The following is a 72089-nucleotide window of genomic DNA, read 5'->3' as shown; positions in this document are numbered from 1 at the left end:
CCACCCACTGGTTACTTTCCAAATGTCTGCAACATCTTGGATTGGACCAGGACAACTAGAAGCCTGGAATTCAATTTGGGTCTCCTATAAGGGTGGTAGAGATACAAGTACTTGAGCCATAACCTGCTGTCTCCCAGGGTGCACATTAACAGGAAATTGGAATTGGAAATAGAGCCAGGGCTCACATCTATTCACTATCTGTGGGATGCAGATGTCTCAGATAGCATATTTACTCCTGCCTCAAATGTTTGGCCCTAAATCATTTTGTTTTAAAGCATTCTTAGTTTCATTTATATACAATATTCAGATACAATGAATTATAATGTGATTAAATATTCTAATCTAACTTTATAAGAATGAGAAAAACAAAAACATATTTAACAATAGTAAGAAAATAAGCAAAGAATAAAAATATCTTGGATTTTCTTACCTGTAATATATTAACTTGCTTTCTTGAACTTAACATTCATATAAAGTATTTATAGTTGTCCATACCTACATTCGTGTGAGAAAAAAATACCCATCTGAATATGGAGTGTGTATACAGTTTTTTTAAATTTTATTTATTTATTTATTTTTTGACAGGCAGAGTTAGTGAGAGAGAGAAACAGAGAGAAAGGTCTTCCTTTTTCCGTTGTTTCACCTCCCAAGTGGTCACTACGGCCGCGCATTGTGCCGATCTGAGGCCAGGAGCCAGGTGCTTCCTCCTGGTCTTCCATGCAGGTGCAGGGCCCAAGGACCTGGGCCATCCTCCACTCTGTAGAGTGGACTAGAAGAGGAGCAACCGGGACAAAATCTGGCTCCCCAACCGGGACTAGAACCCATGGTGCTGGTACCGCAGGTGGAGGATTAGCCTAGTGAGCCGCGGTGCCGGCCATGTATACAGTTTTTTTGTTTGTTTGTTTGTTTGTTTCCAGTATTACAGTGTCTACGAAAGTACTCCTGTCCAAAGACAGTTAGTTACTTTTTTGCCTTGTACCTTTCTGTTGGTTAGATTCATAATCCAGGACTACATTCCTACTTCTTTAATACATATTTTAAAATTAGTATGTGGCAATATTAACTTCTGTGGTCTATGGTTTTATGGATCTTAACATATCTCCTGTCCACTGCCACAGTTTGACACAGAGTGGTTCTGGCAACCACATGTTCCACTTAATAGAAAATACTCTTTTGCTGTAATCCCTGTGTGGCATGTAAATCAAACAAATCAAATGATACTTTACACAGTGTTTGTATTTGCTATTTTTTTTAGCAAAATGCACTTAAGTTACATGCACATGGTTGTATAAATCAGAGGTTCATTCTTCTGTATTATTGAGTAGAATCTCATTGGATGGATATACCACAGTTTCTTTATCCATTTACCAGTTAAAAGATTTTTTATTGTAGGCAATTATAAATAAAACCACTGTTGCATGCAAGTTTTGTGAGAACATAAATTTTCATTTCCCTTTGGTAGGAATGAGATTCTGCTCCTAAAAATCTGTATAAAGGGGCTGGCGCTATGGCATAGAGGGTAAAGCTGCCGCCTGCAGTGCCAGCATCCCATATGAGCACCGGTTCAAGTCCTGGCTGTTGCACTTTCGATCCAGCTCTCTGCTGTGGCCTGGGAAAGCCGTAGAAGATGGCCCAAGTCCTTGGGCCCCTGCACCTGCTTGGGAGACCTGGAAGAATCTCCTAGCTCCTCCTGGCGTCGGACCAGCTCAGCTCTTGCCATTGTTGTCATTTGGGGAGTGAACCAATGGACTTCTCTCTCTTGGCTTCTTCTCTCTGTGTAACTCTGACTTTCAAATAAATAATCTTTTAAAAAATCTATGTAAAATGGTTTAAAACATTACCAAGGAAATCCCAAAGTGGCTATCCTTTTATATTCCTGTCACTAACCTATGAGTTTTCCAACTGCATTTGCATCAATATTTACTGTAGTTTTATATTGTAGCATAGTTGAAGTAATATTTCACTGTTTTAACTTTGTATTTCCTAAATGACTAAAGATACTAAACATCTTTTCAAGTGTTTTCTTTCAACCCATATATCTTACCTTCTTTGGTGAAGGTGTCTGTTGAGACCTTTTGCCTGTTTTTTTTTTTTTTTTTTTTTTTTTTTTTTTTTTTTTTTTGTCAAATTGGGTTCTTTATGTTCTAACTGATGAAGTTTGTGGGTTCTGTAAAAGTTCTGTGTAAAGTTCCTTTATCAGATATGTGATATGCAAGTGTGTAATTCTGGTTTACATTTTTTCCATTTTCTGATCAAATATTTTTCACATAGCACAAATATTTAATTTTAGTTTAACTTACAAACTTTGTAAAAAATTTAGTGTGCTGAAAGTGTTGTGTTAAAACATATTTTGTCTAAGCTGTTTTCATGCAGCTTTTCCTCTTTATTTTGGTAGCATAAAATTTTATTTTTTAACAAATTTTATTTAAGGTATACAAACTTCATGCATTTCATAAATACACATTGAGGAACAAACCCATCCTACCCTCCTTACCACCCACACTCCCATCCTTCTTATTCCTCCCTCTCCTATTCCCATTCTTATTTTTTACCAAGACCTATTTTCAATTAATTTTATACACACAAGGTTAGCCTTATACTAAGTAAAGTGTTCAACAAATAGTATGAAAAAACATGTTATGTAAATTTTCATGCATTTAGGTCTATAATCTATTTTGATTTAATTATTTTTATTATTTTTCTTTATTTTTTTATTTTTTTGCCAGGCAGAGTTAGACAGTGAGAAAGAGACAGAGAAAGAGAGTTATAGACAGTGAGAGAGAGAGAAAGGTCTTCCTTCTGTTGGTTCATTCCCCTAATGGCCGCCACTGCCGGCGCCGCTCAGATCCGAAGCCAGGAGCCGGGTACTTCCTCCCGGTCTCCTATGCAGGTGCAGGGACCCAAACAATTGGACCATCCTCCACTGCCCTCCTGGGCCACAGCAGAGAACTGGACTGGAAGAGGAGCAACTGGGACTAGTACCCAGCACCCCAACCAGGACTAGAACCCAGGGTGCTGGCACCGCAGGTGGAGGATTAGCCAAGTGAGCCACGGTGCTGGCCTTGATTTAATTTTTGTTTAATGTGCAAAATGTTCAGATTCATTTTTGTGCATATAGATAGTCAAATGTTCCAGAAGCATTTGTTGAAAAATTATCCTTCCTTTCCTTCAATCGTCTTTGCATGTTTGCTAAAAATTAATTTAATATTGTGTGTGATTCTGGACTCTCTATGTCTTTCCACTGATCTGTATATAAATCATGATGTCAGTTAGTGGAGTCCTCCAACTTTCTCCTTGTTAAAAAAAATTGGACCAGCTATTTTAGTTGTTTTTCCTTTCCAATAGAATTTTAGAGTTTTGTTGACATTACAGAAGATTGCTGCAATTTTAATAGGGTTGTGTAGAATTCATAGGTTGAGTAGAATGTATTCCTTGATAATACCTTCCAGTCCATGGGCACAGTATATTTCGCCACTAATTTAGCTGTTGTTTCATTAATTCATTCATGTTTTGTCTTTATTAGCATTAAGATTCTGTAAATAATTTGTGGGATATATACCTAGGCATTTCATTCTTTGCTTTTTAAAAAGATTAATTTTTTTTTTTTAATTTGAAAGGAAGAGTTATACAGAAAGAGGGAGAGAAGACACAGATAGAGTGATCTTCATTCACAGGTTCATTCTCTAAATGACAGCAACGACCAGCCTGGGCCAGGATGAAGCCATGAGCCTGGGCCTCCATCTGAGTCTCCCACATGGGTAGCAGGGGTGCCAATACTTGGGCACTGCTGCCTTCCTAGGGAAATCAGTGGGACACTGGATTGGAAGTGGTGCAGCTGGGATTCAAATTGGCACTCATACAAGATGCTGGGGTAAGAGGCAGCAGCTTCATCTGCTGTGCCACAGCGCTGGCCCCTTTTCTTTGTCCTTTATCTCTTTTTACATGATCTCTTCTACAGTTGCTTGCTAGAGCCACTATAACAAAATACCACAGATTAGGTGACTCAAACACACAAATCATTTTCTCATAGCTACAGAAGCTAGAAGTTCAAGACCCAAGTGCCAGCAGGGTTGTTATTTATTTATTTTTTATTCCAAAGTCTCTCTATGGCTTGTAGATGGTTGCCTTCTTATTGTGTTTGCATGTGGCCTTTCCTGCCTACATACCACCCTGATGTTCCTCTGTGTGTCCATATTTCTTCTTCCAGTCAGACGACTCAGGTTGCATTAGCGCTCACTTTATTGGCCACACTTCAACTTAATCACCTCTTTAAAGGTTCTCTCTCCAATGGGAGTGCATTGTACCGTACTGCAGGTCAGGGCTTCAACGTATGAATTTCGGGAGACACGACTGGGCCACTCCTTCCTCCTTCCCTTCTTGCCTTCTTTCTTTTTATACATTGGTGCTAAATGCCACTGCTGCTTTAAAAATTAAATTCCATTTCTAATACTCATATATAGAATTTTCATTGAACTTTTATAGCATTTTTGAATAGTAAAATATATTACTTATTGTTACCATTTTTCTATTAGAGCCTTAAACTTACTAACCACAGTTGAAGCTTCCTGCCACATTTTTCTGAGATCTGTGTCATATGTAAGTCTCATTCTCTTGATCATTTTGTCCCTTCAGACTCTCTTCTTGCCTTTTTAAATGCCTGATGAGGCTGGATGAAAGACATACATTGTTATGTGGAGAAGCAGAGAATGGGATAGGTTTCATGTCTGAATACATTTAGGCTTTTCCTTCTACTAAATTTTTAGAGAGGGATTTTATTTAATATATTTGGGAATTAGGCTAGGTTTGATATTTGTTGTTGCTATGGTTACACTCATTGCACATCAGTTTTCAAATTTCTGTCTCAATGCCTCCTGTAAGCATGGGGGATGGTTTGCTGGAGCAATGTCTCTTTGATTTTAAGACTTACAGTTTCTGTTTGTGCTGTGTCTCAGGGAGAGTGTTTAGATATTTTCGTTCTTCTCTTGCTTCTCTTTCAGCAGAACTCTGCTCTTTCTTGTTATTTATATCCTATTAGCTTATTTTGCAGTGTATTTATTACTTTTCTGATTAAGCCTCAGTTGTAGACATGCACTGGTCTAGAAGCTGTGGTCTTCTCTGTTCTTTTGTCCCTCTCTCAACTATACATCTAGGTCACCACATTCTGTTGCCCATCCCTTAGCAGTAGGTTTATTTTTTCTTATCATTCCCTTTCCCAACATAATAAATTTTTAACTATACCCTAAGTAAAGCAATTCTTTTTTATATTTTCAAAAATAAAGGTGTGTATTCTGTAGGATAGAGTATCCTACAGATGGAATTGTATCCCCTAAAAAAAATGTTGGATTCTAGCTTCCAGGACCTCAAACTGTGAGCTTATTTGGACATCAGATATTTACAGTGGTGAAAACATTAAAATGGGATCATTCTAGTAGGCCCTAGTTCAATATACCTGGTGTCTTTTAAAAAAGGAAATTACTTAGACACATAGACAGATGCACACAAAAAGCACATGATGAAAACATGAAGGTGGAATTTAGGGTGATGGGTGTACAGGTCAGGGAATGACAAAGATTAGCAGTAACCATCAGAAGGTGAGAGAAAGGGGCAAATAAGAGATGCTTCCTCATGCTCAACACAAGGAATCAACCTGCTGACACTTTGATCTTAGATATTTAGTCTCAAAATCTGTGAAACAATGAAAATTTTGTTGTTTAACCCATCCAAATTGTAGTACTTTACTCTGGCAACCCTAACAACCTGCTATAGTGGAGAAGGATCTTGGGAAAATTTCTTGCACTCTTGCATTGCTTTTTTTCACTTCCCATTGTACTGGCTCCCTTTCTGGGTCTGTTCACAATCTTCTGTAAGCACCTGATGTAGTTTGTGGAGCAAGAGCCTGAAAAAGCATGCTGACCACTCAATTTCTTGACTTTCTAAGAGTTCTACAGCGTTTCAGTCAGTACTAGGTCTTTATCAATTTGTCAGTTACTCTGGCTGAACTCTTTCTAGTGTCCAGTTCCACCAACCAATAGTAAATGTGTTATCCTTGTGTGCCCTGGTTTCCCAAATCTCCTATCAGATGCCTGGTGCTGGCTCTGTGACATTAGTTCTTTGAGGCATTCATAAAAAGTCATTCGTTTGAAGTTTTTTCAGCTTATTCATTGTCAGGTGGGGGGCAGTATTGCTTCTGTGTCTACAATATCTCAGAGAAGAGTCTGTGTTTTGTGGCTGTATAAGAAATTTAATAGATCTGACAGGGATTTTTGGTTATATTTTTGTTGCTTTTTAAATTCTTCTTCTTGTATCATGCTGTAATACAATATTTATTTATTTTTTAAGGATTTTTATTTCTTTATTTAACAGTACAGTTACAGAGAGAGAGAGAGAGATGGAAAGGTCTTCCTTCCGCTAGTTCACTCCCCAAGTGGCCGCAATGGCTGGAGCTGTGTCGATGTGAAGCCAGGAGCCAAGTACTTCCTCCTGGTCTCCCATGCGGGTGCAGGGGCCCAAGCGCTTGGGCCATCCTCCACTGCTATCCCAGACCACAGCAGAGAGCTGGACTGGAAGAGTAGCAGCCTGAACCGGAACCGGCACCCACATGGGATGCCAGCGCCACAGGCGGAGGACCAACCTAGAGCGCCAAGGCGCCGGCATACAATATTTATTGTGTGCTGGGTGAAATCATTGTTAATCCTCAAGTAAGTTTACAATATTCAAATAAGTATTTGTTTTCTTTTTAATATCCATTTTTTTCTCCAACCTTATTTTTAATATTCATTTGCTTTTATTTTGTTTGCTTTACACTAATATACTCTTTAATATTTTCATTTCATGTGAAAGTATGGCTGGGTGTTGAATTTGTGCATTTTTGTCCTTTTAAGCCTTCATTTTTTTTGCTTTAATTTAGTCATTCTTTGCCTATACAAATAATTTCACAAATACTTGTGAAACAATATCTCGGGACCTCAGAAGTTCTATTGTTAATCAGTAATACTGATACATGAAGATAACAATGCTTGATATTTTTCTGATCCTTCATTACTTTTAAAATCTCCTGGCTTCATTCATTTGAAATTTTTCAGTTTGTAATCCCCAAATTCTCATAAAATTTAACCCAAACAATTTCAGGCTGTCTATGAATGCTAGTTTTCAGAAAAGTAATTCATATTCTGCACTGGGTCTCATTTATAAGGAGTAAAGTTTAAAATTTATGGAATAATAGCTACTCAGAGGCTGGCACCGTGGCTCAATAGGCTAATCCTCTGCCTTGTGGCACCGGCACACCGGGTTCTAGTATTGGTCGGGGCGCCAGATTCTGTCCCAGTTGCCCCTCTTCCAGGCCAGCTCTCTGCTATGGCCCGGGAGTGCAGTAAAACTTTTGGATTATAGCAGCTTTTTCCCCCATAACCTCCCTCCCACTCACAACCACACCATCTCCTACTCCCTCTCCCATCCCATTCACATCAAGATTCATTTTCAATTATCTTTATATACAGAAGATCAATTTAGTATATACTAAGTAAAGATTTCAACAGTTTGCACCCACATAGAAACACAAAGTATAAAGTCTTGTCTGAGTACTAGTTATACCATTAATTCACATTGAACAACACATTTAGGACAGAGATCCTACATGGGGAGTAAGTGCACAGTGACTCCTGTTGTTGATTTAATAATTGACACTCTTATTTATGGCATCAGTAATCGAGGTAGACTTTTAATACAAAATAATATATCTGTTATTGAACATATAATACAATATATTTATAAACAAATTTAATGGTAATATAGAATTTTGACTAGTATTTGATTTCTGAAATAGCAGTTGTCTATGTTTTCTATTTATTAGTGATAAAGAGTCATTGAGAATTTACTGTTATGTACTTGGAGCTCCCAATTCCATTGAATATATATGACTTGTTTACTGTGGGAATGATTTAAACTTTGAAGATGTCAAATACTTCATAGATTTCAATGATCACATTAGATCATGTATCTTTACCTGTTAATCTTCATATTAGAATAGTGGAGGGACTGGGAGTCAAAGGGAGCACATAGACAAATCTAGTACCTGCTAACGCTAACTGATGGAGTAAATAAAGGGGAGAGTGATCCAACATGGGAAGTGAGATACTCAGCAGACTCATAGAATGGCAGATGTCCTAAATAGCACTCTGGCCTCAGAATCAGCCCTAAAGGCATTCGGATCTGGCTGAAAAGCCCATGAGAGTATTTCAGGCATGGAAAGCCAAGACACTCTGGCAAAAGATCTCTGTGAGTGAGATCCCAGTGGAAAGAACAGGTCATCAAAGAAGGAGGTACCTTTCTCTGAAGGGAGGAGAGAACCTCCACTTTGACTATGACCTTGTCTAAACAAGATAAGAGTCGGAGAACTCAGAGGGCTTCCATAGCCTTGGAAACTCATGACTGGAGCATAGGGAGATTACTGATGCCATAGACAGGAGTGTCAATTGGTAAAGTGAACAACAGGAGTCACTGTGCACTTACTCCTCATGTAGGATCTCTATCCTTAATGTGCTGTACATTGAGATTTATTTTTTTATTTTTTTTTATTTTTTTTATCTTTTATTTAATGAATATAAATTTCCAAAGTACGACTCATGGGTTACCATGGCTTCCCCCCCCCCATACTGTCCCTCCCACCCACAACCCTCCCCTTTCCCACTCTCTCTCCCCTTCCATTCACATCAAGATTCATTTTCGATTATCTTAATATACAGAAGATCAGCTTAGTATACCTTAAGTAAGGATTTCAACAGCTTGTTCCCACACAGAAACATAAAGTGAAAAATAATAGATGATTTTTTTTTAAATGATGATGAAATCAGATCAGACCTATTGTCATGTTTAATCCCAGTGAGAGTCAAGTTGGGAATTGATAATTTTTTTTTTTTTTTTTACAGAAGATCAGTTTAGTGTACATTAAGTAAAGATTTCAATCGTTTGCACCCCCATAGAAACACAAAGTGAAATATACTGTTTGAGTACAAGATTTAATGCTATAACGAGTACTCAAACAATATATTTCGCTTTGTGTTTCTATGGGGGTGCAAACTGTTGAAATCCTTACTTAATGCATACTAAACTGATCCTCTGTAAAAAAGAAAAAAAGAAATTATCAATTCCCAACTTGACTCTCACTGGGATTAAACATGAAAATAGATCTGATCTGATTTCATCATCATTTAAAAAATCATCTATTATTTTTCACTTTATGTTTCTGTGTGGGAGCAAACTGTTGAAATCCATACTTAATGTATGCTAAACTGATCTTCTGTATATAAAGAGAATCGAAAATGAATCTTGATGTGAATGGAAGGGGAGAGGGAGTGGATAAGGGGAGGGTTGTGGGTGGGAGGGACGGTATGGGGGGGAAGCCATGGTAATCCATAAGTCGTACTTTGGAAATTTATATTCATTAAATAAAAGTTTAAAAAAAATTATGAAATAAAACAAAAAAACAAAACAAAACAAAACAAAGAATAGTATAAAAATAGATTAATAATTTAACAAAATATTTGAAGAAGAAAATACGGGCTTTTTTATGATCAGTCATTGTTTAGCAGATTTTTTTTAATTTTCTTTACTATATATGGCTAATGTTCTGCATTGAACATAGTAATGGAAAATCAGAATGAAGAAGTAATTCATACTAAAGTTTTTACATGCCATTCATCTTAAAAATTTTGAAGAATTGATTGTGAGTAGTAAAAATAGCTATAGAAGAATGTCACCAGTGTTAGGTGATTGACAATGAGGTATTCAAAGTGATTTGCAATATTGTTGCAAAATGCGTAAACATATTGCTTCTGAGGTTCGAGTGCAAACTTCCACACTGAATAAATTCATTCTAGTTTATGGTCTATTCTCAACCTTATGTCTATATAATCAAAGCCATTATTCTTTGAGCATCTATCTTGTTTGATACATTCTGTTAAGAAATTTTCTATGTGATTTCTTTTAACATTTGTAGCCTTGAAGCATGCAGTGCTATCTGTAACTCTTTTTTTTTTTTTTTTTTTTTTAAGAAGAAAACACTGAAGCTCAAAGATACTAACTTGCCTACTTTCCCTGTAGATTTTATTTTTTGGAGTCAGTTATACAAATCTACCTCTCCTAGTCAAAACAATCCGTTTTTTGCTACTGTATACTGCATGTCTACCATTCTTATATTCTCCCATCTTATTTTTTAAATAAAAGATTTACTTACTTATTTGAATGTGTGACAGGGAGTAATACACACACACACACACACACACAATCTTCCTTTCACTAGACTAGTAACCAGGAACTTCATGCATGTCTTCCATGTGGATGACAATGCACTTGGATTGTCATTCAGTTCTCTCCAGGCTCACCAACAGAAAGAAGATTGGAAATGTAAAGCTGCCAGTTCTTGAACTAGGCCCTTAGGTAAGGGCCACCAGCATCTCAAGCAGTGAGTTAACCCACTGTGCCACAATACCCATTGCTCTTGTCTTAAAATTTGTAAGATAACTTTTTTTTTTATTTCTACACTCATTTAAAATCTTTTATGAAACACGAGGGACCATTCTTATACACAGGCCAAGATTTCTCAATCTTAGCTCTATTGATATTTTCAAGCTGAGTAGTCACTTTCCTGTGGAGGGCTTTCCTGAGTATTTTGCATATTTTAGAATAATCAGCAGTATTGCTCTCTTTTACTCATGATTACTACACAAAATGATAACTAAAAGTATCTCCAGTAGCTTTTTCATTCTCCTGGGAGGAACCTTTGACAAATGGAAGGCTGGCATGCCCAAGATTTATTTGCCAAGGTTGAGTTAATTTTTGCTTCATTTAACACATGTTAAAAATATTTAAGCACATATTCAGAATATGCGGGCTTCTAAGGAGCAATAAATGTGAGGAAATTAAAGAAAAGAAAAGAAAATTATTGAGTACTTTGTGTAAAATTCAACTTTTTTTACTTACATAAATGATGCCTTTTTATAACCATATAATCCACTAAATATGAGTTAAATCACCAACACTTTATAGATAATATAGTCAATAAGTGGCCCAATCAGGTATTAGTAAGTTATAGATTTGTAATTCAAGTTAAAAACCAAACGTGCACTCAACAATGACGTATTCGTGGTGCTTTTAATATTTTTATAAATTAACATAAAAAACATTTGATTACACACATCTCATTTATGTTGAACACTCTTCTTTCAAGAACTAGCTAATTCCACCTGATGGGTGACATTCTCTCACATTGTTCCCCTCAATCTATATTTATATTCTAGACATTAAAATACTGCCTTAGTGGCTCTCAGTGTTTTATTTACTTAGCACATCAAATTTGTTTCAATGTATTAAAACATTTCTATAATACAGCAAGGGTTGTTTCGAGTATCTTATTTCTATATTTCTTATTTCTTAGATATCTCAGAAGATAAAATTTATTTCTATAGTCTCTTTCAAGATGAGATTTATAACTTGGAAGTACATTTAGATGTTGTGTAACAATGAAGAGAAACAGTTTTCCTCAAAATCTGATATTCTTTCAAAGATATATCACTATAAAGGTTATTAAAACATATATTAATGTTTGTGAGATGGAGTATTTGATAAATTCAAAGTATGATTGGCCGATTATTTACTTTAAATAGTTAAGGCAGGTTTTCTCTCTGATTTGAGTATAATAGAGAGCAGTTTGTTAACGAAATAATGAAAATCTGTCCTCTACTAGACACATTTTAAAATAGCTCCATTTAAGATGCTACTGCATAGAAAAAAATGCATGTTTGTTGGAGTATCCTCATTGGGAGAAAAACAAACTGCGCTTCCTTATATTTAAAACAGTTGCAGTTTTTGATTTAGCTATGATTCACCATCTGTTTCATGGAAAGCGATATCAGCCCTGCAGCTGAGATAAGCAGTTTATGATATCAAATAGATAAATGGAGAGGAACCATCACTCTCTGTCAGAAAGTAGGGTTATGCAAACCAATTTCCATATATTACATTTCCCAGTAGCATTTTTATGCTTCTAGCTTCTAACTTACATTGGAATGCTGACACTGAATGCATTTTTCCTGCTTATCTCTTGCTTGCATTGAGGAAGTCCAAAGCCCACAACTGTATATCTATCTGACACTTGCTGAACACTGACGTATGATTCCCATATAGAGTGACAATGAGGCACAAAGGAAACATCAATTTGCTGAGGGAAATCTTCAGATTTTCCGTCTTTCCTATGATTTGACATTAATGTACTTGATTTTTCATTTTTTTAAAAAAGCAATTATCCAAGATAACTGCATTTGTTATTCAGTCATTCTCACATGCAGGTTATTCTCATGTTGTTCAGTTCATAATCTCATATATGGGTCTTTCTTTGCTAAATGTATTAAAACTGATCAATTTAATCATTGGCATCAATTTTGATATAATTGGAACAGAGAACTTTAACACCATTATTTCTAGTGGTGACTTTTGATGAATTATAATTAATTCTATGCAATGAGCATAGTGACTTCACTGATGTATTTATTTGACTCTTTCTAACAATTATTGAGGATAACAAACAATACCTCTCTCAGTCAGGATTCTCCAGAAAAGCAGAGTCAATAGGAAATACACAGAAATGTCTGAGGAGATTTCTAATGGGAATTATCTTAGGCACTCGTCAAGGCTGAAATGTCTCAGGGGTGTGTCATTTCCAAGCTGGGGAGCCAGGGGAGCCAGGGCAGAGGCTACAACAGCAGAGATGAAGCTGCCGTGGCAGGGTAGAAAAATGTCAACCATGTGATGAGCTAGAACAGAAACTGCCTGAAGTAAACGTAAAGTTAAAAAATAAAAACACTCTAATGTCCAGGCACAATGTTTAAAATGTCTGCGAGATTATTTCAGCTCTGTGTCATAAGGAATAGGAAGAAAGAGAAGAGTGAAAGAAAAAAATAATTTAATTTATATGTAGACTTTAGAGAGACTAGAGAGGGACCAAAAGTTGCTGTGTTAGAAAATAAAACTGTTTTCCAATTCTGAAATGTCAAACCTGAAAACATTCTTAAAATAAAAAATGGCCTCAGGTAAAGATTAACTAAATTCAACTGTGAGTTGAGTTAGATATAAGAAATTGCTAAATATGGGAAGGCCCTTTTGTTAAAATTTCTATAAATGTTAGGACAATGCCAGGTATACCTTCTCAGCTAGAAAAAGAATTTTATGAATCTGAAGTTCATTATCCTTCAGAGTCTAAACATGCCTAAAATACAGAGAAGACTAAAGCAAAGTCACAGAATACAAATTTAACATACAAAGAAACAGTAGTATTGGAGCCAGCATTGTGACACAGCAGGTGAATCCACCACCTGCAACTCTGGCAACCCATATGGGTGCCAGTGGGAGTCCTGGCTGCTTCATTTCCAGTCCAGCTCTCTGCTAATGTGCCTGGGAAAGCAGCAGAAGATGGCTCAAGTATTTTGACCCCTGTACCCACATGGGAGACCTGGAAGAAGCTCCTGACTCCTGGCTTTGGTTTGGCCTAGCCCTGGCCATTTCAGCCATTTGTGGAGTGAACCACAAAGTGGAAGAGTCTCTCTTTCTCTCTCTCCTTCTCTTTATGTAACTATTTCAAGTAGCTAATAATTTTTTTACAAAAGTAGCATATTTATACATCAATCATAATTCACTGACTGAGGAAGAAAGAACTGTCATTTGCAATACCTAAAATATTTAAAAACTGAAGATTAAATTTAACCAAAGAGGTGAAAGATGTAAAATGAAAATTATAAAACAGTGATTAAAGATATCATTAAGGACACAAAAAATTGGAAAGATATTCTTTTTCAAGGATTGGAAGAATTAATATTATTAAAATGTCCATACTGGGCGTAGTGTTGCGGCAAGAGTGCATAAAGCTGTCATCTGCAATGCTAGCATCCCATTTGTGCTCCAGTTAGTATCTAGGTGCTATGCTTTTGACCCAGTTCCCTGCTAATGTCCTGGGAAAAAGCAGAGAAAGATGGCCCAAGTACTTGGGCCCCTGTCACCCACATGGGATACTTGGGAGAAGCTCCTGGTTTCAGCCTGATCCAGCCCTACCAAATGAAGCCATCTAGGGTGTGAACCAGTGTATGAAGATTCTCTCTCTCTCTTTCTCACTCTGACTTTCAAATAAATAAATAAATAAATAAATACATTTTTCTTAAAAAGTCCATACTACTAAAGCAATCTACAGATTCAATGTAGCTCCTAAAATAATGACAACCACATTATTTACTGTATTAGAAAAAACAATCTTAAAATCCATAAAGGACCAAAAAAGACAAAGAGTCAAAGCAGTCCTTAGTGGTAAGAATAAATAATTAAGGCTTGGCACCATGGACTCAGAGAACTCTAGACTCCTGAGAATGCTGGCTAGATTCCTGAGAATCTGATTGCAGAGGAAACTCTTCTGGATCGAGTGGCTGTGAATCAGAGGACCTACTGGGAGAACAAGGTCGCCCACCACGCGGAAGCCGAGCCGCAGGACCGAGCCTCGGAAGCCGCAGGGTCTACGCGCCAGTGCTCAAAAGGGAGTGCATGCCACACAGACAACAGCGGGGAGACTTGGGACGTCCAGGGCTCCAAGTCCACACATCGGTGCTGGAAGGGGAGGTGAGCTCAATAACCCGAGACATTGGTGGGGAAACGGGGGTCAGAATCTAGAGGGGGGCCGGAAAGTGCAGCAAACTCACTACCGGAAAGAAGGAAAAAAAAAGCTTAGGGGTTTCTCTTCCCCCTAACCTTGCAAAGGTTGCAAGGCTGCAAAGCTTGAAGAATTCACAAGAGACAAAGAGCAGGCCCCCTCTCTGGATTTACATATCAACAGCGGAGAGCTAAGGAACTGAGTCACTACAATTCAGTAGTCTAGGCAACCCAGTGGGAGTCCAGAGGAGCCTACACAGACTCTTTGGGTAGAAGCCAGAGACTGGAAGCTAAATACCATCAATTCTGCACAGCCGTGCATGCGGTATTACTTACCCCCTGAATAAATAAAATAAATAAATAAATAAAAAGAGAGAGATTTACCACGCATAACCTGAGGGTGTCACCTTTGCACACCCTTAACCAGGAAGAACCAAGCAGAGCTCTCAGGCCGCACCCATCTCAAGCCTCCAAGGCTCCTCCAACAGCAGGCAGTCCACTTAACACGGACATAGTATAAAATAAAATAAAATAAAAAAAAGCACAGTGATGCAAGAAGAATTAACTATGCCAAGTAACAAACACAGAAATCGAGGGAACAAGATCAACGATGACACTATAATGCCTCCAAATAAACAAAACACCCCAAACCAAGATTATGAAGATGATGAGATAGAAGAAATGCAAGATACGGATTTCAAAAAATTTATGATAAGAACATTTAGAAGTTTTCAAAAGCAAATCCTTGAACTACAGAAATCCTTATTGGACAAGATTGAAAAATGAAATTTTAAGGAAGAATCAAAATGAAACTCAGAAACTAGTAGAACAGGAAAGTGTGATAGTGAAGATAAATCAAAATGAAATGAAGAGCTCAATAGATCAAATGACAAACACATTAGAAAGCCTTAAAAACAGAATGGGTGAAGCAGAAGAGAGAATATCGGACTTAGAAGATAGAGCACAGGAAAACATACAGTCAAACCAAAGAAAAGAAGAGGAAATTAGAAATCTAAAAAACATTGCTGGGAATCTACAGGATACTATTAAAAAAAACAACATTCGAGTTCTAGGAGTTCCTGAAGGCATGGAGAGAGAGAAAGGATTAGAAGGCCTTTTTTTGTGAGATACTAGCAGAGAACTTTCCAGGTTTGGAGAAGGACAGAGACATCCTAGTATAGGAAGCTTATAGAACCCCCAATAAACATGACCAAAAGAGATCCTCACCACGACACGTGGTAATTAAACTTACCACAATGAAACATAAAGAAAAGATCCTAAAATGTGCAAGAGAGAAACGTCAGATTACTCTCAGAGGATCTCCAATCAGACTCACAGCAGACTTCTCATCAGAAACACTACAGGCTAGGAGGGAATGGCGAGACATAGCACAGGTGCTAAGAGAGAAAAATTGCCAGCCCAGAATATTATATCCTGCCAAGCTCTCATTTGTGAATGAAGGTGAAATAAAGACCTTTCATAGCAAACAGAAACTGAAAGACTTTGTGGCCACTCGTCTGGCCCTGCAAAAGATACTTAAAGATGTGCTACACTCAGAAACACAGAAACACGGCCATCAGTATGAAAGAAGGGAAATGAAGAACACCTACCAGTAAAAGAGCATGGGAAGCTCAAAGCATATACTAGAAAATATTTCCGGGAAAATGGCAGGGCAAAGTCACTACGTATCAATAGTCACATTGAACATTAATGGTCTGAATTCTTCAGTTAAAAGACACCGTTTGGCTGACTGGCTCACAGAACACAACCCAACTATTTGTTGCCTACAAGAAACACATCTCTCTAACAAAGAGGCATGCAGACTGAAAGTGAAAGGTTGGAAAAAGATATTCCATGCCAACAGAAACCAAAAAAAAGCAGGTGTAGCCATATTAATATCAGACAAAATAAACTTTAATACAAAAACTGTTAAGAGAGACAAAGAGGGACACTATATAATGATTAAGGGTTCAATTCAACAGCAAGATGTAACTATTATAAATGTATATGCACCTAATTACAGGGCACCGGTCTATTTAAAAGATATGTTAAGGGACTTAAAGGGAGATTTAGATTCCAATACAATAGTACTGGGGGACTTCAATACTCCACTCTCAGAAATAGACAGATCATCCGGACAGAAGATCAACAAGGAAACAGCAGATTTAATTGACACTATTGCCCAAATGGATCTAACAGATATCTACAGAACTTTCAACCCTACATCTACAGACTTCACATTCTTCTCAGTAGTGCATGGAACCTTCTCTAGGATTGATCACATACTAGGCCATAAAGCAAGTCTCACAAATTTAAAAGAATTAGAATCATACCATGCAGCTTCTCAGACCACAGTGGGATGAAGATGGAAATTAGCAACTCAGGAAACCCCAGAAAGTATGCAAACACATGGAAACTGAACAACATGCTCCTGAATGAACACTGGGTCATTCAAGAAATCAAAAGAGAAATCAAAAACTTTCTGGAAGTAAATGAAGACAACAACACAACATATCAAAACTTATGGGATACAGCAAAAGCAGTATTGAGAGGCAAATTTATAGCAATAGGTGCCTATATCAAGAAATTGGAAAGGTACCAAATAAATGAGCTTTCAGCGCACCTCAAGGACCTAGAAAAACTGCAGCAAACCAAACCCAAATCTAGTAGGAGAAGAGAAATAATTAAAACCAGAGAAGAAATTAACAGGATTGAATCCAAAAAAACATTACAAAAAATCAGCCAAGCGAGAAGCTGGTTTTTTGAAAAAGTGAATAAAATTGACACCCCATTGGCCCAACTAACTAAAAAAAGAAGAGAAAAGACCCAAATCAATAAAATCAGAGATGAAAAAGGAAACGTAACAACAGACATCACAGAAATAAAAAGAATCATCAGAAATTACTACAAGGACCTGTATGCCAGCAAACAGGGAAACCTATCAGAAATGGATAGATTCCTGGACACATGCAATCTACCAAAATTGAACCATGAAGACATCGAAAACCTAAATAGACCCATAACTGAAACAGAAATTTAAACAGTAATAAAGGCCCTCCCAACAAAGAAAAGCCCAGGACCAGATGGATTCACTGCTGAATTCTACCAGACATTTAAAGAAGAACTAATCCCATTACTTCTCAAACTATTCAGAACAATCGAAGAAGAGGGAATCCTCCCAAATTCTTTCTATGAAGCCAGCATCACCTTAATCCTAAACCAGAGAAAGGTGCAGCACTGAAAGAAAATTATAGACCAATATCCCTGATGAACATAGATGCAAAAATCCTCAATAAAATTCTGGCCAATAGAATACAACAACACATCAGGAAAATCATCCACCCAGACTAAGTGGGATTCATCCCTGGTATGCAGGGATGGTTCAACATTCGCAAATCAATCAATGTGATACACCACATTAACAGACTGCAAAAGAAACACCATATGATTATCTCAATTGATGCAGAGAAAGCATTCGATAGAATTCAACACCCTTTCATGATGAAAACTCTAAGCAAATTGGGTATAGAAGGAACATTCCTCAATATAATCAAAGCAATTTATAAAAAACCCACAGCCAGCATCCTATTGAATGGGGAAAAGTTGGAAGCATTTCCACTAAAATCTGGCACCAGGCAGGGATGCCCACTCTCACCACTGCTATTTAACATAGTTCTGGAAGTTTTAGCCAGAGCCATCAGACAAGAAAAAGAAATCAAGGGAATACAAATTGAGAAGGAAGAAGTCAAACTATCCCTCTTTGCAGATGATATGATTCTATACTTAGAGGATCCAAAGAACTCTACTGAGAGACTATTGGAACTCATAGAGGAGTTTGGCAAAGTGGCAGGATATAAAATCAATGCACAAAAATCAACAGCCTTTGTATACACAAGCAATGCCATGACTGAGAAAGAAGTGCTAAGTGTCGCTCCCCCTCTTCGTGGAGGAACGACACAGGACCCTGCGCTGTTCTCTCGTCTGCTCGGCCCTCCCCGGGTTTGCTGCTGGTTCTTCCCGGGTTGGCTACTATCCCTTCCACCTCCGTGGAAGGGCAGTTCCCCCTGGCCACATTCCCCACTTCCGCAGGGGAGCAGCACACCGCCGGCCGGCTTTCTCGGGGGCTGCACAGGTGTTCCTTCAGCTAGATGTTCCCCTTAGATGTTCCTGGTGCATGCCGTCTCTCTCCTCCTTTATAGTCCTCCTCCGCCAATCCCAACTCGGCTGCCCACACGCCGAGTACACTGCTCTCCTCCAATCAGGAGCAAGTCCTACAGTTTATTGGTTGAACTGGAGGCAGCTGTGCAGAAGCTGTTTACTTCTCTCCCAGCGCCATATTGTGGGAGAGCAGATGCATAGAATAAGTCTTAATTCCAGTAACTCAGTCTAGTCCGGATTGCTCCCCACAGATCCCCCTTTCTTTTTATTTTTGGCGTTGATACGCGCCTGTCTTCGGTGCCCCGTGGCACACACTCTGCTCTGCTTGCTAGAGTTGCCACAGGTTCTTACAAGTCCTATCAATCAAACCGAATCCGGGTCCTCTCTTCGCCATGTTGTGAGGAGGTTTTTAGGCGCTGATGCGTGCCTGTGTTCGGTGCCCTGCAGCGCATGCTCTGCTCTGCCTGCAGGGGCTTACAAGCCCTATCAGGCAAACCGAATCCAAGCCTTCTCATTGCCATATTGTGGGGAGGTTTATTGGTGTTGATTCGTGCCTATCTTCGGTGACCTGCAGCTCATACTCTGGTCGAGCTGCCTGCTGGTGCTTATCGCCCTAATCAGGCAGACCGAATCCAAGCTCTCTCATTGCCATGTTGTGGGGTGACTTATTGGTGTTGATAACATGCCTGTCTTCGGTGACCTGCGGCGCATAAGCTGCTAGCCGCCCGCAGGTGCTCACCAGTTCCCTAATCAGGCAGACCGAATCCAAGCTCTCACATTGCAGTGTTGTAGGAAGGCCTCTCTATTTCTTTATTTCTCTATCTCCGGGCATTCCTATTTCTCCCATTTTACTCCTCATCTTCCAGCATTCCTATTTCTCTCCTTTTACTTCTAAACTTCTGTTTCTCTTATCCCTGCGGCTTCCCGGCGGCGCTCGCCCCGAGGCTGCTTCTTGGCACCTCGCCCCGCGGCAGCTTCTGGGCTCTGCGCGGCTTCCCGGCGCCTCGCCCCGCCGGCGGGTTCCCGGCTCTGCGCGCACGCTCCGCGGTCTCCACGTACTTCGCGCCCGCACCACGGCCTCGCGCCAGCCCCGCGTTCCCCATCTATTCACGCCCCGTGCTCTCTCTGCACGCAGCGGCTTCCGCGAATGTTTCCGCCACCACCGGCATTCAGTCCAAGTTCCCCGGACTAACCTGGCGAATTCCAACCTGGCGGCCCACGTCTCTGCTCTGGTTCCAGATCTTCGCCTCTTGCTCCCCGGGGTGACTTGAAGAATTCCAAGGTGGCTTATATCTCCGCCTCGGCCTGCACTCGCGGCTTCATCCTCCCTAACATTTTTCTCTACCCGGTATGTTTCCTTAAGTTTTCTTCCAACAATATTCCTCTCATTTCTCCTGGCTTCTCCCCACAGTCCGTATCCGAGTCCAAGCCTCCTCCAGGTTTCACTTTCTTTTTTTTTTTTTTTTTTGTGTGTGTGTGTGTGTATTTTTTTTTTATATTTTATTTAATGAATATAAATTTCCAAGTACGTCTCATGGGTTACAATGGCTTTCCCCCCCATACCGTCCCTCCCACCCACCACCCTCCCCTTTCCCACTCCCTCTCCCCTTCCATTCACATCAAGATTCATTTTCGATTATCTTAGTATACAGAAGATCAGCTTAGTATACCTTAAGTAAGGATTTCAACAGTTTGTTCCCACACAGAAACATAAAGTGAAAAATAATAGATGATTTTTTTTTAAATGATGATGAAATCAGATCAGACCTATTGTCATGTTTAATCCCAGTGAGAGTCAAGTTGGGAATTGATAGTTTCTTTTTCTTTTTTTTTTTTTTTTTTTAACAGAAGATCAGTTTAGTGTACATTAAGTAAAGATTTCAATCGTTTGCACCCCCATAGAAACACAAAGTGAAATATACTGTTTGACTACTCGTTATAGCATTAAGCCTCAGTGTACAGCACATTAAGGACAGAGATCCTACATGAGGAGTAAGTGCACAGTGACTCCTGTTGTTGACTTTACAAATTGACACTCCTGTTTATGGCATCAGTAATCTCCCTATGCACCAGTCATGAGTTTCCAAGGCTATGGAAGCCCCTTGAGTTCTCCGACTCTTATCTTGTTTAGACAAGGTCATAGTCAAAGTGGAGTTTCTCTCCTCCCTTCAGAGAAAGACACCTCCCTCTTTGAAGACCTGTTCTTTCCACTGGGATCTCACTCACAGAGATCTTTTTGCCAGAGTGTCTGGGCTTTCCATGCCTGAAATACTCTCATGGGCTTTTCAGCCACATCCGAGTGCCTTTAGGGCTGATTCTGAGGCCAGAGTGCTATTTAGGACATCTGCCATTCTATGAGTCTGCTGAGTATCTCACTTCCCATGTTGGATCACTCTCCCCTTTATTTATTCTATCGGTTAGTGTTAGCAGATACTAGACTTGTTTATGTGCTCCCCTTGACTCTTAGTCCTTTCATTATGATCAATTGTGAACTGAAATTGATCACTTGGAATAGTGAGATGGCATTGGCACATGCCACCTTGATGGGATTGAATTGGAATCCCCTAGTATGTTTCCAACTCTACCAATTGGGGCAAGTCAGCCCGAGCATGCCCCAAATTATACATCTCTTCCCTCTCTTATTCCCACTTTTATGTTTAACAGGGATCACATTTCAGTTAATTTTCAACACTTAAGAATAACTGTGTGATAATTACAGAATTAAACCAGTCATATTAAGTAGAACAGACAAAAAAAAATACTATGAGGGATAATGTATTGAGTTGTCCATTAGCAGTCAGGGCTATGCTGATCAAGTCACCATTTCTCATAGTGTCCATTTCACTTCAACAGGTTTCCTTTTTGGTGTTCAGTCAGTTGTCACCGATCAGGGAGAACATATGGTATTTGTCCCTTTGGGACTGGCTTACTTCACTCAGCATGATGTGTTCCAGATTCCTCCATTTTGTTGCAAATGACTGGATTTCGTTGTTTCTTACTGCGGTATAGTATTCTAAAGAATACATATCCCATAATTTCTTTATCCAGTCTACCATTGATGGGCATTTAGGTTGGTTCCAGGTCTTGGCTATTGTGAATTGTGCTGCAATAAACATTAGGGTGCAGACCGCTTTTTTCTTTATCAATTTAAACTCCTTTGGGTAAATTCCAAGGAGTGGGATGGCTGGGTCGAACGGTAGGGTTATCTTCAGGTTTCTGAGGAATCTCCAGACTGATTTCCATAGTGGCTTGACCAGTTTGCATTCCCACCAACAGTGGGTTAGTGTCCCTTTTTCCCCACATCCTCGCCAGCATCTGTTGTTGGTAGATTTCTGTATGTGAGCCATTCTAACCGGGGTGAGGTGAAACCTCATTGTGCTTTTGATTTGCATTTCCCTGATTGCTAGCAACCTTGAACATTTTTTCATGTGCCTGTTGGCCATTTGGATTTCCTCTTTTGAAAAATGTCTATTGAGGTCCTTGGCCCATCTTTTAAGTGGGTTGTTGGTTTTGTTTTTGTGGAGTTTCTTGATCTCTTTGTAGATTCTGGTTATTAACCCTTTATCTGTTGCATAGTTTGCAAATATTTTTTCCCATTCTGTTGGTTGTCTCTTCACTCTCCTGACTGTTTCTTTTGCAGTACAGAAACTTCTCAATTTGATGCAATCCCAATAGTTGATTTTGGCTTTGACTGTCTGTGCCTCCCAGGTCTTTTCCAGAAATTCTTTGCCTGTGCCAATATCTTGAAGGGTTTCTCCAATGTCCTCTAATAACTTAATGGTGTCAGGACGTAGATTTAGGTCTTTAATCCACGTTGAGTGGATTTTTGTGTAAGGTGTAAGGTAGGGGTCTTGCTTCATGCTTCTGCACGTGGAAATCCAATTTTCCCAGCACCATTTATTGAATAGACTGTCCTTGCTCCAGGAATTAGTTTTAGATCCTTGATCAAATATAAGTTGGCTGTAGATGTTTGGATTGATTTCTGGTATTTCAATTCTGTTCCATTGGTCTATCCATCTGTTTCTGTACCAGTACCATGCTGTTTTGATTTCAAGTGCCCTGTAGTGTGTCCTGAAATCTGGTATTGTGATGCCTCCGGCTTTGTTTTTGTTGTACAAGATGGCTTTAGCTATTCGAGGTCTCTTGTGCCTCCATATGAATTTCAGCATCATTTTTTCTAGATCTGAGAAGAATGTCTTGGGTATATTGATTGGTATCGCATTGAATCTATAAATTGCTTTTGGGAGAATGGACATTTTGATGATGTTGATTCTTCCAATCCATGAGCATGGAAGATTTTTCCATTTTTTGGTATCCTCTTCTATTTCTTTCTTTAAGGTTTTGTAATTTTCATCGTAGAGATCTTTAACGTCCTTGGTTAAGTTTATTCCAAGGTATTTGATTGTTTTTGTAGCTATTGTGAATGGGATTGATCTTAGCAGTTCTTTCTCAGTCATGGCATTACTTGTGTATACAAAGGCTGTTGATTTTTGTGCATTGATTTTATATCCTGCCACTTTGCCAAACTCCTCTATGAGTTCCAATAGTCTCTTAGTAGAGTTCTTTGGATCCTCTAAGTACAGAATCATATCGTCTGCAAAGAGGGATAGTTTGACTTCTTCCTTCTTGATTTGTATTCCTTTGATTTCTTTTTCTTGTCTGATGGCTCTGGCTAAAACTTCCAGAACTATGTTAAATAGCAGTGGTGAGAGTGGGCATCCCTGCCTGGTGCCAGATTTCAGTGGAAATGCTTCCAACTTTTCCCCATTCAATAGGATGCTGGCTGTGGGTTTTTTATAAATTGCTTTGATTATATTGAGGAATGTTCCTTCTATACCCAATTTGCTTAGAGTTTTCATCATGAAAGGGTGTTGAATTTTATCAAATGCTTTCTCTGCATCAATTGAGATAATCATATGGTTTTTCTTCTGCAGTCTGTTAATGTGGTGTATCACATTGATTGATTTGCGAATGTTGAACCATCCCTGCATACCAGGGATGAATCCCACTTGGTCTGGGTGGATGATTTTCCTGATGTGTTGTTGTATTCTATTGGCCAGAATTTTATTGAGGATTTTTGCATCTATGTTCATCAGGGATATTGGTCTATAATTTTCTTTCAGTGCTGCACCTTTCTTGGCTTAGGATTAAGGTGATGCTGGCTTCATAGAAAGAATTTGGGAGGATTCCCTCTTCTTCGATTGTTCTGAATAGTTTGAGAAGTAATGGGATTAGTTCTTCTTTAAATGTCTGGTAGAATTCAGCAGTGAATCCATCTGGTCCTGGGCTTTTCTTTGTTGGGAGGGCCTTTATTACTGTTTAAATTTCTGTTTCAGTTATGGGTCTATTTAGGTTTTCGATGTCTTCATGGTTCAATTTTGGTAGATTGCATGTGTCCAGGAATCTATCCATTTCTGATAGGTTTCCCTGTTTGCTGGCATACAGGTCCTTGTAGTAATTTCTGATGATTCTTTTTATTTCTGTGGTGTCTGTTGTTACGTTTCCTTTTTCATCTCTGATTTTATTGATTTGGGTCTTTTCTCTTCTTTTTTTAGTTAGTTGGGCCAATGGGGTGTCAATTTTGTTTATTTTTTCAAAAAACCAGCTTCTCGCTTGGCTGATTTTTTGTAATGTTTTTTTGGATTCAATCCTGTTAATTTCTTCTCTGGTTTTAATTATTTCTCTTCTCCTACTAGATTTGGGTTTGGTTTGCTGCAGTTTTTCTAGGTCCTTGAGGTGCGCTGAAAGCTCATTTATTTGGTACCTTTCCAATTTCTTGATATAGGCACCTATTGCTATAAATTTGCCTCTCAATACTGCTTTTGCTGTATCCCATAAGTTTTGATATGTTGTGTTGTTGTCTTCATTTACTTCCAGAAAGTTTTTGATTTCTCTTTTGATTTCTTGAATGACCCAGTGTTCATTCAGGAGCATGTTGTTCAGTCTCCATGTGTTTGCATACTTTCTGGGGTTTCCTGAGTTGCTAATTTCCAGCTTCATCCCACTGTGGTCTGAGAAGCTGCATGGTATGATTCTAATTCTTTTAAATTTGCTGAGACTTGCTTTATGGCCTAGTATGTGATCCATCCTAGAGAAGGTTCCATGCACTGCTGAGAAGAATGTGAAGTCTGTAGATGTAGGGTTGAAAGTTCTGTAGATATCTGTTAGATCCATTTGGGCAATAGTGTCAATTAAATCTGCTGTTTCCTTGTTGATCTTCTGTCCGGATGATCTGTCTATTTCTGAGAGTGGAGTATTGAAGTCCCCCAGTACTATTGTATTGGAATCTAAATCTCCCTTTAAGTCCCTTAACATATCTTTTAAATAGACCGGTGCCCTGTAATTAGGTGCATATACATTTATAATAGTTACATCTTGCTGTTGAATTGAACCCTTAATCATTATATAGTGTCCCTCTTTGTCTCTCTTAACAGTTTTTGTATTAAAGTTTATTTTGTCTGATATTAATATGGCTACACCTGCTTTTTTTTGGTTTCTGTTGGCATGGAATATCTTTTTCCAACCTTTCACTTTCAGTCTGCATGCCTCTTTGTTAGAGAGATGTGTTTCTTGTAGGCAACAAATAGTTGGGTTGTGTTCTGTGAGCCAGTCAGCCAAACGGTGTCTTTTAACTGAAGAATTCAGACCATTAATGTTCAATGTGACTATTGATACGTAGTGACTTTGCCCTGCCATTTTCCCGGAAATATTTTCTAGTATATGCTTTGAGCTTCCCATGCTCTTTTACTGGTAGGTGTTCTTCATTTCCCTTCTTTCATACTGATGGCCGTGTTTCTGTGTTTCTGAGTGTAGCACATCTTTAAGTATCTTTTGCAGGGCCGGACGAGTGGCCACAAAGTCTTTCAGTTTCTGTTTGCTATGAAAGGTCTTTATTTCACCTTCATTCACAAATGAGAGCTTGGCAGGATATAATATTCTGGGCTGGCAATTTTTCTCTCTTAGCACCTGTGCTATGTCTCGCCATTCCCTCCTAGCCTGTAGTGTTTCTGATGAGAAGTCTGCTGTGAGTCTGATTGGAGATCCTCTGAGAGTAATCTGACATTTCTCTCTTGCACATTTTAGGATCTTTTCTTTATGTTTCATTGTGGTAAGTTTAATTACCACGTGTCGTGGTGAGGATCTCTTTTGGTCATGTTTATTGGGGGTTCTATGAGCTTCCTGTACTAGGATGTCTCTGTCCTTCTCCAAACCTGGAAAGTTCTCTGCTAGTATCTCACAAAAAAAGGCCTTCTAATCCTTTCTCTCTCTCCATGCCTTCAGGAACTCCTAGAACTCGAATGTTGGTTTTTTTAATAGTATCCTGTAGATTCCCAACAATATTTTTCAGGTTTCTAATTTCCTCTTCTTTTCTTTGGTTTGACTGTATGTTTTCCTGTGCTCTATCTTCTAAGTCCGATATTCTCTCTTCTGCTTCACCCATTCTGTTTTTAAGGCTTTCTAATGTGTTTGTCATTTGATCTATTGAGCTCTTCATTTCATTTTGATTTCTCTTGACTATTACACTTCCTGTTCTACTAGTTTCTGAGTTTCATTTTGACTCTTCCTTAAAATTTCATTTTCACGAGAAAGATTTTCAATCTTGTCCATTAAGGATTTCTGTAGTTCAAGGATTTGCTTTTGAAAACTTCTAAATGTTCTTATCATAAATTTTTTGAAATCCGTATCTTGCATTTCTTCTATCTCATCATCTTCATACTCTTGGCTTGGGGTGTTTTGCTTATTTGGAGGCATCATAGTGTCATCGTTGATCTTGCTCCCTCTATTTCTGTGTTTGTTACTCGGCATAGTTAATTCTTCTTGCGTCACTGTGCGCTTTTTTTTCTTTTCTTTTCTTTTTTTTTTATACTATGTCCGTGTTAAGTGGACTGCCTGCTGTTGGAGGAGCCTTGGAGGCTTGAGATGGGTGCGGCCTGAGAGCTCTGCCTGGTTCTTCCTGGTTAAGGGTGTGCAAAGGTGACACCCTCAGGTTATGCGTGGTAAATCTCTCTCTTTTTATTTATTTATTTATTTTATTTATTCAGGGGGTAAGTAACACTGCAGGGCAGGGCTGTGCAGAATTGATGGTATTTAGCTTCCAGTCTTTGGCTCCTCTGGACTCCCACTGGGTTGCCTAGGCTACTGAATTGTAATGACTCAGTTCCTTAACTCTCCCCCATTGATATGTAAATCCAAAGAGGAGGCCTGCTCTTTGTCTCTTGGGAATTCTTCAAGTCTTGTGGCCTTGTAACCTTTGCAAGGTTAGGGGGAAGAGAAACCCCGAAGCTTTTTTTTTTCCTTCTTTCCGGTAGTGAGTTTGCTGCACTTTCCGGCCCCCCTCTAGATTCTGACCCCCGTTTCCCCACCAATGTCTCGGGTTATTGAGCTCACCTCCCCTTCCAGCGCCGATGTGTGGACTCGGAGCCCTGAGCGTCCCAAGTCTCCCCGCTGTTTTCTGTGTGGCATGCACTCTCCTTGGAGCACTGTCGCGCAGACCCTGGGGCTTCTGCAGCTGGGTCCCGTGACTTGGCTTCCGCGTGGTGGGCGACCTTGTTCTCCCAGTAGGTCCTTCGATTCACGCCTGCTCCATTCAGAAGGGTTTCCCCTGCAATTTTTGTTTGGTTCTATTTTCTGCGGCTACCGTAACTCCCCTTTTATTAAACTAAATTTTCCCGGACTATCGGTGCGCGCCCTCACTATTCCGCCATCTTGGCTCCGCCCCCTCCAGGTTTCACTTTCACTTTCAGTCTCCTAGCTTCCCAGCCATAGTCCGCATCCAGGTCTATGAAAGCTTTCACTTTCGCTTTCAATCCTAACTTCTTTCCCACAGTCCATATCCGAGTCTCTGCCTAGGCTTTCAATAGCTTCTTCCGGCACCTAGGCTCTTTGCTAGTCTCTCTCTCCGGTATTTTCCTGCTTCTTCCCTCCTAAGTTTGCTATCCGTCCTAGGTTTCCTATCCGAGTCACGGCACCATTATGTCGCTCCCCCTCTTCGTGGAGGAACGACACTAAGCCCTGCCTAGGCTTCATATCCGAGTCACGGCACCATTATGTCGCTCCCCCTCTTCGTGGAGGAACGACACAGGACCCTGCGCTGTTCTCTCGTCTGCTCGGCCCTCCCCGGGTTTGCTGCTGGTTCTTCCCGGGTTGGCTACTATCCCTTCCACCTCCGTGGAAGGGCAGTTCCCCCTGGCCACATTCCCCACTTCCGCAGGGGAGCAGCACACCGCCGGCCGGCTTTCTCGGGGGCTGCACAGGTGTTCCTTCAGCTAGATGTTCCCCTTAGATGTTCCTGGTGCATGCCGTCTCTCTCCTCCTTTATAGTCCTCCTCCGCCAATCCCAACTCGGCTGCCCACACGCCGAGTATGCTGCTCTCCTCCAATCAGGAGCAAGTCCTACAGTTTATTGGTTGAACTGGAGGCAGCTGTGCAGAAGCTGTTTACTTCTCTCCCAGTGCCATATTGTGGGAGAGCAGATGCATAGAATAAGTCTTAATTCCAGTAACTCAGTCTAGTCCGGATTGCTCCCCACAGCTAAGATCAATCCCATTCACAATAGCTACAAAAACAATCAAATACCTTGGAATAAACTTAACCAAGGACGTAAAAGATCTCTACGATGAAAATTACAAAACCTTAAAGAAAGAAATAGAAGAGGATACCAAAAAATGGAAAAATCTTCCATGCTCATGGATTGGAAGAATCAACATCATCAAAATGTCCATTCTCCCAAAAGCAATTTATAGATTCAATGCGATACCAATCAAGATACCCAAGACATTCTTCTCAGATCTAGAAAAAATGATGCTGAAATTCATATGGAGGCACAAGAGACCTCGAATAGCTAAAGCCATCTTGTACAACAAAAACAAAGCCGGAGGCATCACAATACCAGATTTCAGGACACACTACAGGGCACTTGAAATCAAAACAGCATGGTACTGGTACAGAAACAGATGGATAGACCAATGGAACAGAATAGAAACACCAGAAATCAACCCAAACATCTACAGCCAACTTATATTTGATCAAGGAACTAAAACCAATTCCTGGAGCAAGGACAGTCTATTCAAAAAATGGTGCTGGGAAAACTGGATCTCCACGTACAGAAGCATGAAGCAAGACCCCTACCTTACACCTTACACAAAAATCCACTCAACGTGGATTAAAGACCTAAATCTATGTCCTGACACCATTAAGTTATTAGAGAACATTGGAGAAACCCTTCAAGATATTGGCACAGGCAAAGAGTTTCTGGAAAAGACCCGGGAGGCACAGGCAGTCAAAGCCAAAATCAACTATTGGGATTGCATCAAATTGAGAAGTTTCTGTACTGCAAAAGAAACAGTCAGGAGAGTGAAGAGACAACCGACAGAATGGGAAAAAATATTTGCAAACTATGCAACAGATAAAGGGTTAATAACCAGAATCTACAAAGAGATCAAGAAACTCCACAAAAACAAAACCAACAACCCACTTAAAAGATGGGCCAAGGACCTCAATAGACATTTTTCAAAAGAGGAAATCCAAATGGCCAACAGGCACATGAAAAAATGTTCAAGGTTGCTAGCAATCAGGGAAATGCAAATCAAAACCACAATGAGGTTTCACCTCACCCCGGTTAGAATGGCTCACATACAGAAATCTACCAACAACAGATGCTGGCGAGGATGTGGGGAAAAGGGACACTAACCCACTGTTGGTGGGAATGCAAACTGGTCAAGCCACTATGGAAATCAGTCTGGAGATTCCTCAGAAACCTGAAGATAACCCTACTGTTTGACCCAGCCATCCCACTCCTTGGTATTTACCTAAAGGAGTTTAAATTGACAAACCAAAAAGCGGTCTGCACCCTAATGTTTATTGCAGCACAATTCACAATAGCCAAGACCTGGAACCGACCTAAATGCCCATCAACGATAGACTGGATAAAGAAATTATGGGATATGTATTCTTTAGAATACTATACCGCAGTAAGAAACAATGAAATCCAGTCATTTGCAACAAAATGGAGGAATCTGGAACACATCATGCTGAGTGAAGTAAGCCAGTCCCAAAGGGACAAATACCATATGTTCTCCCTGATCGGTGACAACTGACTGAACACCAAAAAGGAAACCTGTTGAAGTGAAATGGACACTATGAGAAATGGTGACTTGATCAGCATAGCCCTGACTGTTAATGAACAACTTAATACATCATCCCTCTTAGTATTTTTTTTTGTCTGTTCTACTTAATATGACTGGTTTAATTCTGTAATTATCACACAGTTATTCTTAAGTGTTGAAAATTAACTGAAATGTGATCCCTGTTAAACTTAAGAGTGGGAATAAGAGAGGGAAGAGATGTGCAATTTGGGACATGTTCAAGCTGACTTGCCCCAGATGGTAGAGTTAAAAACATACCAGGGGATTCCAATTCAATCCCATCAAGGTGGCATGTACCAATGCCATCTCATTAGTCCCAGTGATCAATTTCTATTCACAATTGATCATAATGAAAGGACTAAGAGTCAAAGGGAACACATAAACAAGTCTAGTACCTGCTAACACTAACCGATAGAATAAATAAAGGGGAGAGTGATCCAACATGGGAAGTGAGATACTCAGCAGACTCATAGAATGGCAGATGTCCTAAATAGCACTCTGGCCTCAGAATCAGCCCTAAAGGCATTCGGATCTGGCTGAAAAGCCCATGAGAGTATTTCAGGCATGGAAAGCCAAGACACTCTGGCAAAAAGATCTCTGTGAGTGAGATCCCAGTGGAAAGAACAGGTCTTCAAAGAAGGAGGTACCTTTCTCTAAAGGGAGGAGAGAACCTCCACTTTGAATATGACCTTGTCTAAACAAGATAAGAGTTGGAGAACTCAGAGGGCTTCCATAGCCTTGGAAACTCATGACTGGTGCATAGGGAGATTACTGATGCCATAAACAGGAGTGTCGATTTGTAAAGTCAGCAACAGGAGTCACTGTGCACTTACTCCTCATGTAGGATCTCTGTCCTTAATGTGCTGTTCATTGAGGCTTAATGCTATAACGAGTAGTCAAACAGTATATTTCACTTTGTGTTTCTATGGGGGTGCAAACTGTTGAAATCTTTACTTAATGTATACTAAACTGATCCTCTGTAAAAAAAAAAAAAAAAGAAAAAGAAATTATCAATTCCCAACTTGACTCTCACTGGGATTAAACATGACAATAGGTCTGATCTGATTTCATCATCATTAAAAAAAAATCATCTATTATTTTCCACTTTATGTTTCTGTGTCGAGCAAACTGTTGAAATCCTTACTTAATGTATACTAAGCTGATCTTCTGTATATTAAGATAATCGAAAATGAATCTTGATGTGAATGGAAGGGGAGAGGGAGTGGGAAAGGGGAGGGTTGTGAGTGGGAGGGACGGTATGGGGGGGAAGCCATTGTAATCCATAAGTCGTACTTTGGAAATTTATATTCATTAAATAAAAGTTAAAAAAATAAAAAAAAAGAATAAATAATTAAGCTGGAGCCATCACAATACCAAATTTTAAAGCGTATTCCTAAGCTATAGTAATTAAAACAGCATTCTTTTGGCAGGAAAACAGACATATAAATCAATGGAACAGAATAGAGAGCACGGAAATTAAACTGCTTATGTATAGCCAACTGATTTTTGACAAGAATGTTGAGAATATACACTGGAAATGATAGTGTGTTCAATAAATGGTCCTGGCAAAACTGGGCATATGTAAGGAGGAAAGCGAAGATAGATCCCTTCCTCTAACCGTATACAAAAATGAACTGAAGATGGATGAGAGACCTCAGTATAAGACTGAAACTATTAAATTCCTAGAAGACAACCTACATGAATCACTTAAAGACATAGGTTTAGGCAGTAAATTCTTGAATGAGACCCCAAAGGCAGAAGCAACAGAAGCAAAACTACATAAATGGGATTATACCCAACTCAGGAGGGTCTGCAAAGCAAAGGAGACATTCAACAGAGTGAACGACATCTGTCTGAACTGTAAGTCAAATAAAATTATATTCTTTAGCATTTTCCCAGTCAGTGGTATTCACTACAGCAGCATAAAGCAAATTAAGACATCCAGGCTTCCTTTATGTCAAAGGATGGAGACTGGACACAATTTAGACCTATGTATTGCAATTAGAGGTTGTTTAATGTTACTCTCATGAAAACTCCTAGGAAGAACTCATCTGACATTGATCTTCTTGTCCTATACCTTTTCTCTTTCCAATTTTCAGAAAATTAGTTGTGACTTTTGACACTGGGTCAGCTATTTTGCATTTATTAGAGAAGAACTAGGGAATCACAGATATCTAGTCTTTTATATTTTTAACACACCAAATTAACACTTGCTATGAGATACTTGATGCATGAAAAATGAAGTCCTATTAAGCTGAATCAATGCTAATTTGACTTATTTGTTATATGCGTGCCTTACTGTCACAGAAAATAATCTTAGATCACATATGTTTAGTTCCTAGAATAAGGAGAATTACTGGCATTTGTTATATACTTATAAACATAACTGTATTCCTATCCTTTGATGCTATATAATGAAAAAGCAGTATGAATACCAAAATTGACATCAAAATATGAGTTTTGGTTTAAGGCTCATAGAAAAATCTTAAATTCATTATTAAAATTTATTTAATTTTTCTGAATGAGTGTTTTAATGGTGAAAGGAGAAAAAAGTGACTAATGATTATTTCCAATTTTACTTTCTGATGACATACTTATAGAGAAACAGATTGCTTGTTCCACTTAATATTTGGAACTGTTTCTATGAAAATGATGAATAAATAATATTTTAATTGGGGATTTTCCCTCCAAAAAAGCTGACTGTATTAAATGCATTTACACTTTTGAAAGAGGATGTGCATGTGATGAACAGAAGAAAAATAGGAACAAAATGGCATCATCTTTCCAAGAAGTCTGCCAGCCTACCTGACTATCTACCTACTTACCTATTGACCTGTTTGTTTCTTTTAAATATGAAACACATGTGAAATTACCAATATTGTGTAATATAAGAGCACAAAGGAAAAATACAATAAATAGACTATGCTTGCAAGTTGAAAGAGTACTTGAAATTTGAAGAAACACAGCACAATTCCATACTCTTTTAAATTATTATGATCTATGTAACTTAATAATGATAGCAATGAATATGGAGTCATTAAAAAAGGGAAGGCATATAAGTTCTAACTGTAAATGTAAGTACATAATAAAGACAAAAAGGAGAAAAATTTAATATAAATAAAGTCTTTTTCAAGGTGGCTAATTTCTCTTTTAAAAATGTTTTTTCTCTGGGAGCAAAGTAAGAATAGTCACAGCTATCAGATCTTATATACTCTCAGCATTTTATGTGGTGGAATGTATTAGTCAGCTCAGACATCAGTAACAAAAGTACCATAAATGGTGTGACTTAATCAGTAGGAATTTATTTGTCACAGTTTTGAAGGCTAGAATATTTGATGTTAATATGCTGGCAAAGTTAACAGGCAAGTTATTATAGAACATAAAAATACTCATTTGAATCTGAATGCAATTGCATTTTGACCCACTTAAACAGGTAAAAATTATAATCTTTCATCATAAAGCTTTTAAAATTTGAGGATGCAAATGTGATGACAATGCTTTCTTCTTGCATGGCAAGGGGATTTTTTTATCTTTTTAAATGTAAGCTTTAAGTATTTGTTAGCCACAAAAGTAGGAAAGTAGCTAGTGCTTTTTTTGGCACACCTTATTATGTTCTGTGTGTCAGATTCAGATTAAATTGTTTGACATTGCTACTTGTGCCCTCAATCTTCAATAAGACAAGTCTTAAAACTGTGATATTCCTTTTTGGACATAAAATTGAGATCAAATGGCTTAAAGTTTATGTTTTGTTGCATTGAGAATTCAAAAATAAAGACATATTGATAGCCTTGCCAATATGTCATCAAATTCTTTGAAAGTTTTTTTGTAAGATTTATTTATTTAGAAAACAAAGTGACAGAGAAAGGGAGAAAGAGAGAGAGGAAGAAGAGAGAGAGAGAGAGGAAGAGAGATTTTCCATCCACTGGTTCACTCCTCAAATGGCTGCAGTGGCAGGGACTGGGTCAGGCTGAAGCCGGGAGCCTGGAACCCCTGTGGGCAGCAGAGACTTTAATACTTGGGCCATCATCCACTGCTTTTTTTAGGTTCATTAGCAGGAAGCTGGAACAGAGCTCAAACAGGCACTCTGTCATGGAATGCCAGCATCGCAAGTTACAGCTTGAAGCACTGCCCCACTGTACCAACCCCAGAGTTTTATCTATCAATCAGTAATTTAACCACATTAAAAATGAAGCAGAAAAACAAAACAAACAAGAAAACGAACAGGAATTTTCATGGTTATTGATAGACTCAAAAAACTTAAATATATGTTTTTAATTTCTTCATAAAATCGAACTGTGTAAAAACACTTTTGGTCTGTAATTGTATCTAATAACCATATTGAGTTTTGGGTTTTCTCATAGACATACCAAGGAATCAGGATAGATAATGTCTAATATTACTTCTAGCAGTATACCTCCTAATATTTTGCAATTAGTCAAGATTATTCTCAAATATGCTAAATCAAAAAGAAATCCACCTAAATATACTTAAAACACTAGAAGACACTAGGAGTAGGACTTTGTAGTAAAAAAAAAGCCCTTAGCCTAGAAAAAGTGAAAAGCTACAGGAGGAGGCCATCTTCAGATTGAGCAATATACTAAAAAAAAATTTCTTACAGTTCTGGATGCTGGCACATCTAGCAATGTGGAATCAAGTCTGAGAAGGGCAATTTTGCTGAGACATCTCATGGTAGTAGATGTCAGGACAGGAGGGCAAACATGATAGATAATAATTAGAGGACAAACCTGATTATTCTCAAATTATTTCATAAATGGCATTAATCAATTCATAAGGGTGACGGCTTCATGAGATAAAGACCTCCTACTAGGCCTCGCCTTCCCACACTGTTGCATTGAGTATTAAGTTTTAAACAAACGGTTTTGAGATACACGTGAGAACATGTATCAAAGATGAGAGAGAAGAAAATAATGCTGTTTTGGTTACTTGCCTGTAGTTAGTTGTTTTGTAAAAACAGCTAAGACAGAGGGAGGAGCAGGTATGGGAAGTAGTTTGGGTATGCATTGCACACTTCTTGTACTTCTAGGTTAAGCCAGAAATAAGTGACTCAATGTGCGAAGAGGTAAAGGCCATTGATCTCTTATTATATATCTTTTAATGATTATAAGTTGCACATTAAGTGTTGATATTTTCTTTGTATCATCCCTTAGTTTAAAGAGAAGTTATTTTTGGAAGATGTGTCAAAGCAGAGACCTTGTAAATATTTAATCCACTCAATGCATTATCAATAGATACAGAATGCTATGTCAGGGTGTTCTATGAAAGTAATCTAGGATCAGAGAATTATGTAACAGGGTTCCATTGCAGGGAATTGAGGAACGTTTTAGTAGTGGCAAGTTATTTTTAAGATTTAAAATTCAAAATATAAACTTAAAAAATCTAATTCTAAGTAAGGCATGGTAAGTCTTTACTTTAGGAAGAGACTTGCACTTTGTCCATAGCTCATAGAAAATACTTATATAGATTAAGATTATAATATTTAAAATAGCAATTAATGGAAGGATTCTATTTTTAAAAGAAATCTCCAACATTAATAAAGAAAGTAAAATGTGCTTTTTCATCTAAATATTTTATCTGCTCAGGATTTATTTTTCACACAAAATATTTTTTTAACTTTTATTTAATGAATATAAATTTCCAAAGTACAGCTTACGGATTACAATGGCTTCCCCCCCATAACGTCCCTCCCACCCGCAACCCTCCCCTTTCCCACTCCCTCTCCCCTTCCATTCACATCATGATTCATTTTCGATTCTCTTTATATACAGAAGATCAGTTTAGCATACATTAAGTAAAGATTTCAACAGTTTGCTCCCACACAGAAACATAAAGTGAAAAATACTGTTTGAGTACTAGTTATAGCATTAAATCTCAATGTACAGCACACTAAGGACAGAGATCCTACATGAGGAGTAAGTGCACAGTGACTCCTGTTGTTGACTTAACAAATTGACACTCTTGTTTATGGCATCAGCAATCACTGATCACTGAGCTGCCAAGGTTATGGAAGCCCCCTGAGTTCACTGATTCTGATCATTTTTAGACAAGGCCATGGTCAAAGTGGAAGTTCTCTCCTCCCTTCAGAGAAAGGTACCTCCTTCTTTGATGACCCGTTCTTTCCACTGGGATCTCACTCGCGGAGATCTTTCATTTAGGTTTTTTTGTTTTGTTTTGTTTTTGTTTTTTCCAGAATGTCTTGGCTTTCCATGCCTGAAATACTCTCATGGGCTTTTCAGCTGGATCCGCATGCCTTAAGGGCTGATTCTGAGGCCAGAGTGCTGTTTAGGACATCTGCCATTCTATGGGTCTGCTGTGTATCTCACTTACCATGTTGGATCGTTGTCTCCCTTTTTTATTCCATCAGCTAGTATTTGCAGACACTATTCTTGTTTATGTGATCCCTTTGGTTCTTAGTCCTATCCTTATGATAAATTGTGAACAGAAATTGATCACTGGGACTAGTGAGATGGCATTGGTACATGCCACCTCAATGGGACTGAATTGGAATCCCCTGGTATGTTTCTAACTCTACCATTTGAGGTAAGTCAGCTTGAGCATGTCCCGAATTGCACATCTCTTCCCTCTCTTATTCCTACTCTTATATTTAACAGTGATCACTTTTCAGTTAAGTTTCAGCACTTAAGAATAATTGTGTATTGATTACAGTATTCAACCAAAAGTATTAAGTAGAACAAACAAAAAAAAAATACTAAGAGGGATAACATATTAAGTTGCTCATCAACAGTGAGGGTGAGGGCTGATCAAGTCACCATTTCTCATAGTGTTCATTTCACTTTAACAGGTTTCCTTTTTGGTGCTCAGTTAGTTGTCACCTATCAGGGAGAACAAGTGGTATTTGTCCCTTTGGGATTGGCTTATTTCACTCAGCATAATGTTTTCCAAATTCCTAACAGGGATCATTTTTCAGTTAAAATTTAAACATCTAAGAATAATTGTGTGTTAATTACAGAGTTCAACCAATGGTACTAAAACAAAATATTAATCGTGTCTAATAATTGTGTGCAGGAGCTACATATTACAAAGTTCCTTTGTGTTTCTCATAAGAGGATGTGAAAATTTTCCCTAAATTATTCTTGGATAACATGTTGTGGGCCTCTAAAAACATTAAGTTTTGACAACCTGAGACATAATCCTTCTATTTTAACACTAATAACATTTGGTTTATTCAAAATTAAGGTTGGCTTCGCTTGTGTTTGTCGTCATGGAAAAGTCTTCACTAGCTCATCAATAAATTAGAGTTTTCAACTAGAGTGTTGGATCTGGCTCAATAAGTTCAAGTGATTTGAAGGTGCCCATACATAGTCCCTGTGTGACTTTTTAATTCCACATATTGAATTTAAATTCTTTACCAATGAAATTCAACCATTATTCTTTTATATGTTGTTCTCAAATAACATCTATTTTCATGTTGCTTTTATATAAATTGTTTCTGTTAGTCATACAATATTCTTCAAAGCCAATTTTAATCAATAGGTGTTTTGCTCTGCTACCTTTCTGTCTTATTTCTTAATGAAGGACTTTGGTGCTTTTGATTAGAAAAAAAAAAAGGTCTTATTAAAGCATACAGAAAATTTACTTTAAACTTGCTTTTTCTGTTACTGTTCTTTTCAATAAAAACTTTATTGGGTTTTCTGATGAGAAGCTCAGCAGGAGAAGTCTCTTTCAATAGAAAATTTAAAGTGTGTAAGGGAGTAGAATATATTCGCTTCTTATTTTCAAATTCATTACATTTTTTCTTATATTTCGCTAGTGGCACATTAGGGGGAAGGAAATTGTTTTGTGTTTTTCTGTAGTTGATAATCCATGTTTTTATGCAATGAACTTTGTAAGATCTGATTTGTGAAGTATTACATAATACATAATAATTTGAGGAGATATGCAAAGTATTAAATTCCTATCCCAGAATAAAGAAAATCACAAACACGTATACAATAGAACATTTTAACTAAATTGCATTCTACCTGATGACATTTTCAGGTCTGCAGCAGCTGCTGCACATAGGAGTTCACTGCAGCTTATTAGATCTGTAATCTGATTCTGGCTTCTGGGAATTTGTTTTTTTGTTTTTGTGCCTGAAGTTTTTGTATGAGTACACTTTAATCTGCATAAAAATATTCACACTGTCTGGAGCTAAGAAAAGAATTCTTATGTAAATGAATTATTTAAAATTCTGAATAGCAACTTCAGACAAATGGAGGAGAAATGACAGGGAATTAAAACTTTGGAAGAATATTTTCAGTATGGTAATTAGATTGAGATAGTTTTTTTTGCCTTCTGCAGAGCATCAAAGATGTACTTAAAAGCCCATGCCAAGATTAACAGAGTTACAAGACATACATTTAAAATTTTTATATATTTAAACAAATTTTTTCTAACATATAAAAATATAATCCCTGCATTAATTATACTGTCTTCTCTTCCAGTCTTCATTATGTCAGTCTTGTGAATAGAGATGATAATAAAAATATTTACTTAATCCATCTAGCGTTGGCATCTAATGATTTAGGAAAGATACTTCACCAAACGCATCCATTGGTTCAGATACACTAGTGCCTTCTGAATGAAATAACAGTCCTGAATCTCATTAATATTAGGAACCAATTTATTCAGGCTTCTTTATGATATCTTTGGAACATAGACTTTGTTTATTTATTTATTTTTAAATCTGTGTACCACCAGGAACATGGATCTCTGGTTAGAATTTACATTCTTTTCTCATTAATTTCTCTGGTAAACAAGAGGTGTTAATCAAGCAGACATCATTTTTTAAAAAGAAGCAAATAATAGAGTTGATAAATATACTACAAATCTGATTATTCAGAAAGATTGAAACATTCATGAAGTGTGTAAAGTTTTAGAAAGTATGGGCAGAAAATAAAAGTAAAAATGCTCAACTAATCAACTTACAAATCTGAAAATTAGATTTTATTAGAGAAAAAAATTAAAATTTGTGAAAATATATGTACATTTAAAACAAACCTTTGGGGGCTGTGTGGTGGAGTAGTGGATAAAGCCACAACCTGTGACACCAACATCCCACATTTGTGTTGATTTGAGTCCAGGCTGCTCCACTTCCCATCTAGCTCCATGATAATGTCCTAGGAAAAGCAAAGAAAGCAGAATCAAGTGCTTGGGCTCCTGAAAACATATGGGAGACCGTGAAGAACTCCTGGCTCCTGGCTGCAGCCTGGCTCAGCCCCCTGGGTGTTACGGTCATTAAAAGTGTGTACCAGTTGATGGAACATCTCTATTTCTCTCACTTTCTTCACTTTATCTCTCTCTAATTCTGACTTTCAATAAACAAAATATTTTTTAAGAAACAAATACCTTTGAAAAGTATACCAAAGTGACAGATTTATAGAGAAATATTATTAGCAAATGCATTCAGTGAATTAGAAAATTTGAAATCATTAGTAACTATGCATTTTAATTGAAGTTTAATTTTACAATTTGACACAAACCTCAGATAATTATAATCTCAAGTTTTACTGACTTTCAAGGAAGAAATACTTCTTAAATTATAAAACTATTACAGACTACCAAAAAGCTGAAAAACCACTGAATTAAATTTAAGAGATTAATAATATTCTAATTCTAGGAAAGGCATAGAAAAAGTCCTATAAATATGAAGGCAAGGTTGCTTTTTATGAATGTTATTAAATTTATTCAGCCTTAGATAAAATATAATCTTAGCCAACTCTAAATCAAATAATATGTAACATTTACAATTAATGTATCTTATAATATTAAGATAGAGTTATAAAAACAGCTCAAAAATTGTATTGACATTGGTCTGTGATTCACTTTCTGTGTTGTATCTTTTTCTGGTTTTGGAATTAAGGTGAATTAAGCCTCACGGAGTTTAGGAGGATTCCATCCTTTTAATTATTTTGAATAGGTGAGAAAATTGGAATTAGTTCTTTAAAAGTTTGGTAGAATTCAGTAGTGAAGCTATCCAGTCCAGGGATTTTCTTTGTTGAGAGGGTCTTTTTGACTAATTCACTTTCTGTCTTGGTTATTGGTCTATTTAGGTTTTCTGTCTTCTTGATTCAGTTTTGGTAGACTATATGTATCCAGAAATCTATCCATTTCTTCTAGATTTAAGAATTTGTTGGTCTAGAGCTGTTTGTAGTAATTAGTGATGAATTCTTTTTATTTCTGTGGTATCCATGGTAGGCCAATATCCCTGATGAACATAGACGCAAAAATCCTCAACAAAATACTAACCAATCTAATCCAACAATATTTTTATGCAAAGGAAATGAAATCAGCATAGAAAGAATTACTCAACCCCCATATTTATAACAGCTCAACTTACAATGTCTAAGATATATAATCAATTCAGATGTCCATTATCTGATGAATGAATAAAGGCATTATGTTACATATACACCATCTGGGGAGTGAACCAGTGGATGGAAGACCTCTCTGTCTCTACCTCTGTAACTAACTCTGTCTTTCAAATCAATGAATCTTAAAAAAAACGCCAGAGAATAGTTACCCTCTCAAATTTCTTTTTTTTTTTTTTGGAAAAAAACCAAAACACTTTAATTTTTAAGACAACTGCAAGCACCTCAAACAATGGGTTATTGTTACAACACTTGTTAGCTTTTCACAATCTAGTTATTGCAAAGGCATATGGGTAAAAATATAAATTAGTAAACATTAAAGATCTGTAAATTACAATTCATATTCACATTTAAATTACAAATTTTAAGTGAAACAATGTATTTTTGGGTTAAGAATTTTTAAAAGTACTCTACTAGTACTACAAAAGGGTCCCCCAAACAATGGATCATATGGGTAAATTGAAGTTATGGGTAAAACGAAGATCTGGGTAAACTGGCATATGATAATGTCAATATAACTACACAGTAGATAAAATTTGGGTTTGGGTTTAATGGTGTGGGTATTTTTATTTTTTGAGAAAAAAAAAGATTCTGTTTCCCAAGATTCTCAAATTTCAAACAAACTAAAGATATAAAATTTAAAAAGGAAAAATGCATAACTCATGCAAATCTTTGTTCTAATTTTACATTTCTACTGAGATTGACCATGGCCATCCCATTTTAAATTGGAAACACTTTTCTGTTTACATCTAAAATAGTTACCCTGCTTAAATGTAAATTCCTCAGCATCTCTGGTTACTTCAGTAGCATTTATGCACATATAAACATACCGACTATAAAAGCATCAGTTTATTTATCTTCTGGTAGATATGAAGGCATTATCACACCTTCTTCTTCCTTCACCACCTTATTCTTGGCATCTTTTACGATTCATTTCCCCTACAGGTATAAAGATACACACAAGTCATTTTATCTGCATCAGAATTTGTGAATACTTTTTATATTTCTTAATCTTACAGAATAAAATAATATTTTATTATTCACATTAAAAATCAGTTGTTCTTTCTGTTGTATTTAAATTCATAGTCTAGACTAACTTGGGAGAATTATTATGCCATCTTGCTGCAACTATCTTTGTGAAAAGATACCTGTGGGGAGCAACTCGGACTAGACTAAGTTACTCGAATTAAGACTTATTCTATGCATCTGCTCTCCCACAATATGGCGCTGGGAGAGGAGTAAAAACAACTTTTACACAGCTGCCTCCAGTTCAACCAGTAACCTGCAGGAGCTGATCCCGCTCCTGATTGGAGGAGAGCAGCATACTCGGCGTGTGGGTAGCAGAGTTGGGATTGGTGGAAGAGGACTATAAAGGAGGAGAGAGACAACATGCACCAGGAACATCTAAGGGGAACATCCAGATAACACCTGAGCAGCCCCCGAGAGAGCCAGCCGGCGATGTGCCGCTCCCCCAAGGAAGTGGGGAAAGTGGCAGGGGGCACCGCCCTTCCACGGAGGTGGAAGGGACGGCAGCCAACCCGGGAAGAACCAGCAGCAAACCCGGGGAGGGCCGAGGAGACAAAAGAACAGTGCAGGGTCTAGTGTCGTTCCTCCGCGAAGAGGGGGAGCGACAGATACCGAAAAATTTCTTTCTAACATTTATTTTCAAAGATCTTAGGAAAAAACAAATAAACTCATTATAAAATCCTTAATTTTGTAATGAGCTTGGTTCACTGCAGGTTGTAATATTTTATCTAAGTACATGACTATGTAAAGTAAATGGTTGATGGAACATGTTTAGCTTATGAAAATATTGTCAATACCATAATAAATACCTAAATTCAACCTCCATGATTACTCCCATTCTAATATTTTCCTTATGTAGTATATTATTTAGTAATGAATACTCATAGGGGACTTCATAAAGCACTCATTTTGATAAAAAGTCAGTGATAAAAGCTATATTTACATCAATCAAAGCAACAAATTTTGTTTTTATAAACAAATCAAAATCAAAGAATTACAAAAGGCTCTTGAAATTTGGCAGAAAACTGGAAGTGATTTTAAAAGAAAATACATTTCTCCCTTGATAGAACAAGCCAATTACAGCCTTATTTCAGATACAAGGCAATTTTCCTGTGTCTTATTAACCTAGCTTTCTTGTTTCTTTTCATTAACACCTGGCTGGAGCTCAATCTCCCATTGGGAAACACCTGTCCACAGTTAACAAGATGTTAATTGTAAAAGCGATAAAAAGTGGAGTCAGAGAAATAGTTCACAAATTCTTAAAATAAACTTTAATAAATTCAAAAGAATGGATAATAAAAATAAAATTATATTTGTTTTCTAAAGATGAATAGCTGACTGTTATTCAGCCCTGTAAATTAGGATATATCATTGACACTATTAGTGCCTTACTTTACTTATCTCAAGAATGGGTACCGGCTGGTGCCATGGCTCAATAGGCTAATCCTCCACCTTGCGGCGCCGGTACACCGGGTTCTAGTCCCGGTCGGGGTGCCGGATTCTGTCCCAGTTGCCCCTCTTCCTGGCCAGCTCTCTGCTGTGGCCTGGGAGTTCAGTGGAGGATGGCCCAAGTGCTTGGGCCCTGCACCCCATGGGAGACCAGGAGAAGTACCTGGCTCCTGCCTTCGGATCAGTGTGGTGCGCCGGCTGCAGCGCGCTGGCCGCGCCGGCCATTGGAGGGTGAACCAATGGCAAAGGAAGACCTATCTCTCTGTCTCTCTCTCTCACTGCCCACTCTGCCTGTCAAAAAAAAAAAAAAAAAAAAAAAAAAAGAATGGGTACCTTGATCATATTGATTTCACAAAACATTTTTAGAAGTTAACCTAGTTAATATAGGTAAATATCTCATCTCATAAATGGTTAACTCTAAGAATGTATTGGGCATTGTCATTATAGTCATGATTATATTACTATTTATATTTTCGTCAGATTTTCTGATATGAATGCTTTTATTAGGGTAAACTTCAGTGGTTTTTAAAAACATTTTATTGAAATCTAGTGTACATATCAAGAAGTATATGTAAATGTATAGATAAATGAGTTTTTGGTCCCCTTATCACACTCATAGCTGACATCTGCAGTAAAAACAAAAGATTACGAGGGCTCCAAGAGTCCATAGGGATATTTTTGAGAATGCTTGCCACCATATCACCATGCGATGTTCTGTCTTCAGCTGTGCTTCTACTTGCTCATTCAGCCAGTCTGGGAACACAGTGAAGTGGTCTCTACCATGCTATCATGGCTGATGATATTTAAACTACATATAACACATTCCGTGAGTAAATGTGGTTTGCCATTGTTATGATTTGGGCATCCACAATTTGTAATTTTTATGGCATGTAGCCTACCCTTCAGCCACTTACATCAGGATGTGAAACAATAATGACACTTTAAAAGTATATTCAATAATGCCTTATAAAACAAAAAAAGGAAATAATCCTAATATTGATGTATAAATTTTAACTTTTCCTTCCATTACCACACAGCCTAATCTGCTGAAAACAAATGTACCATGAATAAAATAAAAGGCATGTGTTTTTAGGAATTGAAAACAGGCAATCAACCCAGTGAGTCTTAGGAAATGAAGAAGGTGAACCCTCTTATTGCCTTTGTAATTTGCATGGCACTCTATCCTGCTGTGACAGGACTATAGCCTAAATAGTTCATGAGAATCCCATCTATCAGAGGAGAAAACTGCTCAGTTCCCCAACTATTACAGCACCTGAGCTCTCTGGATCACAATCATAAAGAGGCTGTTCCTCAAAAGGGGTGACCAAATTTGGAAATGTTATTCATTGTAAGTCTTAGGACAAAGGCTGAGCTGTATGTGTACAGGACAAGACAAGAGATCTAGGAGAGTTTGTCTGTTGCTGGGAATTGTATACCACAATTCAAAATTGGAAGGCTGAATTGTATACCACTGTTATGCAATATTGAGATATGTTTGAGTTCCACCACAGCCACAGTAAAACACATCAGTTAGCATTTCAGCATTCAGCTAAATCTTCATGAAGTCCATGCCCAGATATGAATGCCTTTTCTAGGACTAAGTTCAATATCAAACTGAACCTGCTCTAGTCATGAGTAAAACCAAACATGATGGGACCAAAAGGTTTAGAGGGAATTTAACAGCATGGTCAAATACAAATGAATATTCTTTAAAGAAAAATTTCACAATCTAAAATCCTTAGACTCATGATCTATAATTTCTAATATTGAGAATTACTTGACACACAATGAAGTAACAAAATATGATCCATAATTTAAAAAAAAAAGTCTTCAAGATGTTGCATCCACTTGTCAGCTAAAATAGAGTATTACAAATGCCAGTGACAATCACACATGAATTTTATTGAAAATAAGAAGCAAATGAAAGACAAATGAGAGGCAAGTTAACCAGTCGGGACCGGCCACCTATTGGGACCAACACTCCTTACCAGAGCGCGGCCCCCAATAGCGGGGTACACAGCTTTTTATAGTATTCTGTCCATTAGGGCTCACAATTTCGAACCCTAGCCCTGATATGCAGTGAACAATAAAAAGAAAACCAGAATATGGTTGTAAGATAACAGTTAACAATAACAAACCCATTAACAGATCCATGATATGGTTGTTAAGATAACAGTGAAGGACACATTTCGGTCAACCTAGTTCCTGGGAATTTGGGCCCACATAGTTTCACAAGATACACCCTTAGCCATTAGCAAGCAAAGCTAATATGTACAGAAGCAGCAGATCTGCAATTAGCTTTTAGCCACATTCCATTTTGATTCTGATTCTATGAAGAAAACAAGGTATTGGTATTCTCAGACAAGGACCTTGAAACGGTTATAAAGTACATGTTCAAAGATTTGAGGATAGCATAATCATAAAGATTATGTTGACTGAGGATCTCAACAGAGGAATGGTGACTATTAAAAAGTTAAGCATAGCTGTTACACGTGAAATAAAAAATTATCTAGGTAGGCTTATCAGTATGAAGACTACAGAAAAGAGGATTGGCAAATATGAAAGGAAAGTAACAACTTTTTTTTTTTTTATTATTTGACAGGTAGAGTTATAGACAGTGAGAGAGACAGAGAAAAAGGTCTTCTTTCCGTTGGTTCACCCCCCAAATGGCAACTACGGCTGAAACTACACCTATCCGAAGCCAGGAGCCAGGTGCTTCCTCCTGGTCTCCCATGCATGTGCAGGGACCCAAGCACTCCACTGCCTTCCCAGGCCACAGCAGAAAGCTGGAGTGGAAGAGGAGCAACCTGTACTAGAACCGGCACCCATATGGGATGCTGGAGCCACAGGAGAAGGATTAACCAAGTGAGCCACAGCGCCGGCCCCAATAACAACTTCTATAATCTAACCACAGTGGGGAAAATAATTGAAAAAAAAAAAAAACAAAAAACCAGGGAAGAACATTCTCAGTGATTTGTCAAATATTGTCAGGTAGACTGACATATATGTAATTGGAATCTCAGGAGAGAAGGTTAGAAAGAATGGGGAAAATTGTTTGGAAAAAATAATGGCTAAAAATTTTCCAATATTAGTAAAAAAAAATCTAAGAAACTAACTAAATCCCTAGGTAGAATATATACAAAGATACACCCTTAAATGTAACAGTGAATCTATTACAATATAAAAATTCTCACTAGGCTAATCCTCTGCCTAGCGGCGCCGGCACACCGGGTTCTAGTCCCAGTTGGGGCGCCGGATTCTGTCCCGGTTGCCCCTCTTCCAGGCCAGCTCTCTGCTGTGGCCAGGGAGTGCAGTGGAGGATGGCCCAGGTGCTTGGGCCCTGCACCCCATGGGAGACCAGGAAAAGCACCTGGCTCCTGGCTCCTGGCATCGGATAAGCGCGGTGCGCCGGCCGCAGCGCGGCGGCCATTGGAGGGTGAACCAACGGCAAAGGAAGACCTTTCTCTCTGTCTCTCTCTCTCTCACTGTCCACTCTGCCTGTCAAAAAAAAATATAAAAATTAAAAGAAATTTTAAAAACAGCCAAATAAACAAGAAATATTAAATACATGGAACTAAGCATACAAATGATAGAAAAGAGAATACCACTAACATGGAAGACAAACAAGCAAACAAAACCCTCATGAATGAGAGGGGCATCCAAAGCATTTTCAGATTTTTTTTTTTAAAAATGGAGAGTGTTATCAGCATACATGAAAGTCTTAAAATGTTAGCAGAAAATTCATATTGTGAAAAAATGATCCATGGATTTCAAAATCTTTTTGGAATAAAATACCATTTATTTCCATTTCTAAACAAACTGTTCAAGAACTCTCATCTAAGAAGTTTAAGTGAAGTTCTTTAGAAAAATTATACTAAATGACAGCTTATTTTTTTCTTGAAAAAATAGAGAGCACAGAAATGTGCAATGTGTGAGTATATTTGAAAGATAATTTTTCATATATTTTATTTTTTTGCATGCAAAGTGAGTATTTAAAGCGAAGATGATTATATTTTATTGCTTAGGTTTTAGGTTTGTACATTAAACTACAGACTTTGATCTAATTGTTATGGTGCCAGTTCAGACTCCCCATGTCCATACAGCAGCAGTTCAATGAGAGCGCAGCTTCTAATTCTAGCCTCCTAGTAATGCAGACCCTGGGAGGAAGCAGTGATGGCTCAAATGATGAGATTCCTGACACCCATGTGGAAGATCTGAATGCAGTTCCTGGTTCCCAACTTCAGTTTCATCGAATTCCAACCATTGTGGGCATTTAGGGAGTGCAGCTGCAAGGTGCACATTAACAAGAAGCTAAAATCAAAAGCAGAACCATGGGGCTGGCGCTGTGGCGCAGCAGGTTAATGCCCTAGCCTGAAGCACCGGCATCCCATATGGGTGCCAGTTCGAGACCCAGCTGCTCCACTTCTGATCCAGCTCTCTGCTATGGCCTGAGAAAGCAGTCCTTGGGCCCCTGAACTCGTGTGGGAGATCTGGAAGAAGCTCCTGGCTCCTGGATTCCAATTGGTGTAGCTCAGGCCATTTCAGCCATCTGGGGAATGAAGCAGTGGATGGAAGACCTCTCTCTCTTTCTCTATCTCTGACTCTCCTCTCTCTGTGTAGTTCTGACTTTTGGATAAATAAACATGCCTTAAAAAATTTTCACATATATGATTTCTGACCATAATAGAAACAAGTTAATACTTTGTAACAATAAAGATATTGAAAATTTCTAAATTTTCAATATTGATAATATATATCTAAAGAAGAATGCATTGCTTAAAACAAAGTTGTACATAAAACCAATTGCTCTTTGAAATATTAAAAAAAGTCCAGTGGTTAGAGGAAAATATGTAATTTTTAAAAATTACATTTAAATAAAAATGTTTTTGAAATCTGTTATCTAAATTAAAAACCAGTAAAAGCAGAGAAGGTTAAACTCAAACTAAAAAAGAAGAAGATAAGACCAGAAATGACTCAAGGAGAAAAAACAGAACAACAGAGGAAATATAAAAGATTAAAATCTGAAAATAAAAAGAGTTAAAAAAATTTACAGGGACTAGAGTATTGGCATAATAGGTTAAGCCTCTGCCTGCAGTGCCAGCATCCTGTATGGGTGCTGGTTCAAGTCCACGCTGCTCCACTTCTTATCCAGCGCTCTGCTATCACCTGGGAAAGTAGTAGAAGATGGCCCAAGCCCTTAAGTCCCTGTTCCCTCGTGGGAGACCCAGAAGAAACTCCTGGCTCCTGGCTTCTGATTGGCCCAGCTGTTCCTGTTGTGACCATTTGGGGAGTGAACCAGTGGATGGAAGACCACTCTCTGTAAATTTGCCTCTTAAGTAAATAAACAAATCTTTAAACAATAAAAACAATTAAAACATTTACAGTAGAATCAAAATACCCCAAAATAACAAATATTTTTATGAATGAGTGAAAAATTTTTAAAATTGCTAGACTGAAGTATGAAATGTTGAGATGTCTTAAATAATTGGAAAAATAAATAATCCTCATGAATTTGAAAATTCAATATTTTAAAAGTGTCAGTTTTTCCAAATGGCTCCAAACTTCCAATGCAGTCTAACTGAAAATGTCAATGAGGTAGGCGCCGCAGCTCACTAGGCTAATCCTCTGCCTGTGGCTCTGGCACCCTGGGTTCTAGTCCCAGTCGGGGCGCCGAGTTCTGTCCTGGTTGCTCCTCTTCCAGTCCAGCTCTCTGCTGTGGCCCGGGATGGCAATGGAGGATGGCCCAAGTGCCTGGGCCCTGCACCCACATGGGAGACCAGGAGGAAGCACCTGGCTCCTGGCTTTGGATCCACATATCTCCGGCTGTCGTGGCCATTTGGGGGGTGAACCAATGGATGGAAGACCTTTCTCTCTTTCTTTTCTACATCTTGGTCTAACTCTGCCTTTCAAAAAAAAAAAAAAAAAAAAGGAAAAGAAAATATAAATGAACTTCCTTTGAAAAATTTGAAGCATTTATTTAAATATCTAAATGGTATGCAAAGCCATTGGGGAAGTTAGCAGTTCTGAGAAAGAAGATAATAGTTTTAGGACACACATACCCTGCCATCGATACTGACCATAAATGTACAGAAATGAACACAATTTACCATTGATCAAAAGTAGAAAATAAGATCAAATGGGTAGTAAAACAGATAACCTAGAAATAAATTCACACTTATAAATTCAATTGACCTGTGAAAAAATGTTAGAAAAAAATCAATGGGAGGAGAAATGTTTCTTTTTAGCAAATGGAGGTAGAAGAACTAGATAAACATATGAAAACTATATTTGTCCCCTTAACATATGAAGGGAGAAGATAGATTATAGCTCTGAAGGAAAAGCTAACTATTAAGTTTTTAAAAGAAAATCTGGTGAAAAATCTTATATAGGCAAAGAATTATGAAAGATGGAAAGATATATTGAATACCATAAAAATGAATGTCATAAACTGGGAGAAATATTTATGTTACATATGGCTGACAAAGGGCTTTTTACAATATTATTTTCATCTATCAGAAAGGTATATTTAGAGAGAGTGGAAGAGAAAAAGAAAAAGAAAGAGCATTCTTTCATCTAGTGGTTCACTCCCTAAATGCCCTCAACGGCCAGAGCTGGTTCAAATATAAGTCAGGAGCCTGGAACCCATCAATGTCTCCCATGTGTGTGGTGCTTGAAGTATCATCTGCCACTCAGGACGCCTTAGCAAGATGCTGTATTGGAAGCAGAAGAGCCAGGACTTGAATGGGAATCCCATATGGGATGCAGGTATCCCAAGGGACAGCTTGACCTGCTCCTGCCACAGATGATTTATACACAGAATATATAAATAATTCCCACATTGGATAACAAGAGACAAATGATCCAATGTAAAAATTAGTCACAAGATATGAAAAAAATATTTACTAAAAGTCATATAGAAGGCCAATAAGTGAGTGAAAAGTCATTGATATCATTTTTATGAGAGAAATACAAATTAAAGCCAGAGTGTGGAATATCCAGTGGAATAACGAATGTTAAAGCAAGAACAACAAATATTGTCAAGGCCGTGAAGCAACTGGAACTATCCTACATTAGTAAGAAAGTCTCAGATTATATAATGACTTCAAGTGCATTCTTAAAAAGTGAAAAAATAAAAATCAGTATGCAAATAAGGATTAATACAAGTTGTTTGTATTATAAAAATAATTATAAAAATCACTCTGGGTTAACCAGTAAATCTGAATGTAGGCCGGAATAAAATGAGCTGAATATTTTTTTATGGAATAAGAGCTTTGAGGAGAAATGAGACTAACTGTAAATATATGACAAAGAAATTAGATTGGTCATTCCATATATTGGATTTAGAAAACTATTTCCAAAAGAAATATCACAGTAAATAGGTAGTGAGTGGGGTACTATTATATGGCACTATAGATGAAATGTGTGTGCCCTAATTCCTAATTCCTAATGTGATAGCAGGGTAGGAACCTTTGGGAGTTCATTTGATCATGAGGACAGAGCCCTCACGAACAGGATTACTACTCGTATAAGTGAGACTTAGGCGATCTCATGTGCACTCCACTATGTGGGGATATAAGGAAATGAGGACTGTCTGCAAACAGAGTCTTTTCCAGAACTCAGCAATCCTGCCACCCTGATCTTGGATAGACCTCTAACTGCAAGAAATAAATTTCTGTTGTTAATAAGCCAGTAGGTTTGTAGCACCGCACAAATTGACTAAAACATTTGTACATGCATCTACTTTTTTTTCTTAATTTTTTAAAGATTTATTTATTTATTTGAAAGTCAGACTTACACAGAGAGGGGAGAGGCAGAGAGAGAGAGGTCATCCATCTGCTGGTTCACTCCCCAATGGGCCGCAATGGCTGGAGCTGTGTCGATCTGAAGCCAGGAGCCAGGAGCTTCTCCTGGGTCTCCCACGTGGGTGCAGGGGCCCAAGGACTTGGGCCATCTTCTACTGCTTTCCCAGGCCATAGCAGAGAGCTGGATCAGAAGTGGAGCAGCCGAGACTCGAACTGGCACACACATGGAATGTTGGCACTGCTGGCGACTGCTTTACCAGTTACACCACAGCAGTGGCCCCTGCTTTGTTTACAAAAATTGATATTTTACAAAACTAGTCTTCAAACAGTACTTTATACTTTGTGTGTCTATGTGGGTGCAAACTGTTGAAATCTTCACTTAGTATATACTAAATTGATCTTCTGTATATGAAGATAATTAAAAATGATTCTTAATGAAGAATGGGTAGGAGAGGGAGTAGGAGATGAGATGGTTGCAGGTGGGAAGGTGGTTATGGGGGGGGGGACACTATATTCCAAAAGTTGTACTTGCAAAATTTATATTTATTAAATAAAAGTTAAAAAAGAAAAAAAATGATATTTTAATGAAATCAGAGGAGTATATGAGCAAGCTCTTATGCTGTGCCCAACATTTTTATCCAAAACTTCTAAAAATCCTCTCTTAATGCAAGTATACTCTGCCTGAAAATGAAGAGGAATAGAAAGAGGAGACCAATGGCAGGTTTTCTTTAGATTACAACTTCTCATGCAATTATAAATACTGACAATAACACTATCATTTAAATATAAGAATAAAATTGGAAACCAAATGAAGATTTTTTTATCTCATTTTGAAAGAATTTTAGAAAAACTCTGAATGCCCATGCATGTTTTAAACTTGACATAAGAAATCATAATTTTTACAGTGGAAAAGATTCTGACATTTTATTTACTTAATTCTCTTTTAGATAAACAATAGAATCCATTGATACTAAATATTAATATTTAGTGTTACAAGTTTCCACCCTTCAAAGCTGATCACTCTGATCATGTAATTTAGCTTGCGATCATTCAGTTCTGCATTTACTGCAGCTTAAATGCTTGAACCTCACTTACAGTGTCAGAGTCAATGTCAAATCTCACCTATACTCTATTTTTCATTAAAACCATAGAAGTTCAGATTCAATCTTTTCAAATTATGGTAAATGACTATCATATAAACTAAATGTCAAAGGCAGTTCTTATCAGCGAAAATCAGATTGAATTTCTATGAAAATGTCTGCCTTCATTTTTTATATTTTAGTATAATCATTTCTATTTCCATAATAGAGTTCTCATTACTGAATTATAAAATAATAGAGATAAGCTATATTGAAATTTCTGCCCTTAGTTTATAATGGGGTACTGCCCATTCAATACCTCATCCTTCATTTTGTTCTCATGTTACTCTCTTCAGAAGCAATATTTCTAGAGTATTCTTGGTACATCACTTTTTTTTTCATTCTATGGCAATGCACCATATTAGGTGGGAGGGCTAAATTGTACCTCTCTTTTAATAAGGTGATACTTTTTTTTTTAAAAGATTTACTTATTTTATTTGAAAGGTAGAGTTGTGAGGAGGGGGAGAGATGGAGAGAGAGGAGGTGTAAGGAGAGAGAGAGAGAGAGAGAGAGAGAGAGAGAGAGAGAGAGAATCTTCTATCCACTGATTTATTCCCCAAATGGTCACAATGGACAGAGCTATGCCAGGTCAAAGCCAGGAGCCAGAGCCAGGAGATTCTTCTGGGTCTCCCATGTGTGTGCAGGGGCCCAAGCACTTGGGCCATCCTCTGCTGCTTTCCCAGGAGTATTCGCAGGAAGCTGGATCAGAAGTGGAGCAGCTGGGACTTGAACCGGCCCCCATAAGGGATGCTGGTCCTGCAAGCAGCAGTTTAATCCTATATAACACAACACCAGCCCCAATATTTTGAAATTCTGAAAGGAGAGGCATAAGAAAGAAAAAAGATAAAGATTAGGCCAATCACATGTTCTTTTGCATGACATGATTTGAAGTTGAAGACATGGTAATTGATAATCAAAATATATATATATATATATATATATATATATATACATATATCTGTACACTATACCTGCCAGAAACTCTTAGTGTACATTCTGGTATTCAGATACCCAATTTTGTTTTATAAAAATAATAGTTCAAAAATATAGTCTTAGGGGAATCTTCAAATTTGCTTTCCTCTCACAAGGTCTTGAGCATTTTTCTAAAGGAAATTACTGGAAAAGGTTATTCAAAATAAGAACCGTGAACCTTTCCTGCCATTTGTTCTGCTTTGTCACTCTAGGCAGTCCTTTGTCTGTCTCTCTCCTGTATATGAAGTGAGCTTGCGTGCACACAACACATGTGCCTGCATGCCCTGTGGTGCCAAGCACCAGAAAATCCTCATTCGTGTTTTACATTCACTCAGTTAGGTGCTGGACACTTTTTGTTAGGCTCTGTGGATAAAATATTTATAAGATGTGATCTCTGACCCAAAAGAGAGTACTGTCTAGAGAGAAAAAAGCACTGCCAGTCATTATCTTACCACTCTCTGATTTTGCACTACAGAGTGGCTCCAGTGGCTACGTCCCAGCGCTGGTGAAAGCACTGGCTGCAATGTGACCTCTTCCGCTGTGTTCTTAGTGAGGGTTGCCATGTGCTAGGATGAAGAAAACCTGCTACGCTGGTCTCACAAATATTGAAGTACATGTTTGAATGCTCAGAGAGCCGTTACTTCAGTACTACCCTTAAAATAAATGAATTAAACCTCTATATATTCTTATAGCATTGCTTATTTCTTATAATAATAGATTTTAAAAGCTCACTGGACATAAAAAGTTAGGCTTGCTTGATTTCTTAAAATAGGTTACTATCATGGAAATTTATTGCCTATAACAGGATTTAGAATATGTTTCATGACCGTTCAATGAAGATAGATTGAGCGGAAAAAGATATGCTAATTGGACAGAAAAACTGTCATTTAAAATCCCCCCCCCCAAAAAAGAAACCTAAGTACAGTTTGTATTTCATAGATTTTCTGAAGCTTTAGTACAAATTAAAGTTTCCTTCCTGCCAGATACTGAACATGTGGTAATGAGGTTTCTCTCTGTTGCTACACAATAATTTTTATTTGCCAAAAGTAAGTGTCAGAGAACTGCATTGATTTGTCCATACTTGAAGCTATTTAACCAGAAACAAAAGTATGGTACAAAAGACATTTAAAAATAACAACAGCAGTAAAGGGTACTTGGTGAAGCTTTAATGATATTTTCTCTGCAGACAAGTTTAAGCATTCCGGCAGAACAGGATCAATGTTGGCCTATTTTACTTAGATATTTGGAAAGATTTCATAACAATGATGTTTTCTTCATGGAGTCTAAAAAGGGATTCTTACAGCAGGTGGCAATGGGATCTGTAAATATTTCCCAATGCAACCTGACATTGATCACATACAAAATATTGGCTTGTTTTCTTCTTAAAGTTCGTTAACAATGGTTGGAGTTTTCATCACCAATGCAAAATGCTAGACCTAATAAAAAGCAAAATGAAAGATACTGATAAGCTAACAGGATACAGATATCGCACCTGTTTGAATGTGTATATTTCACAAAATTATTCTTGCTTTTAAAATAAGAAACTTTTTTCCATCTATGAAGAGAACTTTTTCCACCTATAAAGTTCTCTTTCAAGTAGATTACTTTGAAAGGGATTTCAGTGATTTTAAACTCTATTTTAGGTGGATGGTGGCCAAGGAGGAGAATATGACTGTAATTATTTTTACATTTAATATTATTTTTATTTATTAATGTACTCACCAACATCTGTGTTGCATGTAATTCCTTACACACACACATACACACACACAAACACAAACACACCACACATACACATGCATATTACCTCCAACATAGGTGGCTAAAACATTTGGATATTTTAATGCAAATCCCAGTAAAGAAAGCTTTGCATCTTCATGATCTTCCAATGAGCACACTAAGGCTCAAAATAAGAATGATATACATTGTTTTGCCAGGAATAAGTATCTAACCAAGAATTTTATTCTGGATAAGAGTGGTGCTAGGGGTCAGTGCTGTAGTGTAATGGGTTAAGCCGCTTCCTGCAATCCCAGCAACCCATAGGGGCGCAGGTTCGAATACCAGCTGCTCCACTTCCAATCCAGCTCCCCGCTAATGCACCTGGGATAGAAGTAGAAGATGGTGTAAGTGCTTGGGCCCCTGCACCCACATGAGAAAAACAGAAGAAGCTCTTGGCTTCAGCCTTGCTCAGCCATGGCTGTTGTAACCATTTGGGGAGTGAACCAGGGGATGGAAGGTCGTTCTCTGCCTCTCTCTCTCTCTGTAACTCTTATAAAGAAAATACATTAAAATAATAAAATGAAATATTATAAAAATGACTGATGTTAAATAGTACCATCTTACTAGTCTTAGGACACTCAAACTTCCAACTAAGAGGTATTATGACTAGAATGGTAATAAACATCTAGGAATTCTTAAAAGAAAAAGTCATAAATTCATGTTTTCTTGTTTCACAGGTGGCATGTAGGTCTTAAAGAGTCACAAAGTCACAGTCACAATCCCTTAATAATTTTTTGAAAAATTTATCTCTGGAAACTCTCATTGAACTAAACTAGGACATTTCAATTGGTTTCCTCCCAACTATGTGTTTTATGAATGTTCTTGCTAATTAATTTTTAAGCTTTTAAATATTACTATCTGGAAAGACATGATTGGGAAATTGTGTGAGAACAGGAAATAGACTGGCCATCGATCCAAACAGCAAATATAATCATGCAATAATCTTCAGCTGACTAACATTTAATTTTTGCCCATGGCCTTCAATTTGTTGTATTAATTAGAATTAAAATTTACATTCTAGTTTATCAGTAAATCTCCTGGGCTGAGCTCATTCTAGATCATTTTATTACATAATTTCTAAATTCCCAGTAATATAATAGAAGCAGCTAATAGGTTATGTTCCACGTATACCTTCTGAAATTTTAAATTACCGCAGTGCACTGTATTAAGACTAAAAGGGAGTAATATGAATATTGCATTGATAGATATGATGAATACAATTAAATTTTCTTCTTTTTTTTTTACCAAATAAAAGTGTAATAGAAAAATAAAATTTAATGGAATCTAACAAACAAAATTGAATTTCTTTATTTTTTAAAGTTAATACTTTGAATATTTAATGCGTTAATGCAACAGAAATGATTAATTGAAAAATACTAAAATAATAGATATAAGTAACTGATAAAAATAGGAGACAATACCAATAAATACATCAAAACAATGCAAGCAGTCTTTTAAAGAAAATCACAAAACTCAGAAGCCATAAACAGAACATGAGTATATTTTGATATATCATTTTTTTACCAAAAAAATAACAGGAAAAATTTTCTTATTTCATTTGCAATGTATGATAAAATGTTAGCATAATTCATTGTAAATATGCTCTTAGAAGTTAGTAATAAGGACTTTAGAATTTTGCTTAACTATTTTTAAAATATCTATTTATTTATTTGAAAGAGTTGCAGAGAAAGAGGGAGAGAGAGGGAGAGAGAGGGAGAGAGAAAGGGAGGTCTTCCATCTGCCAGTTTTCCCCAAATGGCCACACAACACCCAGGGCTGGACCAGGCAAAAGCCAGAAACTAGCAGCTTCTTCCAGGTCTCCCATCTGAGTGCAGAGGCCCAAGCCCTTGGACCATCCCCTGCTGCTTTCCCAGGTGCCTGAGCAGGGAGCTGGATAAGAAGTGGAGCAGCAGGGATTCAAACTGATGCCCATATAGGATGCTGGTGCTGCAAGTAGAGGTTTAACCTGCTGTAGCACATAACCAGGTCTGTTTAGCAATTGTTTTAATAGACAGTTCCTTCAATATTCTCCCATTACACTAATGGGATTATGGAGATGTGGGAGGTAAATTAACCAGATTCCCATTGTAACCTCTGGGTATTTTATAACAATTAAAAACTAACTATAAAGGAAATGTCCATGAGAACATATTTAGCCTGTGGAATTTCTTTTTTAATTTCTGTCACATATTAGCTTTACTTAGAAAATCTGTTAATTTCCAGTGCACTTAGCTAATATTTATTTTTCATTTCTCAGAAGAAAAAGTCGGGGTGTACATTTGGCACTGCTGTTAAGGTGCGGCATAGGAACACTGTCTTGCATATCAGAGTGTCTGGGTTCAAGCCCAGCTTCACTCCTGACTCATTCTCTCCTCTACTGAGCCATTGGAGAGTTAATCAGTGGATGGGAGCGCACTCTCTATCTCTCTCCCTCTCTCTCAGCTAAATTTCAAATCCATGTCAATTTTCCTGTCTCACAATCACCCATATTTCTTATTTCATTTCATTAATAATTAGTTTTCACAGGGAAACATACACCTTCTGCCTGCTATGATGTCTTTTGTTGAAACAATTGACATGGGATTCGAAAAGCTGGCCAATAGATTTTGAAGAAAGGAAACATATTTTTGATAATTCTTATTGATTTTTAAACATATGAAGTAAATTCAATATATGTCCCTATGAAGTGACATTAAAAAATATTATGAGGGGCTGGCACTGCGGCTCACTAGGCTAATCCTCCGCCTTGCAGCCCCGGCACACCGGGTTCTAGTCCCGGTCGGGGCGCCGGATGCTGTCCCGGTTGCCCCTCTTCCAGGCCAGCTCTCTGCTGTGGCCTGGGAGTGCAGTGGAGGATGGCCCAAGTGCTTGGGCCCTGCACCCCATGGGAGACCAGGATAAGTACCTGGCTCCTGCCTTCGGATCAGCGCGGTGCGCCAGCTGTAGCACGCCGGCCGCGGCGGCCATTGAAGGGTGAACCAACGGCAAAGGAAGACCTTTCTCTGTCTCTCTCTCTCTCACTGTCCACTCTGCCTGTCAAAAAAAAAAAAAAAATATATATATATATATATATTATGAGGGAAACACAGGGAAATAAATGGACTCTAGTCAGCAGTTTGTAGTTTGAAGAAATATTTCTTAGTTATAAAATCAGAACTCCAAAAACACCTGTTTTTTCACAATTGTAGTATTCCCACAATTAAGTTGTGAGAACATAGTGCAGAATATTGAACAAAATCTGCCATGTGGAACATGAATCAAGGTAGGCCCAGGGCAAAGCTTGACTGGACTTCCTTTCTAATTCTATTGTCTAGAACCCAGAAAACAAAGAGAAAGCACAGGAGAAGGAGAGAGAGAGAGAGAGAGAGAGAGGGAGTGAGAGAGAGGGAGAGAGAGAAGAGAGAGGTTCTCAAGCTGTGTCATTATGGAGGGGGACCTAATGCCTAATTCTGATAAGAGAAAGAATTCACTTACTACTACAGTACAAAAAGAAATATCATGAGTAATATATATTTTATTTATTTATTTATTTTTTGACAAGCAGAGTGGACAGTGAGAGAGACAGAGAGAAAGGTCTTCCATCCATTGGTTCACCCTCCAATGGCCACTGTGGCCGGCGCACCGCACTGATCCGAAGCCAGGAGCCAGGTGCTTCTCATGGTCTCCCATGCGGGTGCAGGGCCCAAGCACTTGGGCTATCCTCCACTGTCTTCCCGGGCCACAGCAGAGAGATGGACTGGAAGAGGGGCAACCGGGACAGAATCTGGCGCCCCAACCGGGACTAGAACCCGGTGTGCTGGTGCCGCAGGCAGAGGATTAGCCTATTGAGCCGTGGCACCAGCCAAGTAATATATATTTTAATTATCAAGCCTTTGCAAAAGGATGAAAAATTTACACTTTAGCAAAAGACAGAAAAATAATTCCAGTCTCAAATAAAATAAATAAAAATAAGGATAAAATATGGTTAATTTAAAAATTTCCAGAAATATTCATGCTATGAAACAATAATGCAAATAATGAATCCAATGGCACAATAATCCAAAAATATGTTGATAAAGCAGAAAGAAAAGAAAAGGTGAATTACATGCATATGGAAAACACTTTAAAACCAAGCCACATAATTATAAAATGCAAAATAAAATTAAAATGTCAAGAAAGTATAGACACATAAAATTAAATTACTGAAATAGAGCAAAGGCTTGGGATAGCTGCACGATTCTACAAGAAAAAAATAAAGAGGTGAAAGCTTCCAGTGAGAAGCCAAATCACTTGGGAGAAACAAAAATGGATTCCAAAGAAATATTATTGATTTCCCCAAAGTGCAGCATATAATGAATTTACCAAAAAAAGTTTCCAGAAATATAATACAAGCAAAATAGTTTGGAATAAAAGACAAATCTGCAGCTTGAAAAAGAAACTTATCAGTTATAAAAAAATTCCATGTAGAACATGTGACATAAAGATGAACCCTAATTAATGTATTACAATTTGTTCATTAAGAAAAGATAAATTGAACATCTATATAGAGGAATGGAGTCTTCCAAAAGAAAAAGAAGACAGAGTTTTACTGAGACACCTTCCCTGCAGTATTCAATGTCAGTGCACTGGAATGACATCCAGGTTTGGGAGAGACAGGGAAATCCAATTATAACCACTGAGCTGTGGTACAAGCATAAAGCAAATATTTTAAAAGGGGAAACGAGTGAGGAATCTGGACTTCTTGAAACAAGAAATTACCTGTTTAAAGAATATCAAAAGCCTAAGAAACATCTTATAATTAAAAGATCAAACTTATTTAAAATAAAAAAAAATGCTATGTTACAAAGGTTCATAGAGGCCACTGAAATTTCTAGAATATTGAATTTCTAACTAATCATATGAATCTCACTGTATAACAGATTGTAAATTTGAATCCTTCAAAACTGTAGAATAATCAACCAAAAGTAAGAGAATGTTGTTTTTCTTTCATGGGAGAAAGTAAAAGACTATTGTCTATAGTTCAAATCTAAAGTTAAAAACAAATGATGTCAGGGTAGGCACTGTGGGGTGGTAGTGGGTTGGGCTGCCTTCAGCGTCTGACACCTGTTTGGGCACCAGATTGATTCCCAGCTGCTCTGCTTTTGATTCAGCTCTTTTCTATTGCACCTGGGAAAGTAGTGGAAGATGACCCATGTCCTTGGGACCCTGCACCCACGTGCTCAGCCCTGGCCATTGTGCCTGTCTGGGGAGTGAACTAGTGGATGAAGACTTTTCTCACTGCCTCTGCCTCTCCCTCTTTGTAAATCTGCCTTTCAAGTAAATAAATCTTTTTTAAAAAAAATCAACAAAACAACTATAAAAATTACTAGTGACCTCAAACTCTTAAAGAGTGATCTATTTATTTAATTATATAAAGATTTTGTTTTCAGAAATATATTTTAGCAATTTTTAAAGAATCTTGTCACTTTTTTTCAGTTTTTTTCTCCTTAAATCAATTAAAATATTTTTTATTCAAAGAAGTATACAGATCCTGGAATTTTATACCGAAGTCCAGCTCCACACTTCAGATTCTTGCCAATGCAGATCCTGGGAAGCTGCAGTTGATAACTGAAGTGGCTGGGTTCTGCCTCACACATGGGAGACACGGGTAGAATTCATGGTTCCTGACTTTGGTCCAACCCAGCTACAGTCATTGTGGACATTTAAGAAGTGAACTAGTGGATGGGTTCTCTCTATCTTTCTTTTTCTGTCTCTGTTTCTCTGCTTATTAAATAAATAAATGAATAATTAATAATACTTAGTGCATTTTAAAGTATTTTAAGAGATACATTTCTTCTCCCTAAAGCCTTGTGGAAAAAGTTGACAGATACGATGTTTACATCATCAGTATTCTGGATTGTTTGTGTTCTTAAAATGTGTAAATTTTATTCTCATACTTTTTTTTTAAAAAAAAAATTAGGGATTCCGGTTTTGAATTGTAGATCTGTGTATCATTAAATTAGATACATATCCAACAAAATAAATACAGGGAGTTTGTCTAAAATGGTTATCTAATAATTCAATAAAATGCATTAGTAATAAAAATCTGTAATAAATAATTCATGCTTATTTTTACCCAGGCCTATTTCAATTACTTTGCACATAATATTTCATATTAAGTAGTATGATACTTGATAGGCACTTTTGGATCAAAGCATTTTCCTTGTTGTTGTCCTTCAAATCACAATAAATGGACAGACTCACATTTATTGATATGATAACCAGTATGCGCCTTTGTAACGAGGTGATACTGTTTGCACCTTAGCATGCCAGAGTGCGCGTAATATTCAGCTAAGAAGAACCACATGCAAGCCCATGACACTCTCATTGCAGACGAGGAAGTCCAATAGAAACAGCAGAGCCAGTCTCTACCTCCTGACCAAGCAATTCCTGTTAGGACAGTTACTGTACTCTGTTCTTTTTACTTCTTGTCTGGGCCACTCCTGTTTCCTACAGTTTCCTGGATTGTTTCACTAATTTCCTGTGCTGTCAGTGCCGCCCCTCCCCCCCCCCCCCCCCGATTGTTTCAACCATCTTCTTCGTTTAGAGTTACTAGAGCTGCTTTTATTTTTTTGCAGTGAAGGATGCTGGGTAAACTGCATTCCAATCCTTTGTCCTTTCCAGTCTCACAGCAATTCATTCAGTTCTGACTTGTTCTTTCCAGCGGTTGATTTCTCTCCTTTTTCCATCTCTGAGGATGGTTTCTTATTCCCCTGGTAGAGTGAATGGTTCAGAGAAAGACCTGGAAGTGAGTTATCCTGTAGCTTGCTTCAATATCCACTGACCCTTCGCTTTCACAGTATCAAGAGTAAGACCACGAGTCACTTCTCTGCAAAGGTAGTTTAAAAGTATGGTCATTAGATCAGTGACATTGAAATACACACAAACTGATTATGGGAAGAAAGATGGTTGTAGGCAATATGGATATCTGGTATTTAGCTCTGCTGAAGGGGAAGGATCCAATAACTAGTTTTTTTTTTTTTTTTTTTTCCATAGAACAACTTCTAGAAAACATGTCATAGCAGTCCTCATAAATACTCTGTCTCAATAGGTGTTATGCTGAGAACTAACAGTACAATTGACCCTTTGATCAAAATAGAGGCATTTTGTAAGATACTTGTTTAAATAAAAGGTAAGTCAACTTCTTTGCAGAAATATACTGAATATCTTACACATTTTCATAATTTTCCATGTATAAATTTGTGCACTGCTAAAGCAAATGGGCAAGTATGGTGTACTTATATAACAGAGCATGGCTGGGATAGTATTAACTTGGAAATTTTTTTGTAATTGCAAAAAATACTCATTTTTGCATAACCAGAGCAGCACTGATGACTCCAAGCATCTTGCAGTGTGCTCCTCTTCTCTACAGGGACATATACACTTGCTCACTTGCTTTATTTTAATTACCCTCGCACGTGCCTTCATTTTTTTTTTTTTTTTGCCTTGTCTGGGATCTTTATCTTGAATGTTCTTCAACTTTATCTTCTCATGGTGAGTTTCCCTTTGTCACTCAACATTCACGTTAGACATAACTTCCTCAGAGAAGTTTTAGCTTGACTGCTTCAAATATAGTGTTACTCACTCACCACCACAAGTATTTCTTCTGGTTAACTGCAAAACACTGCTTACCATAAGAAATTTTCTTGCTTAGTTATATATGAATGCTGTTACTTATCCACTGACATGCTCCACTCCAATATAAGATCTTTAAAAGTGTGGGAGTTTTATCATAAGGTTTCAAGACTTTAGAGATATTCAATAAACATCTGTTGCTTGAATGAATATTTTATCTATGTAACACAAGCCTACCTTTAAGTAAAATTGGTTAGATAATAAATACCTAGACACAAGAATATGTTGACTTGTTGCATTGAGTCTTCAGGAATAAACCAGTTAAACACTGGAAGACATTTGCCCAAAATATAATTACATAAGGTTTAGAATAGTTAATAATTGGACTTTCTTTTACATATTATTTAGCAGGCTATTTATATTTAGGACAAGGCATCCTAGTCCTAATTTGTGAAAATTAAACTGTATCAGCAAATAAAGGAGGTCACTTATCTTCATATTTCCTGTTGAAGGCTATTGTGAATAAAAATAGTAAGTATTCAGTTTTTCCTGAAATTATTTCTTTATCCTACTGGATGTTGTGAAGAAGGTCATCTCATAGAATTGATCTGATTAAAGAAAAAGTTCAAGGATGAGCATCCACAGCAAAGTGAATAGTTTTTGCAAGGCAAAACTGAGGAAGACCATAACGTTAATGATGGTATAGCCAAACCTGAAACCCACCTGCTTACCTTGTGGAATATTGTCCGTAGAAGCTCAGTATTACAATGTATGCAGTGGAAAACTTGCATACTGAGCTAATTGGTTATACTTGAGGAACAAAAGTTACCATTTTTTAAAACACACACTCAATTATGTTGTATTAAAAGGTTTATTTATTTACTTGAAATGGAGAGAGGGAGCGAGATAGAGATGTTGAGAGAGAGAGAGATACCTTCTATTCTCTGATTCACTCTCTGTGTGGCAACAACTTCTAGATCTGTGCCAGGCCAATCCTGGAGCCAGGAATTCCATCCCGGTCTCCCACATGGGTCACTGGGTCCCAAGCACTTGATCCATCTCCCACTACCTTCCTGGGTGCATTAGTCGGCTGCTGGATTGGTAGCAGAGAAGCTGGGACTGCTCACGTCATAAGCAGTAGCTCTGTATTGTGCCACAACATTGACCCCAACAGTTGCCATTTTAAATGGTATGAAATAGTGTTGTACAAAACAGATGGACAAGTTGAAAAAAAAATTGGAAATACTATTATTTAATACTGTCCATAAATATTTCTGAAAGCAAGAAATTTCAAGTGAGATATTTAGCTTGAAATGTTTACATGATTTATACAATACAATAGGGTATAATGACATTTACATATACATGGTGCATAAACTTAGCAGAAGGGATGGTGCATCAGAAAACACTGTTGATGTAGTTTTCCCAGGTGAGAGCAAAAATTTCTAAATGTTGAAAACAGGACAGAAAGGTTGGTGGTATATATTTTCTCTCAGTAAAGGAGATTGGGCTCATGTAAGAATGAGGAAAACATGCTTTTCAACTCATTGCATTTTATTGATTAAAGGTCTCAGATTTAGTAATGTTAAATGTCAGTTTGTTGATTTTTTTCTCAGTAAGGATGCAAATTATTTTATGTGATAGAATAGGTAACTAAAAATTTACAATTTGCTGCCGTTTTGGATATCAAGTTTTTAAACTAAGCCAGTAATCTTAACCTAACATTTTTAAAATTAAGCTATGTACTAGTCATAAATAACTAGTTTCTCAAATGTAAATGTTTTCCACATTAATTATGTGGTTCAATAAAATATTTTTGCATTAATTTTATAGTTTCCATGACTTTCACAGTTTTTATTTTGGAAAATTATACTTCAACAGCCCTAATTCTATTCATCAAATCAATAATACCTCCTTAATGTTCTACTTCATTAAACAGCTTTCTTTAGAATGAAATCTAGTGCTTTGCACATGTTGTTGCAGCCTTTCAATTCATTTGGCTATAATAGAATACTCAAATATTTTATAAAAATATTTTCATCAAGAAAATTTAATCTATGCCTACCTTACTGGCATTTTTTCTTGCTGTATCTACTCCCATATTCTATAGCCCAAATCCACTGATTTGTTAATTCTTACTCTGAATGTGCCAATCTGTTTCATGGAGCCTTTATGCCTTTGTTTTCTGTATATTTTATCTGGAATGCCTTCCTTCTACACACATGATCCACCTCTTGACATCATTCCAAAAAATCTAAAATACCATTTTTTAAATAATATATTGCTAAACTAGTCACCTCATTATGTCCCAAGTAAACCGGCTTTCTTCCCTGGTTCTGTAATTCTAACTTACTAGCTCTCTCGATATACCTGTAATTCTTCATTACACTTATATGTTTTTCTCTCTTTCTCCATTGACGAAATTCGGTCCTTCTTAAGGAGGGTCTGCATCTTTTGTGGCTTTGTTTGGCACTTCTGCAACATAGTTTACTGACACCCAGAAAGTGCTTGATATATGAGTGTTGGAAATGAAAATAATATAAGATATGACAGAAGAAACATCTATATAGCCTCACATTTAAGGAAGAAAACTGGAAAGGATTTGGGACATCAGCTGGTTTAAGATGAAACAATTTATGCTCTGGGCAAAGAACTCTCCTAAATACTACGCTTTAGACATTCAGACTAGACGACAAAAATGTGTGTGTTTACTGGTTGAAGCACAGTCAGTGTTCTAAACCTTTTATTCTATGTGAAGTTGAGGCCAGAAATGCAGCACATGGTTACAGACAATTCTGTGATAGATGTGGGGTTAACCCTTTTGTCTTGAATCCCAAGCAAGTATTCTTTTAAATGGCACCTGTGACCTGAAGTATATTTTGAAAGGTTCGTTTTGAGTGTGGTGATGAATAAGCCTTGACTTTAGGGAATGCATTTATGGACAGGCTGAACCTAGGTAGAGAATATGAGCTCCTCATACCACACTGCTTTTCACCATCCCCAAAGACATTCAACCTTTTAATTTCAGTTTGTTCACTCTCTGTGGAGCACAGGATCCGCTTCAGACTAAAATCATACGTCAATTCAGTTTTCTTATGAGGCAAAGTGATGTTACAGTGCTGTTTTTGCTAGTAACTTGACCTTTCAGTTCAGTGTTGCCCAATCTACTAGCATATGAGATTTATTTAAGAAAAGAGAAAAAAGAAAAAGAAAAGAAATATCAAGAGGTTTATGTTTGCCTATAGTTAGGAATTTTCTGTCCAACTTACTATCATGCCACATAGTCAGAAAGCCTAATAAACTCAATTTTCTTATGCAGAAATACAAAGCATTTTCTGTTTACTTTAGGCAAGTTATCATATATTAAAATAATGAAATATTCTTTGGAAGCATATTGTGCTAATATTGGAGGTATTTTCCAAAAATTGGAAAGAGATGTGGGAATAACATATGAATTGATTGGTAATAATATAGTTTTGTTCCCTTTTGATAACCAGAAATGGAGAGGAATATAGTTGAAAGAAATAGAGAAGATGTATGATATCCTTTCAATATTTTAAATTTGCTGAGACTTGATTTGTGGCCTAATATGTGGTCTATCCCAGAAAATGTACCATGCATTGATGAGAAGAATGTGTATCCTGTAGCTGTTGGGTGAAATGTCCTGTAAATGTCTGTTAGGTCCATTTGCTCCATAATGTGTTTCAACTCTGATGCGTTATTGAATAATGGATGATCTGTCCATTGATGAGAGTGGTGTGTTAAAGTCACTCACTATTATCATATTGGGGTCTATGTCTCCCTTTAAGTCTAGTAGTATCTGTGGTATATATCTGAGTGATCTTGTGTTTGGTGCATATATTTAAGATTGTTATGTCTTCTTGCTGAATTGAACATTTTCTCAAAATATAATGTCTTTTTTACCCCTTGTTACTGGTTTTTTATTTAAAATACGTTTTATTTAATAGCAGGATAGATATGCTTGCTCACTTTTGATTTCAATTTGCCTGGTATATATTTTTCAAACCCTCCTCTTTTAGTCTGTGTTTATTGTTGTGAAGTACATTTCTTGTAGGCAGCATATGGCTGATTCATAGTTTTTTATCTATTCGGCAAAACTAAATATTTTGGTTGGTGAATTTAATCCATTTACATTCAAGTTTAGTGTTGATAGGTAAGAACTAAAACCAGTCATTCTATTGAATGGATTATGATTATATCTGCTATAATAGTGAATTTGGTGGTGTCATTTGTTTTCATAAAATTAACTTTTAAATAAGAATAACCTTCAGAGTTTCTTATAAGGCTGATTTGTAGTTTGTGGGTTCTCAGTTTTGCTTAAAAATAGAAATTAAGAATGAGAAGATATCAACAATAAGAACAATAGAATACGAGTTAAACACTTGGAAATTAAACAACGTGCTACTGAATGATCAATGGTTCATTGAAATGAATTTTTTAAAGATTTATTTATTTATTTGAAAGTCAGAATTACACAGAGAGAGGAGAGGCAGAGAGAGAGAGGTCTTTCATCTTTTGGTTCTCCCCCAAAATGGCCAAAATGTCCGGAACTGCGCCTATCCGAAGCTAGGAGCCAGGAGCTTCTTCCATGTCTCCCATGCGAGTGCAGGAGCCCAAGGACTTGGGCCATCTTACTGCTTTCCCAGGCCACAGCAGAGAGCTGGATTGGAAGAGGAGCAGCTGAGACTAGAACCGGCACCCATATGGGATGACGGCGCTTCAGGCAGGGTGTTAACCCGCTCAGCCACAACGTTGGCCCTCATTGAAAAAATTAAAAAGGAAATGAAGAACTTTCTTCAAAAAAATGAAAATGAAAACACAGCATATCAAAACCAGTGGGAGACATCCAAGGCAGTATTGAGGGAAGTTTATAGCATTAAGTGCTTACATTAAAAAAAAGAAAAACAATTAAAGATCTGATGATACATCTTGTAACTTAAAAAATACAAGAACAAAGCAAACCCCAAATCACCAGGAGGTGAGTATATGTAAAATACATGAAATTTGTTCATGTTATATAAATTTTAAAAAATTGAAAAAAGGAACTAAATGCAAAAGATCAACAAACCCAAAAGGTGGTTTTTTTTTGAAGAAACAACATAGAGAAACCTTTAGCAAGACTAACAAAGAAAAAAGGAGAAAAAACTCAAATAAATATAATTAGATATGAAAAAGGAGCCATTATAACTGAAACCACTGAGATAGCAAGGATCATAAGAAGTTACTATGAAGAATTAAACTGAAAAACTTTAAATAAATGGGCAAATTCTGAGTTCATATAGTCTACCAAGATTAAATAACAAAAATAAAGAAAATCTAAAAATATCCATAACAAGCAATGAAATTGAAAGAGTAATTAAGTCTTCCATCAAGGAAAAGTCTGGGAACTGATGGCTTTACTACTGAATTCTACAAAACATTCAAAAAAGAAGTGACTCTGCTACTCCTAAAACTATTCTGAGATATTCAACAGAACGGAACCCTGCCAAACTCTTTTTATGAGGTCAGCATTATTTTGATACCAAAAAAAATGGCATAAAAAGAAACCTATAGATTTATAGCCTTAATGAACATGGATGCAAAGATTCTCCACAAAATATTAGCAAATCAAATCCAAAACCACATAAAAAAAGATCATAAATCATGATCAAGTGGGATATATCCCAGAAATCCACTGATAGTTCAGCATTTGCAAATAAGTAAACATTATAAATCACATCAATAGAATGAAGACCACAAACCATAATATCATCTCAAGAAATGCAGAGAAAGCATTTGGTAAGATTCCACATCCCTTCATTATAAAAAACCTTACACAAATTAGGTATAGAAGGAACATTCCTACAAACTATAAAAACTATATTTCACAAACCGACAGCCAATATACTGAATGCGGAAAAATTGAAATGCATTTTCCCTTAGTTATGGAAAAGGACATGGATGTCCACTTTTGCCACTGTTACTCAATGTAGTACTGGAATTTTTAGCAAGAGCAGCTAGAGAGGAGAAAGGAATCAAGGGCATCAAAATTCAAAAAAAGGAAGTCAGTTTATCCATGTTTGCAGATGGCACACTGTTGCACATGGAAAAACCTGAACACTACACCTAAAAGCTGTTAGAATTATAAACCAATTCAGTAAAGTTGCTGGTTACAAGTGTACAAAAACAGTAGTTTTTTGGTATGCTACTGATGAACTCACAAAAAGAAATCAGGAAAGAAATCCCATTCACAATAGCCAAAAAAAATAAAATATTTAGGAATAAATTTAACCAAAGAAGTGAAAGAACTCACAAAAAGAAATCAGTAAAGAAATCCCATTCACAATAGCCAAAAAAAATCAAATGTTTAGCAATAAATTTAACCAAAGAAGTGAAAGAGCTCTACAGAGAAAATTATCAAACATTCATGAAAGAAATCATCCAGGACACAAATTGGAATGATATTCCTTGCTTATGGATCAGAAGAATCAATATCATTCAATGTCTATAGTGCTGAAAGCAATTCACAGATTCAATGCAATCCCTGTCAACATACCAATGCCATCCTAAAATTCAGATGGAATCACAAAGACCCTGAATAGCCAAAGTTATCCAGAGCAAGTAAAACCAAGCTGGAAGCATCACAATGCTTGCTGTGAAAGCATACTTCAAAGTTATAGTAATTAAAACAGTTTGCTAATATCATAAAAAAACCAACACACAGGTCAGTGGAACAGAATAGAGAACCCAGAAATTAATCCATGTAATTACAGATAACTGATTTTTGATAATATTTCTCAGATAATACAGTGAAGTAAAGATAATCTCTTCAAGAAATGGTGTTGGTAAACTGTATATTTGTATGTAGAAGAATGAAGTAAAATCCATACTTCTTACCATATAAAAAAATCAACTCAAGATAGATTGACGACCTAAGTTTAATATTAGAGCCTATGAAACTGCTGGAAGAAGATGTAGGAGAAACACTCCAAGACACAGTAGAGAGGATGACTTCTTGGACAAGACCCCTAAAGCATAGGCAATAAAAGCAGAACTAAATCAAACTAAGAAACGTTTTAACAAAGGCAATTATCAGTAAAGTGGAGACATCCAACAGAATGGGAAAAATATTTGCAAACCACATATCTGACAAAGGAATAATATTCTTAATATATCGGCAACTTAAAATAAAAACACCTCTACAACAAAAAACAACCAATCCATTTGAGAAATGGGCAAAGGACTTCATTCAATAGATAGTTCTCAAAAGAAGAAATACAAATGGTCAACAAAATATGCAAGAATGATCAACATAACTAGCTATCAGGAAAACTCAAATCAAAACCACAATGAGATATCATCTCACCTCTGTCCGAATGGCTAAAATCCAAAACACAGAAAGTAACAAATGCTAATGAGGATGTGAACAAAAGGCAAACCTTATACAATTTTGGTGGATATGTAAATTGGTGATGCCAATTTGGAAAAGAGTGTAGAGATTTCTTAAAAAACTAGAAATAGACTTACCATGTGATCCAGCAATCTCATTACTGGGTGTGTCCCAAAAGATGTGAAAACAATATATCAAAGAGACACCTGTACTACCATGTTTATAGCAGCGCTGTTCACAATAGAAAAAACTTGGAATCAACTAAGGTGTCCATCATCAGATGAATGGATAAAGAAAATGTGGTTGTGGCCGGCGCCGCGGCTCACTAGGCTAATCCTCCGCCTAGCGGCGCCGGCACACCGGGTTCTAGTCCCGGTCGGGGCACCGGATTCTGTCCCGGTTGCCCCTCTTCCAGGCCAGTCCTCTGCTGTGGCCCGGGAGTGCAGTGGAGGATGGCCCAGGTGCTTGGGCCCTGCACCCCATGGGAGACCAGGAAAAGCACCTGGCTCCTGGCTCCTGCCATCGGATCGGTGCGGTGCGCCGGCCGCAGCGCGCCGGCCGCGGCGGCCATTGGAGGGTGAACCAACGGCAAAGGAAGACCTTTCTCTCTGTCTCTCTCTCTCACTGTCCACTCTGCCTGTCAAAAAAAAAAAAAAAAAAAAAAAAAAAAAAAAAAAAAAAAAAAGAAAATGTGGTTGCAAATGGAAGACATCATGTTGAGTAAAATATGCCAGATTGAGAAACACAAATACTGTACGTTCTCTCTTGTTTGTGGAAGCTAAATTTCAAAAACAAAACAAAACAGAACGAAATGGCTGTATTGCTTAAAAAAGGATTTTGTAAAACTTTGTTTTATATGTTTATCAAACTAATGGTTAAGAATGTTATACTACTATAGTCTTTTTTTTTTAAGATTTACTTTTTTTATTTGAAAGAGTTACATAGAGAGAAAGAGAGGCAGAAAGAGAAAAAGGTCTTCCATCTGCTGGTTCCCTCCCCAGAGGGTCGCAATGGCCAGAGCTGTGCCGATCTGAAGCCAGGAGCCAGGACCTTCCTCCAAATCTCCTACGCTGGTGCAGGAGCCCAAGGACTGCTTTCCCAGGCCATAGCAGAGAGCTGGATCAAAAGTGGAGCAGCCGGGACTAGAACTGTCGCACATATGGGATGCTGGCACTGTAGACAATGGCTTTACCTGCCATATCACAGCGCCGACCCCTATGATAGTCTTAATGATCTATAATGACTTTAATATTTACTGTATATGGGTAAAATGGTCATTTTTCCATTCAATTGGAAAGACAGAGTTACAGAGAGAAAGAGAGAGAGAGAGATCTCCCATCCGCTGGTTCACTCCCTAAATGACCGGAATGGCCAGAGCTGAGCTGATCTGAAGCCAGGAGCTAGGAGCTTTTTCTGGGTCTCCCACATGGCTTCAGGGGCCCAAGGACTTGGACTGTCTTCTACATTTTCCCAGGCCATAGCAGAGAGCTGGATCAGAAGTGGAGCAGCCAGCGCTTGAACTGGCGCCCATTTGGGATGCCAGTGGTGCAGGCTGGGGCTTTAACCTGCTGCAGCACAGTGCCAGCCTTGGCTTAACTTCTAATTTGATGAAATATTGAGTCTTTTTTATGGTAATGTAATTTTCAAATATGTTATCTCAAAACTGAAAAATAATACAGGAATTGGAGAAAGTAGATGGTCAGCTGAGGGAGGGAAGAAGAAATAATTCATAGAATTGTATCTACAAACCACATCGAATCTGTTAAAAAACTAATTAAAATTAAAATAAAAAGAATTTTAAAAACCACAATTTTTTACAGAGACAAAAAAGAAATATGAATATATTTACCAATGGGCTGTGAGAGCTGCCATTCTTAAAGTGCAGAACATTTGTTAATTTGCTTTCTTTCTGTCCTCTTTCTCCTTTAATCCACACTCTTTATTATTAAATTGCTCAGCAACAGGATTTGTTGTTGTTGACAGTATAAGGACTAGAGCATCAAGAAACAGTCATTATTTTGGTTAAGAAAATAATGAATGATTTCATGGTTGTGAATATGTTCATCTGTAAACTATTTACTCTGTTGGTAACATAATAACTAAAATCTAGTTCTCTGCTACTGAGAACATCGGATTCATAAACTGTAATGTAAGTGGATTTGTAAACAAGGTTATTTTTAAAGTCTTATTGACTTCATTGATTTTCATAAGGGTGTACTCTGTTCTGTGTAATGGACTTTTTATTGATGTTTACAGGTAAACAGTGGAATAGCTTATAGCATATTTTTTCCTACTGTAGTGACAGAAACTAAAGGTAGAATATGTCACCATTAACCTTGAGTTGATTGGATTTTATTGGCTTGTATTTTAAATATGTCTGTGTGGTTGTAATATTTATTTAATACACATGAAGGACAATTCCAGGTCCTGTTATTTCAGGACACACTCAAAGGAACTTTTTAAAATGAAATGGAATGAATACTTATGGTGTGTTTTAACAGTAAGTCTAATATTTTATTTTTCCCTTGAAACATGGCCAGTTTGTAATTATATCATTGGTTTCATTT

Source organism: Oryctolagus cuniculus, chromosome 4 (assembly GCF_964237555.1).
Source record: "Oryctolagus cuniculus chromosome 4, mOryCun1.1, whole genome shotgun sequence".
NCBI classification, from domain to species: domain Eukaryota; kingdom Metazoa; phylum Chordata; class Mammalia; order Lagomorpha; family Leporidae; genus Oryctolagus; species Oryctolagus cuniculus.
The sequence above is the reverse complement of the archived record's forward strand: the minus strand, read 5'-3'. Positions refer to the sequence as shown.